The sequence below is a fragment of the Pristiophorus japonicus genome, chromosome 16 (genome assembly GCF_044704955.1).
Source record: "Pristiophorus japonicus isolate sPriJap1 chromosome 16, sPriJap1.hap1, whole genome shotgun sequence".
Taxonomy (NCBI): domain Eukaryota; kingdom Metazoa; phylum Chordata; class Chondrichthyes; family Pristiophoridae; genus Pristiophorus; species Pristiophorus japonicus.
This window is the reverse complement of record NC_091992.1, coordinates 19,375,048-19,447,136: the sequence shown is the minus strand read 5'-3', so window position 1 is coordinate 19,447,136 and position 72,089 is coordinate 19,375,048. Positions and strand designations below refer to the sequence as shown.

Below are 72,089 nucleotides of genomic sequence, written 5' to 3'. Positions count from 1 at the left end.
GTGTCCCTACAGCAGGAGAGTGTGTGCTCTATATCAGGCAAATAGAATCTACTTATGTGAATTTTTCAGTGTTTTGGGCGCAGACTCTTAGACCTCGTAATGGGTTTGTGTGTCAGACACCTGAGCAAAGAAAAAAAGGAACAAAAAGTAATGGGGGAGAAAAATGGACTTCTATATTAATAACCACATTATTGATAAATGATTTCTATTTAAAATTTACAGACAGCATCATCATAAATAAGACTGTCCGGTTTAATGCCAGTTGGGTAGTGACCCTAAGAAGGGAAACAGGAGCTGTCATTTGGATTCCTGGAGAATGGTGTCCGTCACTCAGCTCTCAGTGATTACATTGTTAAATCCCACTCCCTTACTCCGGCAACAAAGTCCTGGGCCCGGGTTTTCACGGGTCTCCCAGTCTCCCGGTGGGACAAGGGATCCAGCTTCAATAAGAGTGCAGTAAGGTAAACACACCATCGACAGAAGCTTGCTCTAGCTTGACCTCCGGTCAACCAAAGGAATAAAGGATGTGGCGCGGTTGTGGCCTGTAGCCCGAGGTATTAATCACGTACCTGACAAAAGCCCCAGAACGTGTTAAGAATCCATTCGAGAAAGGTGAAAATAAGCTGAAACACCATTTCCAACAGCACATATGGACATGAATGGCTGAGCTTGGAAGCAGAGCCTCAATATTCAAAACTGCTGCTTACGAGTCGAGTTTTGTTCTGTGGGCAATCTTTAAATCGAGGTACTCTTTCCTCCCACATCCCAAAATCAATGTAAACACTGACTACTCCTATTACCGCTCTGCCCTCTACCCAAGTCGTTTTTCTATCAAGTACCTGACTGACCAGTGTTCTAACATTAAAATGAAACACAGCAGAGGACGTACATCAGCGCGTACATCCCTTGTACATGCTGTGTACCCACACAGTGTGTATGTCATTGTACACACTAGTACGCAATTATGGCTCTTGCGGGCAATACCATTGGGTGGGAATAGACGGGTTCTAGGGAGAGGGACTAATGGAGCTGTGACTCTTGCCTCTGAGTCTAAAGGTTGTGGGTTCAAGTCCCACTCCAGAGACTTGAGCACAAAATCTAGGCTGACGATCCAGTGCAGTGCTGAGGGAGTGCTGCACTGTCATAGGTGCCGTTTTTCAGATGAAATGTTAGACTGAGGCCCCGTTTTCCCTCTCAGATGGACGTAAAAATCCCATGGTACCATTATGAAGAAGAGCAGGTGAGTTATCCCTGATGTCCTGGCCGATATTTATCCTTCAACCAACATCACTAAAAAGATGTTTAAACATTGTAGAAGGCTGAAATTCCACTCTATTTTGTCATGACAGAAAAGCAAAGAAAATAACCCAAAAACATTACAAGTATTGTCTCCCTCTATAGATTTGGACTACATAAATAATCTCAAAGATAAAGAGTGATACGAGAGTGTTTGCGAAATAGGAGGCAAAGTGAGTCACAAATAGAAAGACTAATAGCATCGAAAGAAAGAGTTGCATTTATATAGTGCCTTTCACAACCACCGGACGTTCCAAAGCGCTTTACAGCCTATGAAGTACTTTTTGAATTGTTGTCACTGTTGTAATGTAGGAAACGTGGCAGCCAATTTGTGCACAGCAATGTGATAATGACCAGATAATCTGTTTTAGTGATGCTGATTGAGGAATAAATATTGGCCAGGACACCGGGAAGCTTCCCTGGTGTGTCAGCTGTGGCTCAGTGGGTAGCACCTTTGCCTCTGAGTCGGAAGGTTAACAGGTTCAAATCTGACCTGAGCACATAAATCTAGGCTGATACTCCAGTGCAGTGCTGAGGGAGTGCTGCACTGTTGGAGGTGCCGTCTTTTGGATGAGACATTAAACTGAGGCCCTGTCTGCTCTCTCAGGTACCTGTAAAAGATCCCATGGCATTATTTCGAAGAAGAGCAGGGGAGTTATCCCCGGTGTCCTGGCCAATATTTATATCCTCAATCAACATCACTAAAATGAGGGATATCAGTTTATCTGATCATTATCACATTGTTGTTTGTAGGAACTTGCTGTGTGCAAATTGGCTGCCACATTTCCTACATTACAACATAAGAAATAGGAGCAGGAGTCGGCCATTTGGTCCCTCGAGCCTGCTCTGCCATTCAATAAGATCACGGCTGATCTGATCCTGGCCTCAACTCCACTTCCCCACCCGCTCCCCATAACCCTTTACTCAGTTATCATTCAAAAATCTGTCTATCTCCATCCTGAATATATTCAATGATCCAGCCTCCACAGCTCTCTGGGTTAGAGAATTCCAAAGATTCACGACCCTCTGAGAAGAAATTCCTTCTTATTTCTGTTTTAAATGGGCGGCCCCTTATTCTGAAACTGTGTCCCCTAGTTCTAGATTCCCCCAAGAGGGGAAACATCCTCTCTGCATCTACCTTGTCCAGCCCCCTCAGAATCTATATGCTTCAATAAGATCACCTCTCATTCTTCTAAACTCCAATGAGTATAGGCCCAACCTGCTCAACCTTTCTTCATATGACAACCCTTTCATCTCAGGAATCAATCTCGTGAACCTTCTCTGAACTGACTCCAATGCAAGTATATCCTTCCTTATATAAGGAGACCAAAACTGTACTCAGTATTCCAGGTGTGGTCTTACAAACGCCCTGTACAATTGCAGCAGGACTTCCCTATTGCACTCCAAAAGTACTTCATTGGCTGTAAAGTGCTATGAGATGGCCAGTGGTCATGAAAGGCGCTAAATAAATGCAAGTCTTTCTTTCGTTCTTCTTCGAAATAGTGCCATGGGATCTTTTACATCCACCTAAGAGAGCAGACGGGCCTTCGGTTTAACATTTCACCCAACAGACAGCACAGCACTCCCTCAGCACTGCACTGGAGTGTCAGCCTAAATTTTTGTGCACAAGTACCTAGAGCAGGGCTTGAACCCACAAACCTTCTGACTCAGAGACGAGTGTGCTACCCACTGAGCCATGACTTGAGGAAAATGCCTGGATTACTGTGAATCTAAAACATTCATCTATCCTGGGCATATCTGTACTATGTACCAGTGCATCAGAGAGAATATCGTCTTGATAGTTATTAAAATCAGTGACCCTGGTACGCTGTGCTGGTAAGTCACACAAGCCGATGATTTTTTTCAATTGCAGTTTTCCCAGTGCTCACAGGTCACAGACCTTAATAATAGCTTAAAAGTACCGGACTTCAGAAAGTACATGTTACAGCCAACGTTGTCCTCCATTTCACATCAAGACACAGATTACACTGCCGTCCTTTCAGGTCTAAGGTATGAGCTGGAATTTAATATTAATGGGCCTACAGCCAGTATCAAAATACACACATTTCCACCAGCACAACCCGTCCGGAGTGTTCACAGGCCAGCAATTCATCATCCCGGCATTAGATTTTGCATTGCTGAAAGAAGAGATTTTGTCACACACAGCCAGCCAAAACTTGCAGCATTGGAGACAACTGGTTGAGAAGGAGATCGCTGTTCCCCGACCCCGGGAACAGTTCACGTGTCTGGACTGCATTATTCGGGAGGGAGATTTGGACCTGTAGAATATAGTGCAGGAAGTAGCAGGAGACTCACATACAGCAGTTTTATTATTCCCTAGCCCCATAATGTTCATTCTGGCATGTCCACTTCCTCGTTTCAATGAGCTTAATTAGCTCAGAGAATTGAACCTCAGAAGGCACGGCTCAATATTATCTCCTGTTTCCACGGCCCAGTGCTAGTTGAACTCTTGTCAGTCTTTGATTGCAACAAAACTCAAGGTGATGCAATTTTCTTCTGGACCAGAAACAAAACATCCCATTTCACTGCCTGATGAGGCATTAACACCGATTCCAGCATTATCCCAGGATCAATTTCTGCTTTGTGCTGAGCACAGTAGAATCCATCAGCGAGCTGGAAATGCACTGGTGCGGATGCCACGTGGGGACAGGGGTCAGCTCCAGTGACCTTCATAGTCAAATAAGTCTGGCTACATTTACGGTCTAGACTCACACATAGAGAATTGCATTTTGGTGAGGTTTTGCCGGGCCTTGAACACCCTTCAAACTGTACCCTGGCATGAGTTACGAGGGTCTTTTTGTAATCGAGTGCTCGCAGCTCTGGGCTTTTGTGGAGCAGAATTGCCATCGGAACTCGGCGACAAAGATCCGCATGCCCAACTCGCGAGTCAAACATAATGCATGGAAAATGATACACTCCACAAACGGGGTGTCCTGACCCCTGGTCTACAGGGCTATAGTAATACCCGCCCTCCTGTATGGATCAGAGGCACGGACGATGTACAGAAGATACCTCAAGTCGCTGGAGATATATCACCAACGATGTCTCCACAAGATTCTGCAAATCCCCTGGGAGGACAGGCGCACCAACATCAGTGACCTCGTCCAGGCTAACATCCCCAGTATTGAAGCACTGACCACAGTCGATCAGCTTCGCTGGGCAGGCCACATAGTCTGCATGCCAGACATGAGGCTCCCTAAGCAAATGCTTATGCGGAGCTCCTTCATGGCAAACGAGCCAAAGGTGGGCAGCGGAAACGTTACAAGGACACCCTCAAAGCCTCCCTGGTAAAGTGCGACATCACCACTGACACCTGGGAGACCCTGGCCGATGACCGCCCGAGGTGGAGAAAGTCCATCCGGGAGGGCGTTGAGCTCTTCGAGTCTCAACGCAAAGAGCGTGAAGAGGTCAAGCGCAGGCAGAGGAAGGAGCATGCGGCAAACCAGCCCCACCGACCCCTTCCCTCGACGAATGTCTGTTCCATCTGTGACAGGGTCTGTGGCTCTCGTATTGGACTGTTCAGCCATCAAAGAACTCACTTTGGGAATGGAAGCAAGTCTTCCTCGATTCTGAGGGACTGCCTATGATGATGATGATGATGATGTCCTGGCCTTCACATCTGGATTCCTGATGTGTGATCTTCACACGCACAAAGCTGTCGACTGGGAGTAAACATTTACAACCATTGCTTTTTAAAGAGAGGAAGGGAACATAAGAAATTTGGGCAGAAGGGAGGAAGCAAAGACATAAAAACCAGAGTGTCAAATGACACCCATATGCATTCTGTTGCTTTCGAATGCGCTTGGTGACATTATCATGAGGGCAGGAGAGCTAAAATTGTGGCCAATATTAAGCAGAGTGTCTATTGGCGCCACTGTGTCAGCCAAGGAATTGGAGGCAGGGCAGGCCTTATGGGAGGTCTCACAGCGAGCAGTCTATTTCACAGCAAAGTCTATTTGCTCAGCAAACAGAGTCTATTTAATCAGCTCACTATAGCAAACAGTTTTTTGGGCCCAACTTTCCCCAGGAGTTGCTCCGTTTTTTTTGGAGCAAATTGATTTTTCTGGAGTATCTTTTTGGTTGCAATTCTGGCCATTTAATGTACGCCAGTGTAAGTGAGTTAGTTAGGTTTTTTTTCCAAAAGGGGGTGTTACCAGCCACTTATGCCTGTTTTGGCCATTTAATCAAGTTTGGCCAGCTAAAAGTTACTCCAAACTAACTTAGGCCAGCGTAAGTGGGCACTCTTGTACGTTCAGAAAAACCTTGCGATGACTTAAGAAATCAGCGCAGGCAGCCAGAGATTGGGGTGGGGGGGGGGGGAGAAGGGGACCTTGCAAAGCACTAAACACCTTCACAACAACATTAAAGAAGCATAAATACATTTGAAGCACCAAGCACTAAACAAAGCAGTACATTTGCACCAAGCACAAAAAGTAATAAGCAATTAATTAACAAATAAAAAATAGAAGGAACCCTGCACCTAAAGCACCAAGACCAAAGTAATAAGCAATCAATCAACCAGTAAATAACAAATAAAAAATAAAAGTCCTACCTTAGGGAACGCAGTGGGCCGCCGATGAGGGAGCCCATTTGGCCAGGGCTAGGGACGGCGTGCTTTGGTCCCTCCCACACAGCCTGCAGCGCGTACTCTCAGATTCGGCCTGCCAGGAGCTACTGCACATGCGTGCAGACTCTAGCGCGCATGTGCATAGGTCCTGGCACTGTTTTCAGTGCGGGACCTGGCTCCGCCCCCAATCCACTGGGCCACGCTGCGCCACCACCGAGGAGAGGGGCCAGGATCGTGAGGAGGATTTTCGGCGCGCTTGGAGGCGGACAAAAGTGGCGCACCTCGCGGGTGAGGGCACCAGGAAAAGGGGTTGGGGAAATTTGTGCCCATAGAGTCTATTTCAAAAGTGTCTCGATAAACTACAGCAGCTATAGGGGCCGAAATTGCCCCTCCCGATAAGGCCTCTGGCCGCCTGAAAGTGGCGGCCACAGGGCGGCGTGGAACGGCCGCCATTTTGTAAATTGACTTACCTCGGGTTTGGAGTGGCGTCTGGGGCCGCCCCACCCGTTTTCCCGCTGCGGTTGGGGCGGCGGACCCGGTGCAAGGGCATTTCTGCCCCGCACCCGACCGGGACACTGCACCGAGGGGAAAAAATATCTGAGTCCTGAATTTCTCCGGTGACTACACTCCAAAAGTACGTCATTGGCTGTAAAGCGCTTTGCGATGTCCGGTGGTTGTGAAAGGCGCTATATAAATGCAAGCCTTTCTTTTTTTACAGCGGTGTGTAAATTACGGGGATATTACCCAATCTTCTCCATTTTGGCCGTGAATAGTGATGTCACTAATATGCAGTCAATAATGCAGGCTCGAGGGGCTGAATGGCCTGCTCTTGCACCTATTTTCTATGTTTCTAATATGTATTCCTCAGACTTCAGCACAGTATTTGCTGATGCCTGCCGATGATTTCACAATATATCCACGCGTATTCTTGTAAGGTGCTAAGGCTCCAGGGGTAATGATTATTCATTACATAGACCATTTATAAAGTTCCATTTAGACTTTGGGGGGGCTGCCTGTTGAATATATAGCGCATGCTGCACGTCAAAAGGCATTTCTCATTTAGATAAATAGCAGCATCTGCTCAGGGCTCAATTGCGACAATGTCATTTTCCACTTTAAGATAGTAAAGAGAAAACACAGGCTGTAATAAAAGAAGAACAGAAAGAAAGACTTACGTGTACATAGTGCCTTTCACAACCCCAGGATGTCCCAAAGTGCTTTACAGCCAATGAAGCACCTTTTTTGAAACATCGTCAGTATTGTAATGTAGGAAACGCAGCAGCCAATTGGCACACAGCAAGCTCCCACAAACAGCAATGTGACATCTGTTTTTACATGTTAGTTATGAATGAGGGATAAATATTGGCCAGGACTTTGCAAAATAGCGCCGTGGGATCTTTTATGTCCACCCGACAGGACAGATGGTTCCTCGGATTAACGTCACATCCAAAAGACGGGGTATCCAACAGTGCAGCACCCCCGCAGTACTGCAGTGTCAGCCTGGATTTTGGGTTCAAGTCTCGGGAGTGGGACTTGAACCCACGGCCTTCTGGCTCAGAGCTGTTAGCGGTACCCACTGAGCTATGGCTGACACTGGCAGCAGTGACTGGATTATAACTACTTTCCCCAACCCCCATCTTTAGCCCTGGAATACCTCAACCTATTAGTACTCTGAAGTGACCTTGCCAGTCAGCTGAGATTGAAGTACATTCCCAGATTTGATCCTTGGCTTGGGCTGGAAGGGTTAGTTTATCTCTGCTAGGATGGCTACAATTGACCCTCAAATGTCCCTGGGCTAGAGAGGAAGAAATAGAAAAACTCGCAAAGACTTCTGCTTTTGATTATTGTCCAGTGACCCTGCTGGAAATGCAATATGTGGACCTGAGTAAGGGTCCATTCAGGCTCTGCTATGATGCAATGATTGGAGAATAGTTACAGGCAAAATAAATGATCTATTGGTCACTTATCTGCCAGCACAAACTCTCTTATTATGTTTGGCATCAAGTGCTGGGTAATCAGCAGCGTCAAAGATCAGAGAAATTCCTCACTATCCACACAGTGGGATCGATCTTGAAGATAATGGAAATTTTTTTTTAAAATCGGGAGATGCAAAACAACAACATGTATTTATATAGCGCCTTTATGTCGTAAAGCATCCCAAGGCGCTTCACAGGAGCATTATCAAATAAAACTTGATACTGAGCCACATGAGGAGATATTAGGAAAGGGCTTGGTCAAAGAGGTAGGTTTTAAGGAGCGCCTTAAAGGAAGAGAGAGATAGAGGTGCAGGGAGGTTTAGGGAGGGAATTCCAGAGCTTAAGACCTGGGCAGCTGAAGGAACAATCACCAATGGTGGAGCGATTAAAATCGGGGATGCTCCCAAGAGGCCAGAATTGGCAGAGAGCAGATATCTCGGAGGATTGTAGGGCTGGAGGATATTACAGTTATAGGGAGGGGCAAGGCAGTGGAGGGATTTGAAAACAGGCTGCTGACTTGCTATCACCAGTTATAAACTATCGCACAAAGTCAAGATCCACCCAATCATCATCATCATCATAGGCAGTCCCTCGAAATCGAGGAAGACTTGCTTCCACTCTAAAAGTGAGTTCTCAGGTGACTGAACAACCCAATATGGGAATTACAGTCTCTGTCACAGGTGGGACAGACAGTGGTTGAAGGAAAGGGTGGGTGGGGAGTCTGGTTTGCCACATGCTCCTTCCACTGCCTGTGCTTGTTTTCTGCATGCTCTCGGCGACGAGACTCGAGGTGCTCAGCGCTCTCCCGGATGTTCTTCCTCCATTTAGGGTGGTCTTTGGCCGGGGACTCCCAGGTGCCGGTGGGGATGTTGCACTTTATCAAGGAGGCTTTGAGGGTGTCCACCTGCCGTGTAGGAGTTCCAAGTCGAGCGCTTGCTTTGGGAGTCTTACGTCCGGCATGGGGACGATGTGGCCCGCCCAATGGAACTGGTTGAGTGTGGTCAGTGCTTCGATGCTGGGGATGTTGGCCTGATCGAGAACACTGACGTTGGTGCGTCTATCCTCCCATGGGATTTGCAGGATCTTGCGGAGGCATCGTTGGTGGTAATTCTCCAGCGATTTGAGGTGTCTACTGTATAGGGTCCACGTCTCTGAGCCATACAGGAGGGCGGATATCACTAGAGCCCTGTAGACCATAAGCTTAGTGCCAGATTTGTATGAATGTAATGTCAAACCATGGTTGCAATATATGCTTGGATGGTATGGTATCGAACGATACAAGATCAAGTCACTAGCCACCACCCCCACCTCCTCCTACTCCAATATTCTCTCCTTTCTCCTGAAGTCAAATTCTCTTGTGGTACTTTCACATTATAACTTAAAAGTTGAAACATTTTGCATGTAGAATGAACAAACTTTTGAATTTTCTATACAGTACGTCTGCTTTCATTTAATAACTAAGCTGTTGAATGCCCCATACAATTTTAATTAATACCAATTGGCGGAGGAGTCCAGGAGACCTGTGCATTTTTCATCAAACAGATCTAGCAGATTGCCTTCTCCAGTCAGAGCCAGGTAAGCAGTGGCTCAGTGGGTCGCACACACGCCTCTGAGTCAGAAGGCCGTGGGTTCAACTACCACTCCAGGGACTTGATCACAAAAATCTCGGCTGGCATTCTAGTGCAGTGCTGAGGGAGTGCTGCACTGCTGGTAGTGCTGTTTTTCAGATGAGACATTAAACCGAGGCCCTGTCTGCTCTCTCAGGTGTGAGCATAAAGGATCCCATGGCACTATATTGAAGAAGAGCAGGGAAGTTATCCCCGGTCTCCTGGCCAATATTTATCCTTCAATCAACATTTTCAAAAAAACAGATTATCTGCTCATTATCACATTGCTGTTTGTGGCAGCAAACATGCCTTGATTTCAAAATGCTCATCCGTGTTTACAAATCTCTCCATGGCCTCGCTCCTCCCTATCTCTGTAATCTCTTTCAGCCTCACAACCCCATGAGATGTCTGCACTCTTCAAATTCTGCCCTCTTGAGTATCCCTGATTATAACTGCTCAACCATCGGTGGCTGTGCCTTCTGCTGCTTTGGAACCCCTTCCCTAAATCTCCCCCCCTCTCTACCTCTCTTTCCTCCTTTAGGATGCTCCTTAAAACCTACTTCTTTAACCAAGCTTTTGGTTATCTGCCGTAATTTCTTATATGGCTCGGTGTCAAATTTATCTATTCGTCTTATAACATTGCTGTGAAGCACCTTGGGACGTTTTACTACGTTAAAGGCGCTATATATTTTTTTATAAGTTGTTGTTGTGGGAGCTTGCTGTGCGCAAATTGGCTTCCGCATTTCCCACATTACAACAGTGACTACATTTTAAAAGTATTTAATTGGCTGTAGAGCACTTTGGGACGCCCGATGGTCATGAAAGGCGCTATATAAATGTAAATCTTTCTTTTTTTTAGGAGAAATAATTCCCTTTCTCTCTGCTCGTGTGATGCCTGTGGAATAGACCCGAGTCTTGCTGAGCACAATAGTCACGTATTATTCACACAAGGTAACTTTAGAAAAAAATCAAATCAAACCTTTTGGCTTCAGAATAGAAGTTGATTAATGTTCAGTGATTCCAAATTACTCATTTGTGCTGAGTAAATGAGAATGAGCAGAACTCGCTCTTACTACACACCATATGGCAGGTCCTCACCATCACATACTCAGGGCAACTGGGGATAGGTAATAATTGCCAGCCTGGCCAGTGATGCCCAAATCCAGTGAATTTGTTGTTTTTCTTTTAAAAAAAAGAGGCCTCCATAGAACACAAGAGCAGTAAGTGTATAATATTATTTTAATGATAAACCACATGCGCATTTTGGACTCTCAGGGAATCAAGAAAAGTTAAAGATGGTATTAGATCAAAGGAAGAGGCTTATAATGCTGTCAAAAAGAGCAGGAAGCCTGAGGATTGGGAGGATTTTAGAATTCAGCAAAGGAGGACCAAGAAGTTGATAAAGGAAGGGAACATAGAATATGCAAGTAAACTGGCGAGAGACATAGAAACAGATTGTAAAAGCTTCTGTAGGTATGTAAAAAGGAAAAGATTAGCCAAAGTAAATGTGGGTCCCTTACAGGCTGAGACAGGAGAAATTATAATGGGGAATAAGAAAATGGCAGAGAAATTAAACAAATACTTTGTGTCTGTCTTCACGGAAGAAGACGCAAATAAACCTACCGGAACTAGTGCAGAGCTAAAGGTCTAGCGAGAATGAGGAACTGAAAGAAATTGGTATTAGTAAAAAAAAAGTACTGGAGAAATTAACGGGACTAAAAGCCGATACATCCCCTGGACCTGATGGCCCACATCCTAGAGATAGTGCATTGGTTGTCATCTTCCAAAATGTCATAGATTCTAGAACGGTTCCCACAGATTGGAAGGTAGCAAATTTAACCCCACCAGTTAAGAAAGGCGGGAGAGAGAAAACGGAGAACTACAGACCAGTTAGCCCGACATCAGCAGTAGTGAAAATGCTAGAATCTATTATTAAGGATGTGGTAACAGGGCACTTAGAAAATAATAATAGGATTGGGTAGAGTCAACACAGGTTTATGAGAAGGAAATCATGTTTGACAAATGTTAGAGTTTTTGAGGTTGTAACTAGCAGAATAGATAAGGGGGAACCAGTGGATGTGGTGTATTTGGATTTTCAGAAGGCATTCGATAAGGTGCCATACGAGAGGTTATTAAACAAAATTAGGGCTCATGGAATTGGGGGTAATATACTAGCATGGACTGAGGATTGGTTAAGGGACAGAAAACAGAGAGTAGGAATATACGAGTCACTTTCGGGTTGGCAGACTGTAACTCGTGGGGTACCGCAAGGATCAGTGCTGAGGGTTCAGCTATTCACAATCTATAAATCTATATCAATGATTTGGATGAGGGGACCAAATGTAATATATCCAAGTTTGCTGATGATACAAAGCTAGGTGGGAATGTAAGTTGTGGGGAAGATGCAAAGAGACTTCATGGGGATATAGACAGGCTAAGTGAGTGGGCAAGAACATGGCAAATGGAATATAATGTGGAGAAATGTGAAGTTATCCACTTTGGTAGGAAACATAGAAAAGGTGAGTATTTTTTGAATGGTGAGAGATTGGGAAATGTTGGTGTTCAGAGGGACCTGGGTGTCCTTGTACACGAATCACTAAAAGTTAACATGCAGGTACAGCAAGCAATTAAGAAAGAAAATGGTATGTTAGCCTTTATTACAAGAGGATTTGAGTACAAGAGTAAAGATGTCTTACTGCAATGATATACGGCCCTAGTGAGACCACACCTGGAGTATTGGGTACAGTTTTTGTAGTGTCCCTGCACCTTACTGCAGACTCACACGAGGCATATATGTATCAGACACGGTCACTCTGTGACCTTCACCTTTATTCCCAGGACCAAGAAGTGCTGACCCTGGGTGGGATCTCCCCTTTTATATCTGGAAACCCAGGTGAGGAGTGTCTCCCGCAAGTTCACCCCCTGTGGTCAGGGTGTGCATTTCTAGGATACAGTGTACATGAATTACAGTTACATGACTATGTCATTGCAAGATGGTTAAATACATGACGGTTTTGGTCTCCTTACCTAAGGAAGGATATACTTGCCACAGAGGGAGTGCTACAAAGGTTCATCAGACTAATTCCTGGGATGGGGGATTGTCCTATGAGGAGAGATTGAGCAGACTAGGCTTATATTCCCTAGAGTTTAGGTGATCTCATTGAAACATACAAAATTTTTACAGGGCTTGACAGGGTAGATGCAGGGAGGATGTTTCCCCCTGGCTGGAGAGTCTAGAACCAGGGATCACAGTCTCAGAATAAGGGGTCGACCATTTAGGACTGAGATGAGGAGAACCTTCTTCACTCAGAGGGTGGTGAATCTTTGGAATTCTGTAGCCAAAGGGCTGGCGATGGTCAGTCGCTGAGTATATTCAAGGCAGAGATCGATAGATTTTTGAATAGTAAGGGAATCGAGTGATATAGGGATAGTGCAGGAAAGTGGAGTTGAGGTAGAAGATCAGCCATGATCTTATTGAATGGCAGAGCAGGTTCAAGGGGGCCAAATGGCCTACTCCTGCTCCTAATTCTTATGTTCTTAAAAAAAGTAATCTTTTGCAGCTCCAATGCCTTACGGCAGGTTGTGCTGCGTTTATGCATGTGATGTGATCAGCTCAAGGGTCAGTATGTACTTTGGCTGAAAAAGGTACATATACATGTGTGAGGTACGTTAACTTGTATTGTGTGTTTGTGTGTGTGTGTGTACACAAAGCATCTTCTGCTAAAACTAGTGCACGTGGCTAAAATGGTGTTGCCTGCGCCATGCTAGTCAGCGATTTCTATTGGACAATGCTGATCTAGAGGAGTGATTCAGGGCGGGGGAGGGGAGGCAGGGAGAACTGGAAGCTTATCCCTCCCTCTATTCTTGTGTTTAACTGCAAGGGTGGAAAATACTCAAGTATAATTGCAAATGTTCTACAACATTTGATCCACGTTTTCTGACACCAATTTAATTGAACGTCAGAATTTATTGACCATTTCGATCAGCGATTCAATCGACAAGGCAACCGAAAACAAATTGATTTCCCAATCTATCTTCAGGCACTTACCAGATTGCAGCTGACTATTTCATACTTTTTTTTTTTGTTTTTGTTCGTGTTCGAAGGGCAGCAGGTGGACACCACATGCCAACCTGGCAGAGGCCCCTCGCCCCTGATTGACTTGCAGGGTGGCAGGTTTCATGGGGCGGAAGAAAGGAGGTCAGTTGTTGCTCGGGGCTGCATTATGCAAATGGCCACAACTGTCAGAACTCTGTGGGATATGAGCAGGACACCTGTCTCTTCATCTTCCGTCAGCCGCCAATTATCCCAGACCTTAGAAACCTTGACATTAAAGGCTGCGAGAGAATACCCAAAGGCCAGAGCTTTATTAGACCGTGCACTTCAACAATTGATGAGATTAACATTTAGAACTGTAATAGGTTAAAATACAGTTTGTACCAACTATTAACTTTTCCGCCGCACATTTGTACGGAGGTTTGGAACACGATCCCTCATAATCAGCAGGCCCTTTCATTATCCATCTGGACTTGCCACCTCATTCAGGGAAATGATTATATTTTGGCATTTGTCAAGCCAAGAATGAAGTGAAGCAAATCAAACAGACTTCAATGTTCTTGGCGAACACAAGGGCAGACCTCAGACACATAGAAATGACCAAGGCGGAAATGATCCACGCAGGCTGGGAAAGTGCGAGGTTTGGGGGCCCAGTTTGCATGGAGTTAGCCCCCCTTGGTTGGGATGCGCTATCGTGGAGCTACAATTGGCCTCAGTACCACTAGGCTTGGGCAAGGGAATAAGGTCGCTACAGCTCCAACTTGCTGCTCACTGGATCATGACTCTGACTTGAAACGTGCAACGTGGGCAGGCCGGGAGCAGGATCAGACACAGTGGTAATACTGCCCATAGTTAATCATCCCCCGATACACACCGCCTGGGCCCCACATAAGGAATAGCCAGTTGGATGAGGTATTTGAGGACAGCTGGTATCTATGGAACTGTACTCCAGCACTTTTGGAAAATGTGGACAGAAAATAAATATTTGACTAAACGTCTGAAAATAATTAATCTAAAAAGAAAAAGAAAGACTTGCATTTAAATAGCCTCTTTCACAACCTCAGGACATCCCAAAGCTCTTTACAGCCAATGAAGTACTTTCTGAAATGTAGTCACTGTTGTAATGGAGGGAATGATCTAGACCTACTTCCAAACATGAAATTCAAATGACATTTCAATTCAACCTGAATTTAGTGTATATAACTAAAACAAATACTTTCACAGGTTCAACACCAGGAAACAGATTCACTGTAGACTGGTCACCTCACAGTAAATGTTAGACCTCCAATAATCAAGCGCGATGATTGATAATCTTCACTGTGATAGTGAGTGGTCATTGTGGCATCCGTATGAAAATAAGAGCAAATATTTACTATTTTGAAGGACCTTCAACTTTACTGGTGAGCAAACATCTTTCGCTGTTACTATGGAGTCCCACTTGCATTTTCCTCCATAAATGTGTGAAGAGTAGGCCATTCTGCCCGTCGTATCTGTGCCAGCTCCTTGCTAGAACAATCAAAGACTAATTCCACTGCCCTGCTCTCTCTCTCTCTATATCCATCCATCCACATATCTTAAAGTTGGTGTCTCATGTTTAGGTACATGTCCATAGAATGCCAGCTGCTCTTCAGCACTTTGCACAACTTGCCTTTCTTAATGCGTGAGCAACGTTCAATCGGCTATTCAACTGTAGGGTTACACCCAACAGAATCTTTCGGTCCTCTCCAGATGCCTACACCTGGATTTATCTCGGAGAATATGAAATCCTGAGACTTTGCTCGATGAAGGTCCATTTTCAGTCCATTCACGAACCAATTGTGAAAGGAAAGTAAAGATAGCGAAGTGAGATTAGAGCAGATAGGTCGGGTCCCGAACCTATGGATACTGAGACCAATTTTACTACCCGGACTGTTTCCTTGCCTTGGATCAGCTAACTCAGCTCCGACCAAGCATCAAACCTAAACCTTGCTGGTCTCTAAATCTGATTAGATTAGGTTTATATACATGTCTTAAATAGGACTAATAAAATTTTGTGGTAAGCTATCAAATTTAATGGGAGCAGGCTGCCTGACTACGAAACAAAATTGTTGCCTTTGTACATGATTTATGTTTAATCAGAGAAAACCATCAAATTTTCACAGCAAGCAGAGTATTCTCTGCTTATTGATTGGGGTTCGGAAACAGCTTTTGGAAGGTATTTAAATCGTTGTTGACTCCAACCATTTTAGATCATTTTTCGCATTATTTATCCACCAGTTCTCAAAACTGGAAATCCCCCCCCAAAAAAGGGGAAGGCTAGCCAGAGGCCCAGGCTTCCCTTGTGGGATCCTGGGTGGGGAGGAGGGGTTAAGTCCTGGACAGCAAAAGCTCAGCCCAGAGGAGGTCGGCGCCGTGGGCAAGCCCGAAGTGTCGGCGGGCCGAGTGTCGGCGCGGCCCCAAAAGTCGGGGTGAAGGTCGGTCGCGTTCTACGCATGCGCCCCCGGCTGCCAGAATCATGCCGGACGAGGGGCGGTGCCGGATAAGGGAGTCCCGGATAAGGGAGATCCAACCTGTACTTGATTTAAAGTTCTATCTAAAATAGTTGTAGAGCTGTTGCATTATGAGTGGCTTAGCCAGTCACGTGATGTTCACAAGACTCAATAAAACCCCAGTTAGTTGGGTCTAGGTCATCCACGATGAGGTATGGAGTTGTGAAGTATGCCGAGTGGATGAATTGGTAATGTGTAGTGTGATTGTTGAACCTCTGTTAATAAACCAATTACTTCTTAATAGAAATATGTTGCTATGAATTTTTAAGCAAGAACCCATGAAGCAAATATATTTTACCTTGTAGGGTCCAGGGCTTGAGCAGGACACTTCTGGTCCTTGCAGCTCCACAGGGCCTCTTCTTCCTGCAGGCTAGGTTTCATTGAGTCAGGTGACCATGGCAAGCGATGGTTAGAATGGCAAGAGGACCCCAATTTGCACACATGTATAAGGCCCCCGCCCGATTCAGGCGGGCACCTCGGCTACCCAAGAAAACAACGGCACTGAAATCTTCGCCAGGACAGAAACGGAGCATCAAATTTGACATGCTTCAATTTAATTCTGACACTGCTTTCCACCGGGTTGTGGGGAGGGGTGGTGGGGTGGGGGATGGGGGGGGGCATTAGAAATGTACTGCTGAAATGGTACAGGAGCAATTGAAGAGAGACAGTTGTCATAAAAGGAATGAATTCTCCTGAATTTTATTTGGAACCCAATCGCACACAAGTACATCCAGTTAAAAAAAAATGAGAGGGGTCAAGTTGAGAAAAATGTCATTTGTCTCAGATATACAAAGCTCCTCAGAACCCGGTGCCACATCAGTGGCTGCACACCCCACAAATCAGATCCAGCTTCACTCTCGGATACAAATGCTGTCCAATTGCTCAAAGTTATTAGGTAATGAATCATGTGAACAAATCAGCTTTAGAGGAGAACAATTAAATGCAGCATTGCCACATTGCAGGAATTTTTAAAAAAACATAAAGGGGGAAGAAATTCCCCAGTGCTCCGATTGGGGGCGGTAACCGGCTCGGGGGGGACGGGGGGGGTTAACGGGACTTCCTACACCCAGTGAGGAAGTCCCGCCCCGGCAGCGAAATTGCAGTTACCATCCCTCACAGGAAGTGAAGCACAATCTCGCGTGCTCCACTTCCTGATGGGGCGGGTTCCGGGGCAATACTTTGCTTAAAGGGGAGGGCCGCTGTGCATTGTGCCGGGCCTCTGACAGCGCCCACTGGGCCACCAGGGTGGCGTGGTGCCAAGGCCGCAGTGCCGGGCTGCAGGACGGCGGCCCGCAACACGCCAGAGAAGTAACGAAGGGGCCGACCGATGAGTGGGTCAAACGGGTAAGATGGCGGCGCGGGGAGTGCTCCCGACCTCCCCTTTAATACCCGCCCTGCGAGCGGAGGTCTGCCCGGTTCGCGACCCCCGAGGCCGGCGTTGACACCCGCTCGCGGCAGCCTCACGGGGCGCGGGGCAATATCCGCCGCAGGGCGCTAAGGGGTCGCCGCGCATGGCGATCACGTCATTGGCAGTTGCGCGGCGGCCCGGGGTGTTGCCGGTGGGGCACTGCGCTACTGTGGCAACGTCTCCGCCGACTCCCGGTAGCCCCCCAGGGCAAAAATTGTTTGGCGCCCTGCTAGCACCCACTTGAGGCGCTAACGTGCGTCGCAAAAATGGGCAATTTTGACCCCAAAAGGATTTAGGGGGAAAAAAGCTACTTTTAATACCGGCATTTTTAAAAAAAATTATTCCGTTTTTTTCTGTTCTGAGGGCAAGGGCATAGACTAAGAGCGGTTAACATGCTGAACAAAGAAGTCTTTCCCAGAGGCTAAGCAAGAAACGATTCATTAGCTTGTCTGGGTAATTCTGAAAACACCTTTCAGTCATTAAAACAAAGGAGCGCGTTCTACATCCCAAAGGCCTTCGAAGCGTATGTGATCGTTACTGACATTGACAGCTGCAGGTCCCTCGTGGGCATGCCAAATCCACAGCCGCAACACGGTGATGACATGGGGCAATTGTGCTGGCCCCAAATTCGGTCTTGAGCGGCAAATGCTTTCTCCGGTTCAGTGGCACCAGCCACTCCAGTAAGCAGTCTGAGCACCTTACTTTTACGGGCATTGACTCACTCTGCCCTGTGACCTCTGTCTCTGCACAAAGTGGGGGAGGGGAGGTTAAGAAGAGAGTCACACACACACACACCGTCATCAAAAAGGTCGTCTGGTTCTGGGGCGACAGGATGCAGCTCAGGGAATCGGGCAGAAGAAAAAAACAGCTGCAAAAGACAGGAGTGTGCAGGGAGAGGAGTTTTTGCCCTGGACTGTCGGACGGAACAAACAATAAACTCAGGAAGACAAGCCACCAAAGTGGGACAGTGTCACGTGTTCATTGTAATAGCACTATGCGATAATAGGTTTTACCGATTGAATCTGATCATATCCACTGCCTCTGCACCTTACTGTGGAGTAAAGCCACTTAATGATTTGAACTAAGCCTCATCTCATCCCTTGCTAGCTCAGTCTGCTTTTGGAGATATTGAAGAAATACCCATGCAAAAGACCTGGAGATCTGTTCCAGGTCACAAAGGGGGTTTCATTGTTATTGTGCAACAAGATACAAGGAAGGGAGAGTCAATGTCCATAAAAGCCCGATGCTCAAGCTGCTTATCTTGTTATTTCACTCCCTCCTGTCCTACTCTCGCTGGGGTCCAGTTCTACAGGCTTCTGGGGCTCAGTTGGAGCTGAGGTCGAAGATGAGCCATGATCTTATTAAATGGCGGAGCAGGCTCGAGGGGCAGTATGGCCGACTCCTGCTCCTATTTCTTATGTTCCACAGGCACCAGCAACTCTCTGGCAGGATGTCCACGTGCCCATTCTTCATGCAGCTGCCGAGACTGTAAGCGTCATCAACAACAACTTGTATTAATATAGCACCTTTAACCTAGTGAAACGTCCCAAGGCGCTTCACAGGAGTATTATAAGACAAAAGATTTGACACCGAGCCACATAAGGAGAAATTACGGCAGGTGACCAAAAGCTTGGACAAAGAGATAGGTTTTAAGAAGCGTCTTGAAGGAGGAAACAGAGGCGGAGAGGTTTTAGGCAGGGAGTTCCAGGGTTTGGGGCCTGAGTAATAAAGTCGTGCTGTACAGATCACCGGGGAGCTTTATAGATTCACAAAGCATAATGCTACCCATTCAGGGTTTTAAAAAAAATAGCACGTATGATTAAAATCTATTTCAAAATTCAGTTCTCCCCTTGCACTGATGGCTATATCTTCACCCCATTTGTAGCACATTCACTCTGTAGCAGGCAACTGGATCAAAATGTCGTTTTCGCCTGAGCAGTTAACCAATTCCGAGCAGGTGAAGTTTAAAACCTTCAGTGTGCACAGAATTTAAGAAGCCAGTGACTGGAAGGCATGCAGTGGATCAGCTTTGTGAGCCATGGCCGAGGATTGAGCACACTGGAGTAGCTGGATTGAAGTAACTGCTCCCTCAGCGTACGGAGGCTGGGAGGGGCCAGGGGTTCTTGCTCCTGATTGCCTTCAAGTCAACCCCACCGGAAAGTGCACTTGTGAGAAGATAGGATCAGGCTCAGCTGCGATGCCCATCACAGTCAAATAGCCTGGTGCCACTGCTTTCGGAAATGGTTCTCAGCAGTCATATCATTTCTAACTAAGCTTGACGCAACTATAAAAGCCTTATACCCATAATCAACCTTATCATAGAAAAAAACAGAAGATACGTGACTAGATTCCTTTAGAATTGCAGTTTATAAACTGATGTGCCCCTCATGACGAAAATAAATGCTCAACAAACAAATGGAGAGGTCCCCAAGAGTGCTTTTAACACAAGACTGTTGCTCCATTCAATTTCAAAATCTTGTTCATCAGGGTGGTGGCAGGATTGGGATACATTACACCTGAACTGAGTTGGCCGGCATCTTGCAATCCCTAAAGCACGGCAGGGATTCTTAAAAATGTGCTCAATTGCTCAGGAGATAGGTGCACGGCAGGGTGCAATACCGAGCTACCTAGACGAGAAATGTCGTGGGTTTAATCCCTGGACTGGATCGAATTAGCTGATCACTCAGCGTGCTTAGCTTGGAGTGGCAGGACTTCTTGCCCCTGATTGCCATCAAGTAAACCTCACTGGAAAGATAGGGTCAGGCTCAGCTGTGATGCCCATCACTAACAAATAGTCTAAAACTCACTCTAGACACGGCTGAAGAATGACTACATGGGAGAAATACCAGGGGTTGGCCCAGTCCCCATGGAAGCTGTATCATAAGAACATAAGAAATAGGAGCAGGAGTAGGCCATACGGCCCCTCGAGCCTGCTCCGCCATTCAATGAGATCATGGCTGATCTGACCATGGACTCAGCTCCACTTCCCTGCCCACTCCCCACACCCTTTATTCTTTTATCACTCAAAAATCTGTCTATCTCTACCTTAAATATATTCAATGACCCAGCCTCCACAGCTCTCTGGGGCAGAGAATACCACAGATTTACAACCCTCTGAGAGAAGAAATTTCTCCTCATCTCAGTTTTAAATGGGTGACCCCTTATTCTGAGACTATGGCCCCTAGTTTTAGTTTCCTCTACAAGTGGAAATATCCTCTCTACATCCAGCTTGTCGAGCCCCCTCATTATCTTATGAATTTCTATAAGATCACCTCTCTTCCACGTGCACGTCAGTATCTTGAGGACAAAAAACAGGACAAAATTATGGAGCAGGAGGGAGTCCAGACAGAATTCCCTTATTACAGGGATAGCCAAGTTTAGTCTTCTACAACAGTGACTACACTTCAAAACATACGTCATTGGCTGGAGAATGCTTTGAGACAACCAGTGGTCGTGAAAGGTGCTATATAAATGCAAGTCTTTCTTTTCTTTTTCTTTTTTGTGTTTTATACAAGCACATCGTGGGGTGTTGGGATTGTGCATAAAGTTTAAATTCACATTCCTATCACCTCAAGTTAGTGATGCTAACAGATCTGTGTGTTTTAATTTAGGTTCTATTCACCACACTAAAAACAAAAGGCCCTTTCCAAGCCTCCAGACCTGCAAAATGCAAACAGGACTAACCAGTAAATAAGACCAAGTTACCTGAGCTTCAAGAGCCAGATTGCCATAATTCTGTAGTGACACATCAACTTCGCTGTATTTAGCAATATACATCCACTCGCCATTAGTACTGGCTGCACACACTTGAAAGTGAACGTAAGACTAATTTACTCTTGTGGCCTATAATACAGTCTGAGCCTCTTGAGTAAATTATTCTCACTCAGCCATCTATAAATCTGTACACTACATCAGCAAAATTACCAATTTATGTACAAAGTAAGTTTTATGAATGTCTACAATTATAAACATATGTATCTCATTATATCCCCAGCATCAGTCTTAGCTGCCAAGACATTAAAAGTTCCCAGTCTACGCAGGGTTGCAGTCATCTCCTTTGACCTGAATGGAGAAAGGGCGAAAAGCACGCCTCATAAAACGCTACGGCTCCCATGATGCAGTGCAGTGAACCACACGGACTCACAGGCAAGCGCAAACTTGGCTCGCTCCTTACTGAATGTTCCGATGTGTTTCAGTCACATCACCATGCGTGAAGCACAAATGAGACCGTCATTACCTCCGGCAGCAGCAGCAGCACATAAATACAGGTTAGCCGTGGCACCAGGGAGGTTTAAGGTTAATCCCAAATCATGTACATTTAAAGGGCACCTGTGGACAGCGCGTCAGGTTTTAAGATGATGTACAGCATGAAACCATCAGAACGGCTGACAATGGAATTCAGACAAGATTTTAAAGCAGCCAGCACTGTGTTCCAGGGCATACTGAGCGGTCAGTGCAAGGCTTCGGTTGCAGAGGGACAAACACACAAGTAGAACTCAGAATTGGTCATTTACCAAACTGCTGCTGCGTGATCTTAAATACCTTCTTGTGTATTGTCAGAAGCCAGAGACAATGCACTTGTGCTGATAACTTACAAATTGCTCTCTCTTTCATACTGATCAGCATTCACAGTCACGATCTAGAATCATAAAATGGTTACAGCACAGGAGGAGGCCATTTGGCCCATCGAGCCCGTGCCGGCTCTCTGCAAGAGCACTTCAACTAGTCGCACTCCCCCCGCTCTTTCCCCGTAGCCCTGCAAGTTTTTTTTCCTTCAGGTACTTATCCAATTTCCTTTTGAAAGCCGCGATTGAGTCTGCCTCCACCACCATTTCAGGCAGTGCATTCCAGAACCTAACCACTCGCTGCGTAAAAAAGATTTTCCTCATGTCGCCTTTGGACCTTCTGCCAAGCACCTTAAATCTGTGTCCTCTGGTTCTCGACCCTTCTGCCAATGGGAACAATTTCTCACTACCTACTCTGTCTCAACGCCTCATGATTTTGAACATCTCTATCAAATCTCCTCTCAACCTTCTCTGCTCTAAGGAGAACGACCCCGGCTTCTCCAGTCTATCCCTGTAACTGAAGTTCCTCATCCCTGAAAGCATTCTCGTGAATCTTTTCTGCACCCTCTCGAAGGCCTTCACATCCTTCCTAAAGTGCGGTGCCCAGAATTGGACACAATACTCCAGTTGAGGTCAAATCAGTGTTCATAGAATCATAGACGTTTACAGCGTGGAAGGAGGCCATTTCGGCCCATTGTGTCCGTGCCAGCCAGCAAAGAGCTATCCAGCCTAATCCCACTTTCCAGCTCTAGGTCCGTAGCCCTGCAGGTTGTGGCACTTCAAGTGCACATCCAAGTACTTTTTAAATGTAGTGAGGGTTTCTGCCTCTACCACCCTTTCAGGCAGTGAGTTCCAGACCCCCACAACCCTCTATGTGAAGAACTTTCCCCTCAAATCCCCTCTAAACCTTCTACCAATTACTTTAAATTTATGTCCCCTGGTTGTTGATCCCTCTGCTAAGGAAAATAGGCCCTTTCTATCCACTATATCTAGGCCCCTCATAATTTTATACACCTCAATGAGGTCTCCCCTCAGCCTTCTCTGTTCCAAGGAAAATAAACCCAGCCTATCCAATCTTTCCTCGTAGCTAAGATTCTCCGCTGCTGGCAACATCCTCATAAATCTCCTCTGTACCCTCTCCAGTGCAATAACTGTTATGTATGCAGACGATAGATATATTCTCTGTGTAGTCACCTTTGGATTCATTTGTCACACTCACATTAGTGCATCAGAACAGAGAAATGGCTTGGGATGCACCCATCACTTTTCTGGCAGTTGGGTGTTTTCCAATAGCAAGGGAAGCTCCATACCGGCCAGTGATGTTGTTTTCCTACAGTGGGCCACTCACTCAATGCACCATAATGGCACCATCAGAAGTGTTTATATCCCCACAACAACAGCAGCAAGTCTTGCCTCGCGAGGCACTGGGGGAAAATGAGGTTCTGAAGCAGCAGTCCCATCTCATTCACAGGCTGCCATCGATAACTGTCAATCAAGTACAGGGAGTGTCACTTTTGACAACCCTACCTGCAAAATACTGCGGATGCTGGAATCTGGAATAAAAACAGAAAATGCTGGAAATCTCAGCAGGTCAGGCAGCACTTGTGGAGAGGAAGCAAAGTTAATGTTTCGGGTCGATGACCCTTCGTCTCATTGACCCGAAATGTTAACGCTGCTTCCTCTCCACAGATGCTGCCTGCCCTGCTGAGATTTCCAGCATTGTCTGTTTTTATTCCTACTTAGACTGTGTTTGAAAAGCTCATGAGAAAAGGTATTTGCATGCTTAAAATAGCTTATTCTTGCTACAAAGCCCCCTTATGTCAGGAGCAAATGATTACAGTAAAAATGAAAACTTTCCCTGTCAGCATTCTCAAACTAAAATGCAGATTAATTACACTCTAATTGAAGGGATCCATTCATCGGAATACTCACCCGTGTTATTCAGTAGCAGCATTTCCTTTAAAAAGCAACTTTAAGTGGCTTGTCATTTTCTTTTTATAAAGTATGAAATATGGATGACTTCAGTGTAAAAACAAATTCACGGAGGTCTACCTGGATCAGTAGCAGAGTACATCAATGAATGGTAAAGTACAGACTGTTCAGGCAGGCTCTGCACATATAATTGTAGCACACACTGGCTTTCAAATGGATTTAAAATGCTGACATTATTTAAGAAATAAACCACTACATTTCAGAGAGGCAGTTTTACTCAGGATGGTTTTACACACAACACTGGTCGACAAAACGATAGGTTTAAATGTTTGATGGGCTACAGTTGATTTCTTAACTACCCAGTTAAAAAGTTAACAGGGTTATAATTTTCCTCATCATTCGGAGAAACACATACTGGAAAGTGAGCAGTCAGAGAATGAATATTTCACCACCTTTTGTTCACCCTTTCTGGACTGTGGAAAGTCCTGAAATTCAGCCTGGTTTCATTCTTCAAGCTCAGAGAGAGAGAGAGAAGCTTGTAATATACTCAACAGGCCCCCCCCCAAACAGATTCAATTCAGAGTGAGAGATATTGTTAAAACAGCTTGTTGAGCCTGAAGGGGTAATATTGTGAGGTGAGGTCCCCATTATGAAGGCTCGTGTGTCAGAAGTGCAAGTTTGGGAATGGGCCAGTTCTGCCACCCCACGCTTCCTTCCAGCAAGGCTGCACCCTGCAAATTGGCCCTTTACTGTCTTAAGCCATTGCTTTGCCCACGAACATTTGCCAAGGGCACCGCTCCAATCAATGTCCTGTTTGAGGCTCACGCCCGTAAAGGTTGTTGTTGGCTGCCCCCAAGGAGTAATGGGAAACATGTGCCATTATCGGCTCCCCACACTCAGTGGTTCAAAAACAGTCAACGGTTGCCAAATTGAAGTCAGGCCCTTCACTGCAGGAGGAGGGGAAAAGAAGCAAGAGACCAATAACTCTATTCAATAGTTCTATTTTAGTTGGGTGATTTTATTCCCCCATATTAAAGTTGCAATCACCACAAAAACAAGCTCACCTTTCCTTTTGGCTGGCGAGCAAGACCGCTGGGAACAGCACTGAATCCCAGCTTGGGCAACACATCACACTGAGAGTGGGGGCTGCTCAGCGCGTGATGCAGCAAGGTTATGGAGGGGGCACAGGCGAAGGAGAAGCAGTCTTCAAATGATCCGTTATTCTACACGCATCAAAAATGAGGATCCATCCAGTTTTAGTTGTAACATTTTGTTATATCTACATTTAAGTTGCAACCAGGCCAGAGCTCTGGGATTTTAAAAACCGAAACAGCAGCTGTTATTTTCTCATCTGTATGCAAAACTAACAGGCACTTCCATCTGGAGGAATTACATATCAACAACAAAATTAAGCTGCTTTCTAATTTGAGACAATGAGCAGGAGAATTGTGACATGTAGCCCTGGCTTGGAGCTCCATTTATATGGCGCCTTTCATGACCTCAGGACCTTCCAAAGCACTTTGCAGCCAATGAAGTACTTTTGAAATGCAGCCACTGTTGTAATGTAGGAAATACATCAGCCAATATGCGCACAGCAAGCTCTCACAAGCAGCGATGTGATAACGACCAGATAATCTGCTTTTGTTATGTTGATTGAGGGATAAATATTGGTCCAGTACACCGGGGATAACTCCCTTGCACTTCTTCGAAACAGTGCCACGGGCTCTTTTACGTCCACCTGAGAGAGCAGACAGGGCCTCGGTTTAATATCTTAGCCGAAAGACAGTGAAACACTCTCTCCATACTGCACTTGATTTTTGTGCTCAAGTCTTTGGAGTGGGACATGAACCCACAACCTTTTATCTAAGAGGCAAGGCTGCTACCCACTGAGCCATGACCGACACTCTGCTAGTCAAATTACATGTCCTTTATGCGACAATGGATCTTTAGTCTGTAGATTGATATTAGACAGGAGGCCAGCATTTAGGGGCTGTCTTTATCTCTAAAGAATGGACCACCAAGATAATAATAATTGCTTCACAGGTCAGAACAATTGATCTGACAATCTTGCAGATGAGGCTGGGGTGCCGCGGGAATAGTTCTATGTCTGTTTGCCTGCCTATTGAGAAGGAATGTGGGGCCTCAAAAATAATAGAGCTAGAAAGTCATGTACATACCGCCACTCCGTAGCACCATACAGCGGCAAAAAAATGTCAGCCGCTGTTCTTTCACCAGCTGGTGGGGGGGGGGTCCATCGGCGGCCGGCATTTTCCTCCTTCCCTTTGCGCTACCGGCAACTGGTGACACCGTGACACCGGCAACCTTCGTGGTGAACACGAATTTCTAGGCCATTGTGCTTATTAAGGAAAAGCCTCTTTTGTACTGAGGGATGAGAGATGTCTGGACCAGATGTACGTGAGCACCAGCCCTTGGTTCTCCAGTTCACTCAGATCCACCATATTTCCGGATCACTGCAGAGACAGAAGTCCATCAGCATCAAGGCATGTGATTGTGTCAAGTTCATATAAAGGGCCCTGCAAACGGACCAGAAAGATGCTGAAATAATGCGTTGCGCTAAGATTCAAAAATAAATTTAATGTACTGGTATACATCACATTATGTATCACAATTTTATGTGCAGATTTAACTTGCTTCTCTGTATATTTCTCCCCCCAAAAATAGTCTAGCCTTAAATACATGTTCTATCAGTGTGGTACTTTCCCATCTATTAGTGAGATCAGGATATATAGTGGGCAGCTGATAGTTTTTCCAGTATATTCCAGTGGTGGAGGGGAAATGGTTAATCTTGAGACACACAACATTCCATTCTGTATATGCATGGTGCTATGTTTTGGTTCATGAGACACAGACCTACTTATCAAAGCTGCCTTTTGCAGTGAACACAAGTAAGAAATGTTAGAAGGTGTTCTCAATTGTGACAATAAGTTCACCTGAAGAATGAATAGTTAAAAATAAAATATGAAGGGGTCGAAACTGTGTTGTGGACGCAGCCCGTTACCGCCGGTGATAGGCAGCAAACGGGCAGCAAAGGCCGACCGTCGCCGTTAACATAGAAACATAGAAACATAGAAAATAGCTGCATGAGTAGGCCATTCGGCCCTTCGAGCCTGCACCACCATTCAATAAGATCATGGCTGATCATTCACCTCAGTACCCCTTTCCTGCTTTAAGCCACACCCCGGCTGAAATTCAATAGGCTCTTTGGCAGAGGCACCAAGAGGCAACACTGTGCCGGCTAACATCACCCGCGTGGTGACGCCATCCAGCGTACAATGCCTCTTTGACCCCCCTCTGTCACGATATTTGCTTTATACGGCTGCTGTACGGGCAGGCGGCCGTACAGCCTGAAAAACGTGGTGGTTAAAGAGTGGCTTTCGGGCAGACTCGCCCAGAAAGGAATTTATTTCTGCATGTTTTCATTAGTTTTAAGAAGTTGGAAGTGTGTGTGTGGATCGGAGAAGTCTTAGTTATTTTTTTTTTCTTCCCTTTCCTTTCCGTTTTTTTCCTAGCATGGTGGCAGCCTCCCGTCGGGAAATTCAGTCGGCCCTGAGCTCCCGCCCGAAGTTAAGTGCGCAACGCCACCTTTTAGCGCTGTTCTCATCTTTAGGCGTAAAGTCTGAATTTGGCCGTTGGAGCCGGCCCCTAACGCCTGGCGGTAAAACCAGCGATCAGGCGGTGACACCGCCTCAAAAACAGCGGGACCAAATTTCGACCCCAAAGTATTACAAATGTTGGAAATCCGAAACCAAAAAAAGCCCCAGAAGACGCCAAAAACACACGTGAAGCATTCAGTATCTGTGGAGAGAATAATTCGTCAACATTTTTGGATTGTACCCTACAATCAGAACCATGAAATAAGAGACAAGCACCAATAGGATTAGTAAAAATGGGCAGGGGAGAGAAAATATATAAAAAAGACAGAAACACACAGAATATCAGTAGAATGATTACTAGATGAGGCAATAGACGGAAGCATTAAAGAAGTTTTAAAAAAGACTTTAAAAGAAATAAAGGGTATGTGAATGGCTGAGGAAGACTCAAGAAAAATTAGAAAAATGGGAGAGATAGAATATAGAAAACAAGGAGATCCAGTTTGAAATTAAGACAAGAGATGCAGACAAAATACAGCAGGTTCACCAGCTCCAAAAAGGGAAAGAACAGCCAATAGGGAGGACAAAGCCCCTCTCCCCCAACCCAAAACCCACATTCATCCTCGGTGAGGTACGAGAGAACAGACAGCACCCATCGAATTAGACTGCATCACAAGCCTGGACCAGCTGATGGCCCCCTTGGCCATGCCCAAGGCGAGCTGGAACAAAGGGGGAGACGATTGGCCAGTATAATGTATTTGCTTCGGGGGTTCTTTGCTTAAGAATTCATAGCAACACATCGCTATTAAGAACTAGTTGTCTTATTAGCAAGGGTTCAACAATCACACTACACATTACCAGTTTATCCACCAGGCTCACAACCACCTGCCTCATCGTGGATCACCCGAACCCAACAGGCTGGGGTTTTATTGAGTCTTGTGAACATCATGTGACTGGCTAAGCCACTCACAACTCAACAGCTCTACAACTATTTTTTGTTGTAATACTTTAATCAAATGCCCCCTGATTAAAGGGCATGGGGGGGGGCACTTAAATCGACAAATTAAACAAATTAACCTTTGAACAGTAAAATCAAATTAAAATTTGGTTGCCGGGGGTGATGATGCACTCCAGTCCCTCCGGTGCCCACCTTTCGCGGACCGGCTCGTATGCAACCGCGGAAAGAGGCAGACCCTCGACCGCCCGCTGCCTGGACCGGCTGATGGCCCCCTTGGCCATGCCCAGGAGCAGTCCTACGAGGAGGCCTTCGGACCTGCCCGCTCCCCTCCGCACAGGGTGCCCAAAGATCAGGAGTGTGGGACTGAAGTGCAACCAGAATTTGAGGAGCAGCCCCTTCAAATATTGGACGAGGGGCTGCAACCTCGAACATTCAATAAAAACATGGAACACGTACTCTTCCAGACCGCAGAAATTGCAGCCGGCCTGGGAGCCCGTGAACCGACTTAAAAATTTATGGCACGGGACTGCTCCATGCACCACCCTCCAGGCCAAGTCCCCAATAAATAGTGGGAGGATTCCCGTGGTAGAGTGCACTCCATTGGGGACCACCGCCTCCTCCGGATGGCAAGCTGATGCGACATGACGTGTGCAGACTGCAGACAAGAATGGCAATGTGAAGAATGTGCAAGAGCAGCCCATACAGGAATCCCCTCCGCGCAAAACTGAAAGGCATCAACAGCTCTACAACTCTTTTGTTGAGAACAAAAAAAATAAACATTAACTCAAGTGCCACCTAATTAAAGGAAGGGGACACTCCAACCACTTATCAAGTGCCCTTTTTTTAGGGCACCGAGAGACAAATTATACAAGTGCCCCCTGACTCGTGGGACACTAAAAAACCCGGCAATAAAACAAATTGAACTTTAAAACATATAAAATCAAATTAAAATTTGGTTGCCGGGGGTGATGATGTGCTCCAGTCCCTCCGGCGCCCACCTCTGGCGGAAGGCCGCGAGCGTACCGGTGGACACCGCGTGCTCCATCTCCAGGGACACCCTGGCTCAGATGTAAGTGCGGAAGAGAGGCAGGCAGTCGGGCTGAATGACTCCCTCGACCGCCCGCTGCCTGGGCCGGCTGATGGCCCCCTTGGCCGTGCCCAGGAGTAGTCCTACGAGGAGGCCTTCCGACCTGCCCGCTCCCCTCCGCACAGGGTGCCCAAAGATCAGGAGTGTGGGACTGAAGTGCAGCCAGAATTTGAGGAGCTGCCCTTTTAAATAGTGGATTAGGGGCTGCAACCTCGCACATTCCATAAAAACATGGAACACGGACTCTTCCAGATCGCAGAAATTGCAGGCGGCCTGGGAGCCCATGAACCGGCTTAAAAATTTATTGCACGAGACTGCTCCGTGCACCACCCTCCAGGCCAAGTCCCTGATAAATCGCGGGAGGACTCCCGCGTAGAGTGCACTCCATTGGAGACCCCCGTCTCCTCCGGATGGCAAGCTGATGCAACATGGCGTGTGCAGACTGCAGACAAGAATGGCAATGTGAAGAGTGTGCAAGAGCAGCCCATACAGGAATCCCCTCCGCATAGAACTGAAAGGCATCAACAGCTCTACAACTCTTTTTGTCTCAACAGCTCTACAAACCTGTGAGCATACCCACGGGTGCATACATTATAGAGGGAATAGAGCTGACTATTGAGATTTTGAACTAAATGGCCTTAAGGTACAAGTTGCAAAGGAGCATAGGAACAGGAGGAGGCCATTGAGCCCCTCGAGCCTGTTCTGCCATTCAATGAGATCATGGCTGATCTGTGACCTAATTCCATATACCCGCCTTTGCCCCATATCCCTTAATACCTTTGGCTAACAAAAAGCTATCAATCTCTGATTTAAAATTAACAATTGATCTAGCATCCATTGCCATATGCGGAAGAGGGTTCATTGCTGATCTGCGACTTAACTCCATATTCTCCTTTTGAGAAATATACCCGTCTTTGCAAAATATATTTAGCTGAGCAGATCAAATATATAAAGAGTTGCTTTCAATCTCTGAATACATGAGAGCATAAAATCTCATTATTTGAGCCAAGAAAGAAAATCTTCAATCTCTTCTGCCCAGACTTCAACACTGAGCAAGGCATCACCACATTTCCGTAAACTGTACCCTTGACAAAAATGAATCAGTAAGATTAATAAATCAAATGTACAAATTGTGGGGAAATAATCCTAGACATGGACAGTAGATGGTTGTTAGATTATACACTGTTGAGCAGACACATTTGGAAACTGCTGGCGTGATGAAATGACTGTGGCAGTAGTTGTCTGTGATTTGAAGCGGGAGTGTGCTTGGTGCCAGAGCCTCTGGTCATTAAGTACAAGCTTGCTACACATTGATATACAGAGTGCATTGTGCAGAGCACTTTTACACAGTTTGCAATTTCTCAAATTAAAAGGCAAAGTGATACAGCTGAACTTTTCCCTACTACAGCCGAATGAGCGAATGCCCTCCTAACAAAGTTATTGCCTCAGGACCCTTCAGCGACTGCCTCTGGAGTACTTAATTGCTCCCCTTCTCAGCAGAAAGTTATGGACCAATAATTGACTTATTTAAATATACACTTCAGGATATTGCCCCCTCTCCTCAAGGCAGTAACTTAGGCTGGAATACAGCTTCATTGGGAGTGCCACTCACCGCAGTACTTCACGCGAGTGACCATTTCTCATATAAATCTAAACGGTAAGTGGAAGCAGGCTTCACACAAGAACCCCAGGAATCGGTAAAAGACAAGTAAAGCCGTTTAGTCCATTGGGTTTGTTCCTCTGTTATTTCAACTCACCCAGCCTGACATCCAACTGCACCAAGAACTCCTACATCCCAATCCTTGCCCAACAAATCATTCCAAAAAAAGTTAGTCAGCCTCCCGTGTAAAGAACTTTCACACCCCACCCCCCACCCCCCCCCCCCCCCCCCCCCCCCCCCCCAGACCTGCTTAAGATTCATATGCCTTGCTTTCCTTGCCTGACTGGCCTTGAAGCAGCACTGTGTGTTCACTCTTGCCCATGCCATTTTTAAGACATTATAGATCGCAACCTCCTGCTTCCCATAACCTCCTCTCAACAGAGTGTATTTGTAACATTTCCTCATAACCCCCATCCCCTTTCCAATCAAGGGCCTTTTTAAGTTGCCCATCTCTGCACAACTAAAAAGGCACACAATAGAGTGTTTTTCTGCCAGGTGGGAATGTTCCATTGTTTCGGTTACATTTCCCAGCAGTCAGAAGGTCATGTGTTCAAATCACATTCCAGGCTGTAAATTGAGGTGCACTAAGGGAGTGCTGCACTGTTGGAAGTGCCATATTTTGGATGGGAGCCCTGTCTGCCTTCACAGCTGGATGTACAAGATCCTAAGGCTCTACTCAAGGAGGAGGAGGAGATTTCTGCTGTTCTGGCCAACATTTATCCTTCAACTAACACCATTAAACCAGATTATTAGATCATTCATCTCATGCAACATTTGTAGGGCCTAACAGTACACAAGTTGGCTGCGATGTTTCCCTAGACTGGAACAGTGACTATTAAATTTAATTTGGTACTAAACTACCTACATTATAACAGAGCTATTCTTTCTACAGAACCTTAACTGCATTATCCAACCCTATATATGCAACAGTGACTACACTCTAAAAGTACTTCATTGGCTGTAAAGCGCTTTGAGACATGCGATGGTCATGAAAGGCGCTATATATAAATGCAAGTCTTTCTTTCTTCTTTCTATAGCAATTCCTATTTTCGCGTCCCCTGCAAATTTCAACAAGCTTACAAGCTGATTTCTGCATCCAGGTCATTTATGTTGAAAGTTGCAGGGCAATGTCTGTTTACATCATATTGGATAACATTCTAACAAAGTAGGAACGAGAATAAACATTCATTTCACCCAATGGTTAAATCTTGCTCAAGATTCACAAAGATTATTTGCACTTCCCTTTTATCTTGACTCCCAAGGCCATATCACCCTTCTTTGTGAATTAGGCGCTGTCCATCAACTGTTTGGATACTTCACTCAAGTCAGGACTTATTGCCCAAGGTAAGGGGTCCATTATGCAATTTAAACTAAATTATGTTTGGCACATGATTTCCTCAGCTTATAATGATTTGCAAACACTGCCTTTCTGCATCCACCTTCTTTTCCAGTTGTACAATTGTGACTAGTGTTCCAATTGGGAAAATAATAATTAAGGGAGGTTAGAACAGATGAATTTCTCCTAACTTCATTACATAGTGTAATGAAGTGTGACCCAAAACGCTTCTGATTTCCAAGACCTCAGTGGTTGCATTTTGTAACCATAGCAACCATTACAGCCTTGTCAAAACAGCTCAGCCAGTAAGCACTACAATTGACTTGAAAATCTACTGGGACTTACATACCTATCTTCCGGTTACCTTGACAACCACTGCAATACAATATGATAAAGCTTTTGGTGTTGTACCAACTATCGCAGCTGTGATTATAATGGTGGAGCTGCAGTACTCAGGATAGTTAGCTTTCTCAGATAGTTAGTCAATCTTTGCTAGTGTCAGCTGTGGCTCAGTGGATAGCACCCTTGCCTCTGAGTCAGAAAGTTGTGGGTTCATGTCCCACACCAGGGACTTGAGAACAAAAATCTCGGCTGACACTCCAGTGCAGTGCTGAGTGAGCGCTGTGTTGTCGGAGATGCTATCTTTCAGATGAGATGTTAAACCGAGGCCCCGTCTGCCCTCTTGGGTGGAAGTAAAAGATCCCATAGCACTATTTTGAAGAAGAGCAAGAGAGTTATCCCTGGTGTCCTGGCCAATACTTATCTGTCAATTAACATAACAAAAACAGTTTATCTGGTCATTATCACATTGCTGCTTGTTGTGCGTAAAATGACTGCCACGTTTCCTACATTACAACAGTGACTACACTTCAAAAGTACTCAATTGGCTACAAAGTGCTTTGAGACGTCCGGTGGTCTTGTAAGGCGCTATATAAATGTAAGTCTTTCTTTTTCAGACACTTCCAACAACAGACCACAAATTGGTACATACATACACACACAGACATGGGCAGACAAATCTCTTTACTTCCACAAATGTGTAACAGTTGGCTTTGCCACAGTTGGAGGATGTATCTCATCATTATGAACAGCAAGAGCTATACCAGCCCATGAGCTGCTCTGATAAAACGTTAAGATCACACTTTTCTTTTGTCTTCCAGGACCTCTACCCATGAGCTGGAGGCAGGTGATATTTTTTCTCCACCGCCCCATCATATGTTGAACACACAACCTCAGGTAGCAATCTCATTCTGGTGAGTGAACCTAGTCCTGTTTCTACAAGTATTAATCCGCTCTCATTTGACCACCGTGTCTAATAGGGTCTCCATATTTAAGGAAAGATATATTTGCATTGGAGGCTGTTCAGAGAAGGTTCACTAGGTTGATTCCGGAGGTGAGGGGATTGACTTATGAGGATAGGTTGAGTAGGTTGGGCCTATACACATTGGAGTTCAGAAGAATGAGAGGTAATTGTATTGAAACTTATAAGATTATGAGGGGGCTCGACAAGGTGGAAGCAGAGAGCATATTTCCACTCATAGGGGAAACTAAAACTAGGGGAGGTAGTCTTAGAATTAAAGGGCCGCCCATTTAAAACTGAGATGAGGAGAAATTTCTTCTCTCAGAGGATTGTAAATCTATGGAATTCTCTGCCCCATGGGACTGTGGAGGCTGGGTCATTGAATATATTTAAGGTGGAGATAGACAGATTTTTGAGCGATAAGGGAGTAAAGGGTTATGGGGAGCGGGCAGGAAAGTGGAGCTGAGTCCATGATCAGATCAGCCATGATCTTATTGAATGGCGGAGCAGGCTCGAGGAGTCAAATGGTCTGCTCCTGCTCCTATTTCTTATGTTCTTATATTCACTCCACAATCTCACTTCTCTTTACTACCTACTCCATTTTTCCCCACTTGCTTATTTCCTCCTCCCTCCATCCTTAATTTTAAGAAAATTTTACACATGTACACCTACATTTCTACACCTTCATTTAGATGTAATTCATCTAGTTCAGAAAAGCTTATTACTTCTCCAAACCTATTCCAATTTTCAGTATTGATTGCCGTCCTCCTACCAGCTCGCCACCCAATAGTTGAAGCAAGTTATCATAAGCAGTAACCCAGATATCAATATGTGACCTTCTGCAGGACGTATTTTCTTTGATCTATTTTTAAGCAACTGTATAAGGCAAGAGACACCACCTTGTACACAACTCTAATCTTCCCGAATTTGCAAACATACCCCGCAGCTTACAACTTAAGCCATAACGTTTAGGACTTCAGCTGGCTGCTGTTAATCATTAATCCCAACATAGGTTCATTTCCAGTTTCCATCAATACACACACGCACCACCAACTCCATAATAACATTTACATTGGCTCTCATCGCACACCTACACAATTAACCTTAATAATCACCTCCCGCCATAATGACTTGCTTCGTCTATTTTACTTTGGAGATGCTTTCTCAGGGCCTTGCACTCTGTGTACAACCTCAGCATCCTGTTCCTCCTCTAATTTGTGACCTATGTACATCCTGCTCCACTGAGGCGTCAGCAGCTGTTTAAATACTGGGCAGTAATTGTGGACAAAATCAATTAACTTATGAATCTAATCCATCTGTTACAGGGAGCTAAGTGTCTGCTTCTGCTTCAAACCACTACAGGAATCATGGAACCAATCCTTAATTAGAAATAGCTGAACGAACATTTTTATTGATTACAGTGAACCGTGCATTAAATAATCACCTCACGAAGTTACTGTTTTACACTGAAATCTATCAGCAATCTACAAGCATGTGGCTCTATCTTTCAACTTTTAATTGAACCTATTTGTTCATCAGCGTTATACTAAAAGAAAGATTTGCATTTATATAGCGCCCTTCACGTCCACCGGATGTCTCAAAGCGCTTTACGGCCAATGAAGTACTTTTGGAGTGTTGTAATGTGGGAAATGAGGCAGCCAATTTGCACACAGCAAGCTCCCACAAACAGCAATGTGATAATGACCCAGATAATCTGTTTTTTTGTGATGTTGATTGAGGGATAAAAATTGGCCAGGACACCGGGGATAACTCCCGTTCTTCTTTGAAATAGTGCCATGCGATCTTTTACGTCCACCTGAGAGGGCAGACGGAGCCTCGGTTTAACATCTCATCTGAAAGACGGCACCTCCGACAGTGCAGCGCTCCCTCAGCACTATCGTAAAGTAAGACTCCATTGCCTATTGCTTAGAATTTGTGATTACAGATGTACAGCAGAGAGCTGCTCCGGTGACCTGGCCTCAACCAACCAACCAACATCGCCACAAACAGATTCTCTGGTCACTCATGTCATTGTTGTTTGTGGGATCTTGCTGTGTGAAAATGTGGCTGCCGTGTTTGCCTACATAACAACAGGGACTACACTTCAAAAGAAATTCATTGGGCTTGAGGTGCATTGCAACATCCAGAGGAGGTGAAAGGTGTTAAATAATTGCAAGTTCTTTCTCTCTTACTTTCATATTTTGCAGGTAGTGTGGCACTGTCTGCTGTGCACAGGGACACACAATGGGTAAGGCAGTGTAATGTATTTTCCATCAAAATGTTCCAAGTTATAAATATGTGGCTAGAAATGTAATGCATCCCTTTTATGGAGTGTGCTGGTGGTGATTTTGTAGGTGTGTGTACTTCCACAGCACAGTAGTATCAGGTGCAGTGGAATTTGTCAAGGATAGCAGCTTGCAGGACAACTGCCAACAGTGACATGGCCGATTTTATCTCTTCTCCAGTGGGCAAGAACAGAGCAGGAAATAGTTCATTTGGAACGGCTCCAGTCCCCCCTCCGATTCTGCAATTTGAGAACTGTTAGTTTTGGCGGCGGACAAGCCTCCCGTAGAAGCCTCAAACGGTCAAGAAGAGTCCGGGCCTCTTCTAACCCAGGCCCCACCTCACCCCTGTCCCGCCCCCCAGCTTTAAGACCCTCACCACACATTCCCTCCCAGCCTCTGGGCTGCCTGATTTCAGTCTTCCCTGACCGTCCAGCTGCCGCCTTCTGCTGGCGTTGGCCAAGCATCTGATCAGCGGCTTTCAGATGAGGCCCCGGAAGTTGGAATCTGTCGGTCCTTTCGTGTTTCGACTCCTGTATCAGCTTGTCTGCACTTTCCAAGAAACACCACTATTGTTCACCGGGATTGGAGAGCGTCGATTTAAATCAGTCGGGTCTTTCAGAAGGCAGGACTGGAGGCTTTCAGACCCAGTGAGACCAGTTAGAGGATAGGATGGAAGCCTTTTAGGCTCAATCAGAAATTATATTTCTTCTTGGTCCTTCCTGAATCATTCACTGTTATTCAGTGAAATGGCACCCAGGCAAACTGGTTACAGGATTTGTTAGTCAGTGGGGGCATGGAAGAGCAGGTAAGGGCAGCTATTCACATTCTGCTCTGCTCCTCCCTTCAATGACCGAGATCGGGAACTCACAACAACAACTTGCATTTATATAGCAACATAGCAAAATGTCCCAAGGCGCTTCACAGGAACGTTATCAAATGGAATTTGACACCGAGCCACGTAAGAAGTGGGTAGGACAGGTGACAAACAGCTTAGTCAAAGAGGAACCTTTTATCGAGTGTTTTATACCCATCAACCAATGTCCCAGACTCCTCCATCTTCATATCTGGGTGTGTCCTGTCCCACTGGCAGGACAGACCCACCAGAGGAGGTGGAACAGTGATATACAGTCGGGAGGGAGTGACCCTGGGAGTCCTCAACATTGACTCCGGACCCCATGAAGTCTCATGGCATCAGGTCAAACATGGGCAAGGAAACTGCCTGCGGATTACCACCTACCACCCTCCCTCAGCTGATGAATCAGTACTCCTCCATGTTGAACACCATTTGGAAGAAGCATGGAGGGCAGCAAGGGCACAGTATGTACTCTGGGTGGGGGACTTCAATGTCCATCAACAAGACTGGCTCCGTAGCAACACTACTGACTGAGCTGGCCGAGTCCTGAAGAATAGAGCTGCCAGAATGGGCCTGTGGCAGCTGGTGAGAGAACCAACACGAGGGAAAAACCTACTTGACTTTGTCCTCACCAATCTACCAATTGCAGATGCATCTGTCCATGACAACATTGGTAGCCATGATCACCACACAGTCCTTGTGCAGACAAATTCCCGTCTTCACACTGAGGACACCCTCCATCGTGTTGTGTGGCATGACCACCGTGCTAAATGGGATAGATTCAGAACCAATCTAGCAGCTCAAAACCGGGCATCAATGAGGCACTGTGGGCCATCAGCACCAGCAGAATTTTATTCCAGCACAATTTCCCTCATATCCCTCACTCTACCATCACCATCAAGCCAGAGGACCAACCCTGGTTCAATGAAGAGTGTAGAAGAGCTTGCCAGGAGCAGCACCAGGTGTACCTAAAAATGAGGTGCCAACCTAGGGAAGCTGCAACATCCAGGCTTGGGCTGTTAAGATGCAACTATCATTCACACCACACAAGTGCCAGGCAATGGCCATCTCCAACAAGAGAGAGTCTAACCATCTCCCCTTGACATTGCCGAATCCTCCACCATCAACATCCTGGGGTCACCACTGCCCAGAAACTTAACTGGACCAACCACATAAATACTATGGCTACAAAAGCAGGTAAAGGGCTAGCTATTCTTAATGAGTGAGTCACCTCCCCAAGACCTTTCTATCACCTACAAGACACAAGTCAGGAGTGTGATGGAATAGTCTCCACTTGCCTGGATGAGTGCAGCTTCCACAACACTCAAGTAGCTCGACACCATCCAGGACAAAGCAGTCTGATTGATTGTTACCCCATCCACCACCTTAATCATTCACTCCCTCCACCACCGGCGCAGCGTGGCTGCAGTGTGTACCATCTACAAGATGCACTGCAGCAACTCGTCAAGGTTTCTTCAGCAGCACCTCCCAATCCCTCGATCTCTACCACCTAGAAGGACAAGGGCAGCAGGCACATGGGAACACCACCACCTCCAAGTCACACACCATCCTGACTTGGAAGTATATCACGCTCCTTCATCGTCGCTGGGTCCAAACCCTGGAACTCCCTCCCTAACAGCACTGTGGGAGTGCCTTCACCACGCGGACTGCAGCGGTTCAAGAAGGTGGCACACCACCACCTTCTCAAGGGCAATTAGTGATGGGCAATAAATGCTGGCCTTGCCAGTAATGCCCACATCCAATGAACGAATAAATCAAACATTAAAAAAAAATTAGAGGAGAGCGAGGTAGAGAATCTTAGGGAGGGTATTCCAATCTGCCAATGGAAACCGGGGATGTGCACGTGGCCAGAGTTGGAGGAACCCAGAGATCTCAGAGGGTTGTACGGTGGAAGAGGTTACAGAGGTTGGAAAATTGTGGGTATTAGCCAGTGCTGTGTCCATAATGAGCGTGGCCCTAAGATTGTACTGCCTCATTTTTCACTTCGAAGGAACACAATTTCCCTGTTATTTTTTCTCCTGTGATGTAGAAAACCCGTCAGTGCGATCCACAATTGTTTTCTACAATCTCCGAGTGCATTTCTCAATAAACTGTCGCAGGCAGTACCACAGAAAGCATGAAGAGCACTAAATAAAGCTAGAAAAATCGATGCTATCAACTGAATATCAAAACTGAGTATCAGGCCAATAATCAGTTCTAATATAGGAGACTTATCACAGAACAGCCGTACAGTGAAGACTCTAATAACTGTGATCTGGATAAGCCTCGTACTTTGCAGAGGCTATTTATTGTATGCTCAGGCAGGTAATGAATTAGGTCAATTGATCATAAACCTACCGTAAAGGCAGTCTTTTCTTTATCAATAAGAACAATTGAAATAAGGTTCTGTGTGCACACATACGAGTTACTGCATCAGGCTCAACAATACCACTGTGATATCACAAGAAAGAAATCTACTGCAATCTCTCTCGCAAAGGTGCGGAGTGTTTTAGATAACCAGCACACTGGTTAGATTTGGATGAAGAAGCACAAAGGGACAAAGACTCCCTGCATCCAACTGTGCTGCACAGATAGAGCAAACCTTCTCCTAATTATCTAGGTGATGGATTGTGCACACTGGTTTGGGTTTTGCGAGTCCACTGTAAAAGGATTTCTGCATCAATATCCAGCCGTGTGTCACAAGGGTACACTCATATCAGTTGGGAAAGTGACAAGAGTTATAAGTAGAAACTGCTGCTTTAATTTGGGGTATTTGTTTTCTATCCCTCTTCGAGCAAACTGCAATGAAGATAATATTGAAGCACCATACAATGGTTTACTGAATAGGCAAAGAGAAATCCCTTCACTTTTAATGGGGCTAGATTTTCGGCTCTGTTGGCGGCAATGGCGGCGGTGAGCTCTTCTGGGCGGGCGGTCATCTGCCGGCGCCCAGGCAGGATTTTTGGGGCCGGTTTCGGCGGGGTGCTGAGCATTACCGCCTAGAAGCCCTTAACGCCCCTGATCGATTTTTGGCCCCCGCCCGATCCATAGCGCTCCCTGGAGCGCCATGCTGGGATTGCCTGTGAAAACGGGCGGTGCGACCTGTAGCGGCTGCAGTGAGGGAAGTAATGTCTACCTCGGATAAGTGGAATTGTTTTATTTTTAGATTTATGTAGTGGTGGCGTGAGGTATTTATTGGGAGTGTTTTTGCTGTTTTTTTTCCAGGTTTTTTTTTCTCCTCAGGCCACTTTTAGAGCGGTCCGAGGCCGGCTGTTTAGCTCGGGCTTTTCACATGCTCAGCCAGCCTAGCGCCCTAATAGAGATGTACATCGCCTCCCTTACCGCTCCACCCCTCACTCAGGGCCCAGCTGCCCAATTTTGCTGACTGAGGTGCAAACTTTTTCCGAGTGCAAACTTTATCACACCACCGCCATTACCGCCCCAAAATGAGCAATGCTGAAAATCCAGCCCCTAATCTTCAAATGTAATCTGCTCTTTTGTCCCCTAAAATTAGTAGCCCAAGTTAGGGAGGGGGTCATATCATACACAGGACATATTATAGGACCGAGATAAGGAGGAATTTCTTCACCCAGAGAGTGGTGAACCTGTGGAATTCTCTACCACACAAAGTTGTTGAGGCCAATTCACTAAATATATTCAAAAAGGAGTTAGATGAAGTCCTCACTACTAGGGGAATCAAGGGGTATGGTGAGAAAGCAGGAATGGGGTACTGAAGTTGCATGTTCAGCCATGAACTCATTGAATGGCGGTGCACGCTAGAAGGGCCGAATGGCCTACTCCTGCACCTATTTTTTATGTTTCTATGTTTCTATGAATGACTTATGGTACATTAAGACTGAAATTACTTGTAGAATAGGAGTTCACTTGAAGTACAGTACAGGTAGGATAATTTATAGGCAACAGTATGTTATGTATAGAGCATATTGACAGCAGTATGTTAGCACACATTGTGCATTGAGATGATAGAAACATAGAAACATAGAAACATAGAAAATAGGTCCAGGAGTAGGCCATTCGGCCCTTCGAGCCTGCACCGCCATTCAATGAGTTCATGGCTGAACATGCAACCTCAGTACCCAATTCCTGCTTTCTCACCATACCCCTTGATTCCCCTAGTAGTAAGGACTACATCAAACTCCTTTTTGAATATATTTAGTGAATTTGCCTCAACAACTTTCTGTGGTAGAGAATTCCACAGGTTCACCACTCTCTGGGTGAAGAAGTTTCTCCTCATCTCGGTCCTAAATGGCTTACCCCTTATCCTTAGACTGTGACCCCTGGTTCTGGACTTCCCCAACATTGGGAACATTCTTCCTGCATCTAACCTGTCTAAACCCGTCAGAATTTTAAACGTTTATATAAGATCCCCTCTCATTCTTCTGAACTCCAGTGAATACAAGCCCAGTTGATCCAGTCTTTCTTGATATGTCAGTCCCGCCATCCCGGGAATCAGTCTGGTGAACCTTCGCTGCACTCCCTCAATAGCAAGAATGTCCTTCCTCAAGTTAGAAGACCAAAACTGTACACAATACTCCAGGTGTGGCCTCACCAAGGCTCTGTACAAATGTAGCAACACCTCTCTGCCCCTGTACTCAAATCCCCTCGCTATGAAGGCCAACATACCATTTGCTTTCTTAACCGCCTGCTGTACCTGCATGCCAACCTTCAATGACTGATGTACCATGACACTCAGGTCTCGTTGCACCTCCCCTTTTCCAAATCTGTCACCATTCAGATAATAGTCTGTGTCTCTGTTTTTACCACCAAAGTGGATAACCTCACATTTATCCACGTTATACTTCATCTGCCATGCATTTGCCCACTCACCTAACCTATCCAAGTCACTCTGCAGCCTCATAGCATCCTCCTCGCAGCTCACACTGCCACCCAACTTCGTGTCCTCTGCAAATTTGGAAATACTACATTTAATCCCCTCGTCTAAATCATTAATGTACAATGTAAACAGCTGGGGCCCCAGCACAGAACCTTGCGGTACCCCACTAGTCACTGCCTGCCATTCTGAAAAGTACCCATTTACTCCTACTCTTTGCTTCCTGTCTGACAACCAGTTCTCAATCCATGTCAGCACACTACCCCCAATCCCATGTACTTTAACTTTGCACATTAATCTCTTGTATGGAACCTTGTCGAAAGCCTTCTGAAAGTCCAAATATACCACATCAACTGGTTCTCCCTTGTCCACGCTACTGGAAACATCCTCAAAAAATTCCAGAAGATTTGTCAAGCATGATTTCACTTTCACAAATCCATGCTGACTTGGACCTATCATGTCACCTCTTTCCAAATGCGCTGCTATGACATCCTTAATAATTGATTCCATCATTTTACCCACTACCGATGTCAGGCTAACAGGACTATAATTCCCTGTTTTCTCTCTCCTTCCTTTTTTAAAAAGTGGGGTTACATTGGCTACCCTTCACGCGATAGGAACTGATCCAGAATCTGTGGAATGTTGGAAAATGACTGTCAATGCATCCGCTATTTCCAAGGCCATCTCCTTAAATACTCTGGGATGCAGTCCATCAGGCCCTGGGGATTTATTGGCCTTCAAACCCATCAATTTCCCCAACACAATTTCCCGACTAATAAGGATTTCCCTCAGTTCCTCCTTCTTACTGGACCCTCTGACCCCTTTTATATCCAGAAGGTTGTTTGTGTCCTCCTTAGTGAATACCGAACCAAAGTACTTGTTCAATTGGTCTGCCATTTCTTTGTTCCCCATTATGACTTCCCCTGATTCTGACTGCAGGGGACCTACGTTTGTCTTTACTAACCTTTTTCTCTTTACATATCGATAGAAACTTTTGCAGTCCTTCTTAATGTTCCCTGCAAGCTTCCTCTCGTACTCTATTTTCCCTGCCCTAATCAAACCCTTTGTCCTCCTCTGCTGCGTTCTAAATTTCTCCCAGTCCCCGGGTTCGCTGCTATTTCTGGCCAATTTGTATGCCACTTCCTTGGCTTTAATACTATCCCTGATTTCCCTTGATAGCCATGGTTGAGCCACCTTCCCTTTTTTATTTTTACACCAGACAGGGATGTACAATTGTTGTAGTTCATCCATGCGGTCTCTAAATGTCTGCCATTGCCCATCCACTGTCAACCCCTTAAGTATCATTCGCCAATCTATCCTAGCCAGTTCATGCCTCATACCTTCAAAGTTAGCCTTCTTTAAGTTCTGGACCATGGTCTCTGAATTAACTGTTTCATTCTCCATCCTAATGTAGAATTCCACCATATTATGGTCACTCTTCCCCAAGGGACCTCGCACAACGAGATTGCTAATTAATCCTCTCTCATTACACAACACCCAGTCTAAGATGGCCTCACCCCCAATTGGTTCCTTGACATATTGGTCTAGAAAACCATCCTTTATGCACTCCAGGAAATCCTCCTCCACCGTATTGCTTCCAGTTTGGTTAGCCCAATCTATATGCATATTAAAGTCACCCATGATAACTGCTGCACCTTTATTACATGCACCCCTAATTTCCTGTTTAATGCCCTCCCCAACATCACTACTACTGTTTGGAGGTCTGTACACAACTCCCACTAACATTTTTTGCCCTTTGGTGTTCTGCAGCTCTACCCATATGGATTCCACATCATCCAAGCTAATGTCCTTCCTAACTACTGCATTAATCTCCTCTTTAACCAGCAATACTACCCCCCTCCTTTTCCTTTTATTCTATCCTTTCTGAATGTTGAATACCCATGGATGTTGAGTTCCCAGCCCTGATCATCCTGGAGCCATGTCTCCGTAATCCCAATCACATCATATCCGTTAACATCTATTTGCACAGTTAATTCATCCACTTTATTACGGATACTCCTTGCATTAAGACACAAAGCCTTCAGGCTTGTTTTTTTAACACCCTTTGTCCTTTTAGAATTATGATGTAGTGTGGCCCTTTTTGTTTCTTGCCTTTATTTACTCGGCCTTCCACTATTGCTTTTTACCTTTCTACCATCTGTTTCTGACTCCATATTACTTCGCCCTATCTCGCTGCATAGGTTCCCATCCCCCTGCCATATTAGTTTAAACACTCCTGAACTGCATTAGCAAATGTTACTCCTTGGATATCAGTCCCAGTCCTGCCCAAGTGCAGACCGTCCCTTTTGTACAGGTCCCACTTCCCCCAGAACTGGTTCCAATGTCCCAGGAATTTGAATCCCTCCCTCTTGCACCACTGCTCAAGCCACACATTTATTCTAACTATCCTGCTCCCTCTACTCTGATTAGCACGTGTCACTGGTAGCAATCCAGAGATTATTACCTTTGAGGTCCTACTTTTTAATTTAACTCCTAGCTCCCTAAATTCAGCTTGTAGGTCCTCTTCCCGCTTCTTACCTATATCGTTGGTACCTACATGTACCATGACAACTGGCTGTTCACCCTCCCTCTCCAGAATGCTCTGCAGCCGCTCCGAGACATCCTTGACCCTTGCACCAGGGAGGCAACATACCATACTGGAGTCTCAGTTGCGGCCGCAGAAACTCCTATCTATTCCCCTTACAATAGAGTCCCCTATCATTATAGCTCTCCCACTCTTTTTCCCACCCTTTTGTGCAGCAGAGCCAGCCACGGTGCCATGAACTTGGCTGCTGCTGCCCTCCCCTGATGATACTACAACTTTGGAAGGAATGAACCTTGAGATGTGCAATGTCATTAAAACATACATCAGCCCCTGTATTGTACAAACTTACACAATTGGAATTAACCGGTATTTTTATAGAAACATAGAAAATAGGTGCAGGAGTCGGCCATTCGGCCCTTCGAGCCTGCACCGCCATTCAATAAGATCATGACTGATCATTCACCTCAGTACCCCTTTCCTGCTTTCTCTCCATACCCCTTGATCACTTTAGCCATAATGGCCATATCTAACTCCCTCTTGAATATATCTAACGAACTGGCATCAATAACTCTCTGCAGTAGAGAATTCCACAGGTTCAGAATCCTCTGAGTGAAGAAGTTTCTCCTCATCTCGCTCCTAAATGGCTTACCCCTTATCCTTAGACTGTGACCCCTGGTTCTGGACTTCCCCAACATTGGGAACATTCTTCCTGCATCTAACCTGTCCAGTCCCGTCAGAATTTAATATGTTTCTATGAGATCCCCTCTCATTCTTCTAAACTCCAGTGAATACAAGCCCAGTCGATCCAGTCTCTCTTCATATGTCAGTCCTGCCATCCCGGGAATCAATCTGGTGAAACTTCGCTGCACTCCCTCAATAGCAAGAACATCCTTCCTCAGATTAGGAGACCAAAACTGAACACAATATTCCAGGTGAGGCCTCACCAAGGCCCTGTACCATTGCAGTAAGACCTCCCTGCTCCTATACTCAAATCCCCTAGCTATGAAGGCCAACATGCCATTTGCCTTCTTCACCGCCTGCTGTACCTGCATGCCAATTTTCAATGACTGATGTACCATGACACCCAGGTGTCGCTGCACCTCCCCTTTTCCTAATCTGCCGCCATTCAGATAATATTCTGCCTTCATGTTTTTGCCACAAGAGTGGATTAGCTCACATTTATCTACATTATATTGCATCTGCCATGCATTTGCCCACTCACCTAACCTGCCCAAGTCACTCTGCAGCCTCTTGGTATCCTCCTCACAGCTCACACCTCCACCCAGCTTAGTGTCATCTGCAAACTTGGAGATATTACACTCAATTCCTTCATTTAATCATTGATGTATATTGTAAATAGCTGGGGTCCCAGCACTGAGCCCTGCGGCACCCCACTAGTCACTGCCTGCCATTCTGAAAAGGACCTGTTTATCCCGACTCTGCTTCCTGTCTGCCAACCAGTTCTCTATCCACGTCAATACATTACCCCCAATACCATGAGCTTTAATTTTGCACAACAATCTCTTGTGTGGGACCTTGTCAAAAGCCTTTTGAAAGTCCAAATATACCACAGCCACTGGTTCTCCCTTGTCTACTCTACTAGTTACATCCTCAAAAAATTCGAGAAGATTTGTCAAGCATGATTTCCCCTTCATAAATCCATGCTGACTTGGACCGATCCTGTCACTACTTTCCAAATGCGCTGCTATTTCATCTTTAATAATTGATTCCAACATTTTCCCCACTACCGATGTCAGGCTAACCGATCTATAATTCCCTGTTTTCTCACTCCCTCCTTTTTAAAAAATGTGGTGTTATATTACCTACCCTCCAGTCCATATGAACTGATCCAGAGTCGATAGACTGTTGGAAAATGATCACCAATGCATCCAATATTTCTCGGGCCACTTCCTTAAGTACTCTGGGATGCAGACTATCAGGCCCTAAGGACTTATCGGCCTTCAATTTCCCTAACACAATTTCCTGACTAATAAGGATTTATTTCAGTTCCCCCTTCTCGCTAGATCCTCAGTCCCCTAGTATTTCCGAAAGGTTATTTGTGTCTTCCTTCATGAAGACAGAACAAAAGTATTTGTTCAATTGGGCTGCCATTTCTCTGTTCCCCAATATAAATTCATCTGATTCTGACTGCAAGGGACCTATGTTTGTCTTCACTAATCTCTTTCTCTTCACATATCTATCGAAGCTTTTGCAGTCAGTTTTTATGTTCCCAGCAAGCTTCCTCTCATACTCTATTTTTCCCCTCCTAATCAAACATTTTGTCCTCCTTCGCTGCATTCTAAATTTCTCCCAGTCCTCAGGTTTGCTGCTTTTTCTAGCCAATTTATATGCCTCTTCCTTGGATCTAACACTATCCCTAATTTCCCTTGTTAGCCACGGTTGAGCCACCTTCCTCATTTTATTTTTACTCCAGAAAGGGATGTACAATTGTTGAAGTTCATCCATGTGATATTTAAATGTTTGCCATTGCCTATCCGCCGTCAACCCTTTAAGTATCATTCGCCAGTCTATTCTAGGCAATTCACGTCTCATACCATCGAAGTTACCTTTCCTTAAGTTCAGGACCCTAGTCTCTGAATTAACTGTGCCACTCTCCATCTTAATAAGGAATTCTACCATATTATGGTCACTCTTCCCCAAGGGGCCTCACACAACAAGATTGCTAATTAGTCCTTTCTCATTGCACATCACTTAGTCTAGGATGGTCAGCCCTCTAGTTGGTTCCTCAACATATTGGTCTACAAAACCATCCCTAATACACTCCAGGAAATCCTCCTCCACCGTATTGCTACCAGTTTGGTTGGCCCAATCTATATGTAGATTATTGCCCCTTAGTTTTTTTTTCACCCTGCCCTCCTCCCCTGAAAGCATCAAGTCTTCACTGGGGTTTATTTCCAAGGACACCACAGTCACCCTCCTGCCCAAATGATCTTTCTTCGTGTGTGACAGTGAGTTTCAACAGAGGGGAAGGAGTCCATTCCAGTCCTCAACCAACACCCACAGATGTGCTCTTCTGGCGGGGATTACTGGTGTAATGTATTTGCTTCATGGGTTCTTTGCTTAAGAATTCATAGCAACACATTGCTATTAAGAACTAGTTGGTTTATTGGCAAAGGTTTAACAATCGCGCTACACATTACCAGTTCATCCACCAGGCTCACAATCATCTGCCTCATCGTAGATCCCCTGAACCCAACAGGCTGGGGTTTTATTGAGTCTTGTGAACATCACGTGACTGGCTAAGCCACTCACAACTCAACAGCTCTACAAACCTGTGAGGGTTATGTCTGTAATGCACTTATGAATGACTCCACGAGGCAATGTGTTGTACTCAAACTGTGGTGACCTTGGTCCTTTATTCGTAATTCCAGAGTCAGGCACAAGCATGGTGAGCAGCCTTTTAGAAACATAGAAACATAGAAAATAGGTGCAGGAGTAGGCCATTCGGCCATTCGAGCCTACACCGCCATTCAATGAGTTCATGGCTGAACATGCAACTTCAGTACCCCATTGCTGCTTTCTCGCCATATCCCTTGATCCCCCTAGTAGTAAGGACTACATCTAACTCCTTTTTGAATATATTTAGTGAATTGGCCTCAACAACTTTCTGTGGTAGAGAATTCCACAGGTTCACCACTCTCTGGGTGAAGAAGTTTCTCCTCATCTCGGTCCTAAATGGCTTACCCCTTATCCTTAGACTGTGACCCCTGGTTCTGGACTTCCCCAACATTGGGAACATTCTTCCTACATCTAACCTGTCTAAACCTATCAGAATTTTAAACGTTTCTATGAGATCCCCTCTCATGCTTCTGAACTCCAGTGAATACAAGCCCAGTTGATCCAGTCTTTCTTGATATGTCAGTCCCGCCATCCCAGGAATCAGTCTGGTGAACCTTCGCTGCACTCCCTCAATAGCAAGAATGTCCTTCCTCAAGTTAGGAGACCAAAACTGTACACAATACTCCAGGTGTAGCCTCACCAAGACCCTGTACAACTGTAGTAACACCTCCCTGCCCCTGTACTCAAATCCCCTCGCTATGAAGGCCAACATGCCATTTGCTTTCTTAATCGCCTGCTGTACCTGCATGCCAACCTTCAATGACTGATGTACCATGACACCCAGGTCTCTTTGCACCTCCCCATTTCCTAATCTGTCACCATTCAGATAATAGTCTGTCTCTCTGTTTTTACCACCAAAGTGGATAACCTCACATTTATCCACATTATACTTCATCTGCCATGCATTTGCCCACTCACCTAACCTATCCAAGTCACTCTGCAGCCTCATAGCATCCTCCTCGCAGCTCACACTGCCACCCAACTTAGTGTCATCCGCAAATCTGGTGGATTAAATACTGGGCCCTGCACACCTAAGCAGGTGATCTTCAGGTCTCCCACCGCAGTGCCCTCTGGTGGACAGCCTCGGCCTCAGGGGCAGGAAACCCTGGTCTCCACCAGTTGCACCCTCTAGTGGTGCCAGCATAGTATATACACCGTGTAAACCTTATTGATAGTGCATCAGGTAACAAGTCTCCATCTTATGCAACTATACAGTGACTACACAGAGTATATCTATAGTCTGCATATATAACATTGAGCATGCTAACAGGTGCATACATAACAACTGGGTAGTACTCAGGGGTGGAAACCAACATTCCCCTCCCTAATCCGAGATGCTAAAGGCAAATGCAACAACCTTATCATAGCCCGGGCTGAAATCAGCTCCACCGGCTGGTTTGATTCTGCTTTCCCTGTGGTTTCTTTAGCCAGCTGCAGGTGTCATGGCCGACACAGGCAGGCCCCCACGACTGAATCACAGTACCTGAATTAAACGGGCACTGCACCACGCGGTCTGAACTTCATGAATATCGGGTTTCATTTCGCTGCTCGTTGAGGAGGAATGTTGATGCCAACCTAGTAAATTAACAGAGGCTGCCCAACAGCTTGAAAAAAATAGACTTGCATTTGTTCAGACTTTTTATATCTTCTTACCCTCGATTATTTTGACTCTCATATCTTAACACAAATCACGAGTGAGTCCCAACTCCCCACACCTTTGAGTGTACCTATCCTTACCTTTAGAACTTTTTGTAATTCCCCCAGGAAAATGAACAGTTTAGCAATTGCTATTCAGTAAAATTAAGGCCTCTCTCAGGTCTTTGAGAGTGGTTGAGCATTGCATCAGAGCACATTTTAGTTCAAGTAGATTTATTAAACCAACAATGAACAACTGAATAATCTAATCGTGATATCATACAGCTATACCGTTATAGTTTTATCAAACTGCTCTAGTAGACAAAATAATGTCTAATGCTAACTTATTTTTTTTAAGATAATTTTTAATGAATGTCCTTTTCTTTCTTGCTGATTATGGGAGTTAGCTTGCCTACTTTTTCTTTCATGTGAGGTTTCCAATGGGTTCAGCGCCTTCTGATGACTCACTCAATGAACAGATCCAGCCACTTCCAGGCCCTTTCACTGACTGCTTTGGCTTGTTTGGATATTTCATAGCCGCCAGTTACATTCAAAGTAACCGTCTGTCATCCAGTTAGCTGAACAAATCAGACTGTCTGTGTTTGTTCAGCCTTGGCTTGTTTCGTCCCCTCAAGCCTACAGGCTGTCAGGCAGTCTGAACCCACCTTCCAAAATGTGTGTCAAAAATAAGCTTGGTACAGGGATTAGAACTACAATCATTTTTGTGTAACCTGCTTATGTACAATGACTGAATTGAAAGTGGCAAGACATTCACTAAAATGAGGCAAAAATACATCATTTTCGCCACATACCATCCCCATCAAGTTGACAATCCAAGAACAGCCCTGGTAACGTAATTTAAATGGGCTTTATACTAAGCTATCCTTTACTTGTATTGGCGGGACATAAAGAAAAAAGGGGAAGAAAGACTTGCAGTTGTTACCTTTCATGACCTCCGGACCGCCAAAGCACTTCACAACCAATGACGTACTTTAGAAGTGTAGTCACTGTTGCAATGTAGGGAACCAAGGCAACCAAATTGCGCTCAACAAGGTCCCACAAACAACAATGAGCTACTGATCAGATAACCTGTAATCTGTGATGTTGGCTGAGGGATAAATATTGCCGGGGACACCAGGGGAGCCCCACTGCTCTCCTTTGAATGGTGCCAAGGGATCTTTTGCGTGCACCTGAGAGAGCACATGGGGCCTCGGTTTGACTTCTTGTCCAAAACACGGCACCTCCGACAGTGCAGCGTTTCCCTCAGCACTGCACTGGATTATGCGCTCAAGTCTCTGGAGTGGGACTTGAACCCACCACCTGCTGACTCAGAGGTGAGAGAGTGCTACCCACTGAGCCACAGCTGACACCTCGCTGCCTGTTAGCGCCACGAGTTTATCATGTGATGTGTCAAGCACTGGGGCAGCCCAATTTTACCGAAGGTTCCTACAACCCGCGCAGAACCCTTACTTAGATGTTACATTCAGCTTCCCAAAGCGTTCTGGAGCCTGATGCAAAATGGCAGCTGGCGCACATCTGGCGCGGGGCAAGTGTGTGGCATCACATTCCATATTGGATGCTTGCGTGCCTGTTTTACATCGGTGTCCTGGACGGAGAGCCAACTGATTTTTACACCAACAAGAACTAGAGAGGGAAAGACCAAACCCTCGAAGTTTGCAAGTTTGGTACAGGTTCTTTATTTATATATCTCCATAACACACACAGATGAACAAACATTGCAAATAGCAGCCAAGTGTTTTTCTCCCTTGCAAAATGCATGCTTAATGGTACTTTATGGTAAACCGGTCTTTACAAGCGGACACCTTCAAGTAAGCATTGTAATGTGCTTCGCGCATTTGGAGGCACTGTGCTTGCATTGTATTTAGTAAAGTGCACTTTAAAAAGACTGAGCGTGGCATCTTAAGCAGCATGAAACATCGCTTGCGACAGAGCAGAACAACCTCAATCACCCACAGAAGGAACCATTAGCAGTTTGTCAAGTCAAGTAAGCAGCACCTATCTGTAAGTTGTCAATGTGATGGGATTGTGCAAAAAGAAATAGAACTGTTTGGGGAGAATGTATAGAACAGTGATTTTTTTTTTAAACTGTTCTGGGATTGCTGCAGCACTTTTGCTTCACTTTTATATAACAATACAAAAAATAGTATTTATTTCCCCAAGCCCCAATTTTCTCCCTTTTTCGACTGAGTGACTCGTGCTAAGAAATAGTTCATGGCCATTTGTAATTCTGCAGAATATATTAAAAATCCTACATTTGCATTGTCATGTATCTTACATTATTATATATAGCTGTATCCCAACATGCTATAAATGACTGTAATAAGATATGACCTGTAACCACCAGCATACGTTACCACCAGGGGTGCACTTGCAAGAGATAGGTATATAAGGACAGGTCTCAGGCAAGTGCAGCATTCCAGAGCTGTGAAATAAAGGTGCAGGTCCAGAGTGACCTTGACTTCACTACATGCCTCGTGTGAATCTGTACTGAGGGGACAGGACTTTACAGTGGCGGGGGTTACGGGATTACAGAATCCACAGAATGGCAAACAACGGATCAGATGAAAAGTACAATGCGGGAGACAATTGGGAGGACTTTATAGAAGGGCTCCAGCAAAGCTTTGTAACCACAGACTGGTTAGGCGACGATAAGGCAGACAAGAGAAGAGCCCATCTCTTGACCAGCTGTGGCTCGAAAACATACGCTTTAATGAAGGATCTGTTGGCACCCGAGAAACCAGCAAGCAAGTCGTTTGAAGAATTGAGCACACTGGTAAGAGACCACCTGAAGCCAGCGAGCAGCCTACACATGGCCAGACACAGGTTCTACAACTACAGACGCTGTGTGGGCCAGAGCATACCCGACTTCGTTGCGGAACTTCGGAGGTTGGCTAGTTTATGTGAGTTCTCCGATGAACTGAGGAGAGAAATGCTGAGAGACTTTTTCATTGAAGGAATAGGCCACGCAGGCATATTCCGAAAGCTCATAGAGACTAAGAACCTGACCTTAGAGGCAGCAGCACTGGTTGCACAGACATTCTTGGCAGGGGAAGAAGAAACGAGGTTGATTTACAATGCAGGTGTGACAACTAACGAAATATTGGAAGAAGAAGTTCACAGCACTAAACAAGCTGCTACCCCCACACACAGACAAAACTGGGAGAACAGGCTCTCGACAGCAGGCAGAAGCCATTAGGGCCACAGGAATGGCCATTCACACCTCATCAACCCACAATGCGAGCAATCAACTACAAACTGAGAGAAGCTCAAGAGAGATCGGCCAGACGCAGCTCATTCTTTGGAAACTCTTTGAACAATGGAACAGGTCTGTGCAGGAGGTGTGGGGGTGGGCACTCGTCAAGGGGCTGTCGATTTCAGCAGGCTGTTTGCAGAAATTGTGAATATACAGGGCATTTGGCCCGCATGTGCAAAAAAACGGCAGCTCGGCTGGTATACGAATCGGATGGGTCGGAAAGCGGACCAGAAGATGGTGGGGACAGTACCCGGGACACCAGTGTACAGCGGGTCAACATGATCAATGGCCACTGCTCCTACAACAGGACGCCTCCTATAATGATGAGGGTCCTACTCAATGGGATATCTGTCAACATGGAGCTGGATACGGGAGCGAGTCAATCTCTCATGGGCGCTCAACAATTTGAACAACTGTGGCCGCATAAAAGAGACAGACCAAAACTCACAAGGGTCGACACCAAACTAAGGATCTATACCAAATAAATCGTACCAGTCCTCGGCAGCGCCATGCTCTCTGTCACACACAAAGGGACAGTGAACCGACTTCCCCTATGGATTGTCCCCGGAGACCCCCCAGCACTGCTGGGGAGAAGCTGGCTGGCAAAACTAAACTGGAAATGGGATGATGTCCATGCCACGTCATTAGAGCAACGGACCTCCTGCTCAACAGTTATAAAGCGATTTGAACATCTCTTTCAGCCAGGTGTGGGCACTTTCAAAGGGGTCAAAGTCAAAATCTACATCACACAGGTTGCTAGACCGGTCCATCACAAAGCCAGAGCTGTACCCTATGTGATGAGGGAAAAGATTGAACACGAACTAGACAGGCTTCTGCGGGAAGGCATTATATCACCTGTGGAATTTAGCGACTGGGCAAGTCCCATCGTCCCAGTCATGAAGCCTGATGGATCCATACGAATCTGTGGGGACTACAAATCTACCATAAACAGAGTCTCCCTACAGGACCAGTACACGCTGCCCAGAGCGGAGGACTTATTTGGCACATTGGCTGGAGGTAAACTTTTCTCAAAATTAGACCGCACATCTGCGTATATGACGCAAGAATTAACCGAGGAATCCAAGCTACTCACCACCATCAACACACATCGAGGCCTTTTCATGTACAATCGATGCCCATTCGGCATCAGGTCGGCAGCTGCCATATTCCAGCGCAACATGGAGAGTCTGCTCAAGTCCATCCCGGGGACGGTTGTATTTCAAGACGACATACTTATCACGGGCAGGGACACCGACTCCCATCTCCGTAATTTGGAGGAAGTACTAAAGCGGTTGGATCGGGTAGGCCTACAAGTCAAGAAGTCCAAGTGTCTGTTTCTTGCACCCGAATTTGAATTTTTGGGCAGAAGGATTGCCGCTGATGGAATCTGCCCAACAGAGTCCAAAACAGAAGCAATTCGCCTGGCACCCAGGCCCCGGAATGTCTCAGAACTGCGCGCCTTTCTCGGGCTACTCAATTACTTTTGGAACTTTATGCAGAACTTAAGCACGCTGCTGGAGCCTCTCCACATGCTACTCAGGAAGGGGTGCGATTGGTTTTGGGGGGACGCCCAGGAACGCGCCTTCAATAAGGCACGCAACCTTCTGTGTTCCAACAGTGTTTTGACTTTCTTTGACCCAGGTAAAAAGCTAGTTCTCACATGCGATGCGTCAGCGTATGGGGTCGGGTGCGTGTTGCAACATGTCAATAGTGCGGGCAAATTACAACCCATAGCTTATGCCTCCAGGTCACTTTCGCGGGCGGAGCGCGGGTACGGAATGGTAGAGAAGGAGGCGCTCGCGTGCGTGTATGGTGTCAAAAAGATGCACCAATACCTTTTTGGGGCCAAGTTCGCGTTAGAAACCGACCACAAGCCCCTCACGTCCCTCTTATCCGAGAGCAAGGCAATAAACGCCAAGGCCTCGGTGCGAATTCAACGGTGGGCACTCATGCTGGCGTCCTACAACAATACCTTAAGGCACAGACCAGGCACAGACAACTGTGCCGACGCGCTCAGCAGGCTACCACTGGCGACCACAGAAGGGTCTGACAAACAGAACTATGAGATAGTCATGGCAATCAATGCCTTTGAGTCTACAGGTTCGCCCATGACGGCTCGCCAAATCAGAGTCTGGACGGCCAGCGACCCCACGTTATCCTTAGTAAAAAGATGTGTCCTAACCGGTGACTGGGCAGAGGCTCGCGATGCCTGCCCCAAGGAATTAAAACCCTTTCACAGGTGCATGCATGAGCTATCACTACAAGCAGACTGCCTGATGTGGGGCAGAGAGGCATTTGTCCGGGAGCTCCACCGCGAGCACCCGGGGATCGTTCTCATGAAGGCCATAGCCAGATCCCACGTCTGGTGGCCTGGTATTGACGTGGACTTGGAGCTCTGCATCCGAAGGTGCACCATTTGTGCCCAACTCAGCAATGCCCCCAGGGAGGCTCCACTGAGCCCCTGGCCCTGGCCTACCAAACCGTGGTCTCGGGTGCACGTAGACTATGCGGGCCCATTCATGGGCAAAATGTTCCTCGTAGTTGTGGATGCATTTTCAAAGTGGATCGAATGCACCATTTTAAACTTGAGCACAGCCTCCACCACTGTGGAGAGCCTCGCAACCATGTTTGCAATGCACGGAATCCCTGACATATTGGTCAGTGACAATGGTCCGTGCTTCACCAGCGCAGAATTCCAAGACTTTATAATTGACCACGACATAAATCACGTCAAGACGGCACCGTTCAAGCCGGCCTCCAACGGCCAGGCGGAGAGAGCAGTGCAAATCATTAAACAAGGCATGCTTAAAATGCAAGGTCCCACGCTGCAGGATCGCCTGTCGCGACTGCTGTTGGCATACAGATCTCGTCCGCACTCACTGACTGGGATCCCCCCCCACGCAACTGTTGATGAAAAGGACTTTAAAAACAAGGCTCTCATTAATCCTCCCAGACATGCATGAAATCGTTGAGGCAAAGCGCCGTAAGCTGACTGAGTACCATGACAGAAATTCGAGGGAGAGATGGAATGAGATAGGGGACAAAGTGTTTGTACTAAACTATGGCAGGGGTCCCAGATGGCTTGCAGGGACAGTAACGTGCAAGGAAGGAAATAGGCTACTGGTAGTACAAATGGACAATGGCAAAACCTGCCGGAGGCATGTAGACTAAGTCAAAAGCAGATTTACCAACAACACTGCGGAACCAGAGGCAGACTACAATGTGGAACTCGTACCACACCTGGTGGATAGACAGAGGGAACAACCTGAGGAAAGGGCAATCCCAACAGACAGCCCAGGCGAGTCAACAACAATCACACCAATCGAAACAGACAGCCCAGGTGAGATACCAGCAACCACACCCAAAGAAAAACAGACACCAAGGCAAACAACTGAACCACAACTCAGACGCTCCACACGAGAGCGTAGACCATCTGAGAGACTGAACCTATAAAGACAATAAGACCTTGGGGGAGGGTGATGTCATGTATCTTACATTATTATATATAGCTGTATCCCAACATGCTGTACATGACTGTAATAAGATATGACCTGTAACCACCAGCGTACCTTACCACCAGGGGTGCACTTGCAAGAGACAGATATATAAGGACAGGTCTCAGGCAAGTGCAGCATTCCAGAGCTGTGAAATAAAGGTGCAGGTCCAGAGTGACCTTGACTTCACTACATGCCTCGTGTGAATCTGTACTGAGGGGACAGGATTTTACATGCATGATCTTCCTGTCTACAAGACCTTACTAAATTTGCTTCCTGTTATTTACAGTTTTTTCACACTTTCGTGTCAAATTTTTCCGATTCTAATTCTTCTATCTCTGTAAATACGTCACACTGTAATTGCACTGCCTTGCCAGTGGTGGCACTGTGACGTCCCAGTTTTCCATCTCCCAGCTCCTCAGCCTGTGCCACAGTGAAACTTCTCAGCTCCAACCAGCTCGCCTTCTCTGCTTCCCAATGACCTAATTAAAAATCGTATCTCTGCATGCCCGAGTCCAATCTAACACCCTCAGACTGCACTTGGGCAAGCGTCACTGTGTGCAACCATCAACTAGTTTAATTATCTAGATTGTAAGAATCTGTGTTTTCTAAATCATGTTGCGGATGAAATAATGATCAGGAAGAAGCTGATACTAATCCCTTGCTTTACTTAAGTTCTTCCCGTTCTCTTGGCTTTGCTATTCCCCATTGCTTGAAAATGTCTGGAAGAACTGCGACATATGGAATAGCTGCCTTAGGCAAGTGGAATGTTGGCCTTTATTGCAAGGGGATGGAGTATAAAAGCAGGGAAGTCCTGCTACAACTGTACAGGGTATTGGTGAGGCCCCACTTAGAGTACTGCGTACAGTTTTGGTCTCCTTATTTAAGGAGGGATATACATGCATTGGAGGCAGTTCAGAGAAGGTTTACTAGGTTGATTCCTGAGATGAAGGGGTTGTCTTATGAAGAAAGATTGAACAGGTTGGGCCTATACTCATTGGAGTTTAGAAGAATGAAAGGTGATCTTATTGAAAAATATAAGATACTGAGGGGGCTCAACAAGGTAGATGCAGAGAGGATATTTCCATTTGTGGAGGAATCTAGAACTAGGGGGCATAGTTTCAGAATAAGGGGTCATCCATTTAGAACTGAGGTGAGGAGAAATTTCTCAACAAAAATATATTCCAATGAGAAGGAGGGACTGTAAGAGAAGGGATAACAATCTGTGGCTAACTAAGGAAATAAGGCATGGTATCAAATTGAAAACAAGGGCATACAAAGTGGCCAAGACAAGTGGAAAGCCAAAGGATTGGGAAACTTTTAAAAGCCAGCAAAGAACGACTAAAAAAAAAGAGGGAAGATAGATTATGAAAGCAAACTAGCATGAAATATAAAAACAGCCCATTTAAAATGGAAATGAGGAGGAATTTCTCCTCTTAGAGGGTTGTGATTTTTTGGAATTCTCTGCCCCAGAGAGCTGTGGACGTTTGGTCATTGAACGTACTTAAGGTGGAGATAGATATATTTTTGAACGATAAACACTTTTTGTGTTTCATGCACAAGGACCCCCAGGTCTCTCTGTACTGCAGCATTTTGCAATTTTTCTCCATTTAAATTATAATTTGCTTTTCTATTTTTTCTGCCAAAGTGGATAACCTCACATTTTCCCACATTATACTCCATCTGCCAATTTTTTGCCCACTCACTTAGCCTATCTACATCCCTTTGCAGATTTTTTGTGTCCTCCTCACAATTTGCTTTCCCACCCATCTTTGTATCATCAGCAAACTTGGCTACATTACACTTGGTCCCTTCATCCAAGTCGTTAATAAAGATTGTAAATAGTTGAGGACCCAGCACCGATCCCTGTGGCACCCCACTAGTTACTGATTGCCAACTGGAAAATGACCCATTTATCCCGACTCTCTGTTTTCTGTTAGTTAGCCAATCCTCTATCCATGCTAATATATTACCCCCAACCCCATGAAATGTTATCTTGTGCAGTAACTTTTTATGTGGCACCTTATCGAATGCCTTCTGGAAATCCAAATACACCACATCCACTGGTTCCCCCTTATCTACCTTACTTGTTACATCTTCAAAGAACTCCATCAAATTTGTCAAACATGATTTCCCTTTCATATAACCATGTTGATTCTGCTTGATTGAATCGTGCTTTTCCAAATGTCCTGCTACTGCTTCCTTAATAATGGACTCCAGCATTTTCCCAATGACAGATGTCAGGCTAACTGGTCTATAGTTTCCTGCTTTCTGTCTGCCTCCTTTTTTAAATAAGGGTGTTACATTTGCGGTTTTCCAATCCGCTGGGACCTCCCCAGAATCCAGGGAATTTTGGTAGATTACAACCAATGCATCCACTATCTCTGCAGCCACTTCTTTTAAGATCCTAGGATGCAAGCCATCAGGTCCAGGGGACATGTCCGCCTTTAGTCCCATTATTTTACTGAGTACTACTTCTTTAGTGATAGTGATTGTATTAAGTTCCTCCCTCCCTATAGCCCCTTGAAGACCGATACAAAATATTTGTTCAAAGTCTCTGCCATTTCCCTGTTCCCCATTATTAATTCCCCAGCTCATCTCAGGGACCAACATTTACTTTAGCCACTCTTTTCCTTTTTATGTACCTGTAGAAACTCTTACTATCCTCAGACCCTGGAGCACATTATTGAGCACTGCCCTCAGAGGGAATTTGCGGGCAGTCTACAAGCTACACTGGAAGCTTTGGCCTGGATATCCAACTTGGATATTGACATTTGATTTGGTTTGCTACTACCGAAGAAGAAGATTATTATTGTATTGTAAGCGGCTTGCTTGTATAACACACTTATCCTAGATTATAAATATAACTGTAGAAACAACCCTATCTAAGTTACAGGCTTAAATTAAAAAGTAATTCTGCATAATTAAAATCTTATGAATATGTGTTTTATAAATCATGTTGCTGATGAAATAATTATCAGGAAGACGCTGATACTAATCCCTCTCTTTACTTGAGTTCTTCCTGTTCTCTTGGCTTTGCTATTCCTCGTTACTTTCTGCTTATTTTCTTTGTCTCGGCTGCCCGTGTCCTAACTCGCACCAAGTCCCACTCACCTATCACTCCTGTGCTCGCTGACCGACATTGACTCCCGGTTAAGCAATGCCATCAATTTTAAAATTCTCACCCTTGTTTTCAAATCCCTCCATGGCTTCGCCCCTCCTTATCTCTGTAATCTCCTCCAGCCCCACAACCCACCCTCAAGATATCTGCGCTCCTCTAATTCTGCCCTCTTGAGCATCCCTGATTATAATCGCTCCACCATCGGTGGCCATGTCTTCAGCTTCCTAGGCCCCAAGCTCTGGCATTCCCTCCCTAACCCTCTCTGTCTTGCTACCTTTCTTTCTCTCTCCTCTTTTAAGACACTCATTTAACCAAGCTTTTGGTCATTTGCCCTAGTTTCTTATGTAGTTTGGTGTCAAATTTTTGTTTCATAATACTCCTGTGAAGCACCTTGGGACGTTTTACTACGTTAAAGGCGCTATATAAATACAAGTTGTTGTTGCTGCTGTCTTCATTTTGCACTCATATTCCTTTTCATTTTATTTAATTTGATATTTCATCCTTCATTCCTTCCTAACCTCCCACTGTAAAATTAGTTATTCACAAATCCAATCACGGGAGGTATCACTCGGTACAACTGGATGGATAGACTAGTAGATACAAATAGCGTATTATATCCTACTCAGTTTTGACAAGCCTAAAGTACGTAATGATTGTTAGTTATTTTACTCCATAATTACAACATAGACACAGTATTGTTGTAATTCTCATTAGTAAGACAGATAGCATCGATGAACCAATTTTATGTCTGAGGTCGAGATCACAAAATCATCACTGCACCTGATGGCAATAGCAATACCATTGGAGGAGAGATGTCTTGAATGTAGCCAGCAAATTGATTGTGCAATGGAAATTCGGCAGAATGAAAACGATGCAGATCAAACAGCAGCAGACGTGATAACAAAACACGGCATTTCTCCCCTCCCATTGCTGCACATCTGAGTCCCACACCATCAAGACTCTTGAACTCTCATTTCCTGACCCTTGAGCATTTCCAAGTCATTCACTCCCTTTCCAATCGGAGATGCTCCTGGGAGGCTTCCACCGAGTGATAATCTCCACTCACCGCATGAGCACATCTACAGCATATGTCTATTTAACAGCACAGACTTAATTGATTTATAAATGAGATAGAAAATGAACCAAAAATGGAGTAACACACAAGACAAGGGGGCCGATATTGTCCCCTCCTTTAAGGCCCGTTACTAACGGGGCAGTAAGGCCTTAGCGACCGGGTGCAGGTGGAGGGTGCAACCCATCCACAATTGCCCCCGGGCTGGGGGCAGCAGAAACAGGTTTCCGCCGCGCCCCGACTTTCAGCTCCGCCCGTCGCTCCGTCCCCTTGTTGGCCGCGCGCCAACCCCTTACCGCCTGGCGGTGACCCATTTTACGCCCCGCGGCATCGCGGAGCGGGAAGCTGCCATTGGCTAGCTGGTGCGGCCACCCTTAAAGGGGAAGGCGCACCGCCGCGGCCGCCATTTTCTTTTAATTGTCAGCTGAGTCTGCAGTCACCCGACAATGGCGGCCACGGGAATTGGCGGGCCGCTAACAGGCAGCCCGGCACCCCCTCTTGGGTGCAAGCCTGCTGGCCACGCTGAAACCTTCCCTGGTCATCATAATCATAGGCGGTCCCTCGAACGAAGATGACTTGCTTCCACAAGAGTTCACAGATGTTTCAATGAAGGACCCGATGTTCTAGTCCTGAACTCCAATTGAGGGGGTGGAAGATGCCTGTGCATGGATTTTTTTAACGTGTGGTGACCATTGCACATCAGCCACCACACGGGCTCGACAGAGCTAGGCCTTTATCCAGTGGCAAGGGTTGAACCAGGACGACTGGAGACCTGCTCTGCTGCACGAACCTATTAGTGTGGGCTGGCACGTGCTGCCCCTGGGCCCTCAGCACTTCTGGGCCCCGTAACCTCATTCGCCGCACCTCTGCCCACGATGTTCCAGGGCCCCGCGCTCCAGCTCTATTTATAGCCTCGACCTGCGATGGTGTTCTCACACAGGTGGCTGAACAGTCCTATACGAGAACCACAGTCCCTGTCACAGTTGGGACAGATAGTCGTCGAGGGAAAGGGTGGGTGGGACTGGTTTGCCGCACGCTCTTTTTGCTGCCTGCTCTCGGCGATGAGACTTAAGGTGCACAGCGCCCTCCCGGATGCACTTCCTCCACTTAGGCGGTCTTGGCCAGGGACTCCCAAGTGTCGGTGGGGATGTTGCACTTTATCAAGGAGGCTTTGAGGGTGTCCTTGTAACGTTTCCTCTGCCCGCCTTTGGCTTGCTTGCCGTGAAGGAGTTCCGAGTAGAGCGCTTGCTTTGGGAGTCTCGTGTCTGGCATGTTAACGATGTGGCCTGCCCAGCGGAGCTGATCAAGTGTGGTTCAATGCTGGGGATGTTGGCCTGGTCAAGGACGCTAATGTTGGTGTGTGTGTCCTCCCAGGGGATTTGTAGGATCTTGTGGAGATATCGTTGGTGGTATTTCTCCAGCGACTTGAGGTGGCTGCTGTACATGGTTTCATGTCTCTGAGCCATACAGGAGGGCGGGTATTACTACAGCCCTGTAAACCATGAGCTTGGTGGCGGATTTGAGGGCCTGGTTTTCGAACACTCTTTTCCTCAGGCGGCCGAAGGCTGCACTGGCGCACTGGAGGCGGTGTTGAATCTCGTCATCAATGTCTGCTCTTGTTAATAAGAGGCTCCCAAGGTATGGGAAATGGTCTACGGTGTCCAGGGCCGCGCTGTGGATCTTGATGACTGGGGGGGCAGTGCTGTGCGGCGAGGACAGGCTGGTGGAGGACCTTTTTCTTACGGATGTTTAGCGTAAGGCCCGTGCTTTCGTATGCCTCAGTAATTACATTGACTATGGCTTGGAGTTCAGCCTCTGTATGTGCGTAGACGCAGGCGTCGTCCGCGTACTGTAGCTCGACGACAGAGGTTGGGGTGGTCATGGATCTGGCCTGGAGCTGACGAAGGTTGAACAGGTTCCCACTGATTCTGTTGTTTAGTTCCACTCCACTCCCTCAATGAAAGGCCTTATGATTCCGGAGACCCTTTGGGTAATGTGCGTGTGTGACCCATGATGCTAAATCTTGACCCCCAAAGTCTTGTTCCCCGCCCTGCAGATACAGTGAGGTCCATTCCGTTCCGTCGCTCTGCCTCCACGTCTGACTGTGCAGGGGGCCACGGCTTCAGGTGGGCTACAGGCGCTGGGCACCTTGGGTCTGCTGGGCATCATCGTGTGCTGCATGGAACCAGAGCTCCTTCACCGGCGCCAACCTCGTGACGGCCCAGAGCCACCAGGAGGGCATCTGGAGGAGCTGCATGACCCAGAGCACCAGGCAGCAGCAGTGCAAGACCTATGACTCCATGCTCAACCTCCCGCACGAGCTGCAGGCCAGCCCGGGCCTTGACCGTGGTGGCCATTGTGCCGGGCATTCTGGCCTCTCTGCCTGGACGCCGCCTTCACCACCTGCCTGGGCGATGACCCGCTCAAGGGCAGGGTGGCCGCGCTGGCCAGCGGGCTGCTGGCCCTGTCCAGCCTGCTGCTGATGGTGCCGGTCAGCTGGTCGGCCCACATCACCGTCGTCCACTTCAATGACCCGGCCGTGGTCGACACGCGGGAGGTTGGGGGTCAGCGCCTGGGTGGGCTGGACGGCAGCGGGGCTGCTGCTGCTGGGGGGCGTGGGGAGGGGGTTCCTCTGCTGCTCCTGGCCCGGGGCCTCGGGCTCGGGCTCCAGCTACTCGGCCAAGAACGTCAACAACCACTCGGCCCTCTCAGGACCCACGTCTGAGCTCCCCCTGACCCCTCCCCTCCGACCTCCGCCCGGAGAACCATCAAGGCTTCGCGCGCATGCCCCGCATTGCCCTCCTTCCATTTTCTCTTCTCCCCCTACGACCTACAAACTCCAACCTCCGCTCAGGGAACCATCAAAATTTCGCATGCGCCCCACATTCCCCCCCCTCCTCCCCGACCCACCTTCATCCGGCCACTCGAGCAGTCCCATGGACACCAGGAAAGGTCTGTGCTCAGCTGACTGTTGAATTCGTATCATAAGAACGTTAGAAATAGGAGCAAGAACCGGCCACCTGACCCCTTGAGCCTGCTCCACCACCCAACGAGACCATGGCCGTTCCGACCACGGACCCAGCTCCAGCCCTCTGCCCGCCCCCCACACCCCCTCACTCTCCCTTCATTCAGAAATCCGGCCATCTCCAACCCAAATACACTCAATGACCCAGCCTCCACAGCTCTCTGGGGCAGAGAACTCCACAGACCCACAATCCCCAGAGACGAAACTCCCCCCCCAACCCAGCTCCAAATGGACGGCCCCCCCCTCCGAAACCATGCCCCCCCCAGTTCCAGAACCCCCCCACGAGGGGAAATATCCTCTCTGCATCCACCCCGCCGAGCCCCCTCAGAATCTCATATGCTTCAATAAGATCACCCCTCATTCTTCGAAACTCCAAAGAGTAGAGGCCCATCCTGCTCAACCTTTCTTCATAAGTCAACCCCTTCATCTCAGGAATCAACCGAGTGAACTTTCTCTGAACTGGATCCAATGCAAGTGTATCCCAAGCCCCCCACCCACCCATCTCTCCAACCACCATCTGCCCCACCTGTGACAGAGACTGTAGGTCCCACATTGGACTCATCAGTCACCTGAGAACTCATACTAGTGTGGAAGCAAGACATCCTCGACTCCGAGGGATTGCCTAAGAAGAGAAGATCCCTGCTTAAATAAGGAGACCCGTCCCTCCGGTGAGAGACAGCACCCCGTGGGGGGAGTCGGTGCCCCGTGGGGAGACCCGTACCTCGGGGAGAGTCAGCGCCCCGTGGGGGGGACCTGTTCCCCGGGGAGAGTCGGTGCACCGTGGGGAGTCGGTGCCCCGTGGGGGGACCTATACCCCGGGGAGAGTCGGTGCCCCGTGGGGAGTCGGTGCCCCGTGGGGGGACCCATACCCCGGGGATAGTCGGTGCCCCTTGGGGGAGTCGGTGCCCCGTGGGGGGACCCATACCCTGGAGAGAATCGGTGCACCGTGGGGAGTCGGTGCCCCGTGGGGGGACCTATACCCCGGGGAGAGTCGGTGCCCCGTGGGGAGTCGGTGCCCCGTGGGGGGACCTATACCCCGGGGAGAATCGGTGCCCCGTGGGGGGGGACCCATACCCTGGGGAGAGTCGGTGCCCCGTGGGGTGACCCGTACCCCGGGAAGAATCGGTGCCCCTTGGGGAGGACCCATACCCCGGGGAGAATTGGTGCCCCGTGGGGACCTTAGCAACAGCCGATGAATTCACAAATGGATGGGTGTATAATTGAAGAGAATTTGTTTAATTACTTGCTCTTTGCTTCGTTAATCTGTCCTGTTCAACACGAATGTGCGGGAAAGTGCGATAGCAACTGGCTGGAGTTTTGTACTCCTTCTCAAAAATGTATTGTTCCGAGCAGGAGTTTTAAAAAATATTTTGTTAAAATGAAAAGAAAATATTCTGTGGGTTAAGCTATTTGCGACAATCTGACTGTCCCACACTCACGAGAGTCAGTCAGAAAAGCAGAGGCAGAGGGGAAACCAGAAATAGCTTAATGGAGAGATTCCCTGGATGAGTTGCAGCTCCAACAACACTCAAGAAGCTTGGCACCATCCAGGACAAAGCAGCCCGCTTGATCGGCACCCCATCCACCACATTTACTCCCTCCATCACCGGCACACCGTGGCTGCAGTGTGTATACCATCATAGAATGGTTACAGCACAGAAGAAAGCCATTCGGCCCATCGAGCCCGTGCCGGCTCTCTGCAAGAGCACTTCAGCCAGTCCCACTCCCCCGCCCTTTCCCCGTAGCCCTGCAAATTTCTTTCCTTCAGGTATTTATCCAATTCCCTTTTGAAAGCCACGATTAAGTCTGCTACCACCACCCTCTCAGGCCATGCATTCCAGATCCTAACCACTCGCTGCATAAAAAAGTTTTTCCTCGTATCGCCTTTGGTTCTTCTGCCAATCGCCTTAAATCTGTGTCCTCTAGTTCTCGACCCTTCCACCAATGGGAACAGTATCTCTCTCCCTAGATCCCCTCATGATTTTGAACACCTCGATCAAATCACTTCTTAACCTTCTCTGTTCCAAGAAGAACAACCCCAGCTTATCTGGTCTATCCATGTAACTGAAGTCCCTCATCCCTGGAACTGTTCTCGTAAATCTTGTCTGCAACCTCTCTAAGGCCTTCAACATCCTTCCTAAAGTGCGGTGCCCAGAATTGGACACAATACTCCAGTTGAGGTCAAACCAGTGTTTTATAAAGATTCATCATAACCTCCTTGTTTTTGTACTCTATGCCTCTATTTATGATGTTTTTTTAACCTCTTTCTCGACCTGCCCTGCCACCTTCAACGATTTGTGCACACATACCCCCCAGGTCTCTCTGTTCATGCACCCCCTTTAGGATTGTACCCTTTAGTTTATATTGCCTCTCCTTGTTCTTCCTACCAAAATGTATCACTTCGCACTTTTCTGCATTAAATTTCATCAGCCATGTGTTCGCCCATTCCACCAGTCTGTCTATGTCCTCTTGAAGTCTATCACTCTCCCCGTCATTGTTCACTATACTTCCAAGTTTTGTGTCAACTGCACATTTTGAAATTGTGCCCTGTACACCCATTTCCAAGTCACCCATCCACCACCTTAAACATTCACTCCCTCCACCACCGGCGCACCATGGCTGCAGTGTGTACCATCTACAAGATGCACTGCAGCAACTTGCCAAGGCTTCTTTGGCAGCACCTGCCAAACCTGCGACCTCTACCGCCTAGAAGGACAAGGTTAGCAAGTGCATGGGAACACCACCACCTCCACGTTCCTCTCCAAGTTACACACCATACTGACTTGGAGATATATCGGTCATTCCTTCATCGTCACTGGGTCAGAAATCCTGGAACTCCCTCCCTAACAGCACTGTGGGAGTACCTTCACCACAAGGACTGCAGCGGTTCAAGAAGCCACCTCACCACCACCTTCTCGAGGGCAATTAGGGATGGGCAATAAACACTGGCCTAGTGGTTCAGTGGGCACCATGGAGGCCTCACTAGGCCTCGCGCCGTCCCTCCCCTTTAACTGAAGGGGAGGGGCCATTGCTGCGCATCAGCTCGTCGCGGCACGTACACATCGCGCTGTTGTCATCACCGTTGCGCTGACATGGTCAGCGCGGTGGTGATGGACACCACCCCGCTCCCGACCCGAAACCGGCTCAAACTGCGCCCCAAAATTCCGCGAGGCGATGTCACAGTTAAAGAGCCGAATTTTCCGACTCTTCCCTCCGACTCCTGCCAGGCGGTAATAACTTGAATAGTTCGACTAGTTCGCCTGAAATGGGGCAGAGGGCAATTTCCCCCCGAGCATTAAGGTGTGGGCAACACTGTATTTTTGTCCATACCTGGTGGCCTGAGTCAATCACAATGTGGGACTGGAGTCACATAAAGGCCATGCCCTTTCCTTGAAAAAAGTTAATAAGCCTGTGGGGCTTTTTACAACAATCCTGTAGCAGCCATGGTCAATTTTGTTTCTGGTGCCAGGTGGCAAGTTATTATATTTATTGAATTCAATTTTACAAGATGCTATGGTGGGATCTGAACGCATACGCTCTGGGCTGCTTGTCTAGCACTGTGACCACCAGGGAATTCACACAATTAATTTTCAAGTTTGCAAAAAAATGTAGATCTCCAGCATGCTGAGCTCCCCACCCGCCCTGGCTGACCATGGTCTAAATGGGAGATCTTCCAAAAATGTAAAACTCATTGCCTTGTACATTATCCATTGACTCAGCGGGCGAGCTATTTTGCTTTGTGCTGTGCTGTAAGTAAGGATGTGCCCCTGGGTGCAGTGCATTGTTGCTTGTGATGTTCCAAACTGCTAGGATACTAATTTACGGGCGGGATTCCTTGTATGGCGAGCTCTTGATCTCGGTTGTGCCATCAGCTACCCGAGGCGGGTAGTGAATCAGTGGGTACATCAACCTGAGATGATCGAATGCATCTCCATATCTAAAGCAATGCTCCCGGAGCCCCAAGAACAGTCTACAGTCTAGGAATTGATGCAGGGGTACTGTGTAAGAGGAAAAAAAAAACCTACAACGGGGAAAATATTAAGAAATGTCTCCGTACATAATGCGCAGCAAGAATGATCAATGGGGTCGAAATTCGGTTTCTAACGCCACCCGTTACTGCCAGAGAGGGGCGGCTAAGTAAATACCGCCAATGGCAACCGGATTCCTCGGCTAACGGTACCAAGAGGTACCGCCGCGCGCTCTGCCGCCACCCACGTGGTGACGTCATCGACGCGCAACGCCCCCTTGCTGCCGGGGTTGCGAGATTCGATGAGCACGGTGGCCTTACCAGCAGGCATCTGTACAGCCGAGGAAAGCTGGCGGGACATTGGATGTCCCGGGGCTGTAGCGTCCAGGGAGCAAGGTAAATCCTTATGTTTATTTTTTTTTAGCAGTTATGTATGGGGGAAGTGTGGGTGTGGGTGAGGAAAATTGTCGGAAATTTTTTTTTATAAGTTTCTCTTTCGCATGCCGGCAGCTTACCGTCGGGAAATTCGGTCGGCCTCCTGAGATGCCGTTCCATTGGTGCCCGAGAATGAGTGTGCAACGTCACTTTTAGCGCTGCTCTCTCATCTTTGGGCAGCAAAACTGAATTTTGCAGTTTGAGGCGGCACCGACCGCCTGGCGTTAAAATCAGCACTCAGCCTCAAAAACGGCGGGACTGATTTTCGACATCAATGTTTCTTAAATCAGCTTAACCTCGCGATCTCGCGGGGCGCAAAATAGATCGCCGCCAGTGGTTGGCATGCGGCCAACAAACATTAGCTTTTTACGTTGAGATTTTACTGCACCAGGTTCACATGGGCGAATTGTTATGATGTCTTACTGATAGCTATATTGGCCAGCAGCATTTGTGTTTCAAGAGTTACAATCAGCCCAGTACTCTGCAGTTCAGAGAAGGTTCACGAGGTTGATTCCGGAGATGAGGGGGGTTGACATATGAGGAAAGGTTGACTATGTTGGGCCTATACACATTGCAATTCAGAAGAATGAAAGGTGATCTTATCGAAAGTATAAGATTATGAGGGAGCTTGACAAGGTGGATGCAGAGAGGATGTTTCCACTGATAAGGGAGACTAGAACTAGGGGGCATAATCTTAGAGTAAGGGGCCACCCCTTTAAAACTGAGATGAGGAGGAATTTCTTCTCTCAGAGGGTTGTAAATCTGTGGAATTCGCTGCCTCAGAGAGCTGTGGAAGCTGGATCATTGAATAAATTTAAGACAGAGATAGACAGTTTCTTAACCGATAAGGGAATAAGGGGTTATGGGGAGCTGGTGGGGAAGTGGAGCTGAGTCCATGATCGGATCAGCCATGATCATATTAAATGACGGAGCAGGCTCGAGGGGCTGTATGGCCTACTCCTGCTCCTATTTCTTATGTTCTTATGCACTGCCAGCCAACTTAAAGCAAACCTGGGTGAACGTTGCACAATTGACAACACCTCAACATCAAAATAAAGGCAACCTGTCCATCTCGTTCAACAACAAAATAATACAGATAGAACGACTTGCATTTATATATCCCCTTTAATGTAGAAAAATGTCCCCAAGTGCTTCACAGAGACATAATCAGACAGAAAAATGGATGCTGACACACAGCAGGAGCTATTAGCAAGGATAACTAAAAGTTTTGTCCAAGAGTCTTGTATACAATGAAAACATTGACAATCAGGAATGTGCTTATCCACGAATAATGGCAATAATTAACTCAGCTGTGCCCATTTATTGTTTTAGCTCACTTTGGGCCAGGACAGTCCTCAGAGTATTGAAAATTATAGCTCTATGTTCATTATGGTCCAATTTTATTGCATTCCAACTTTACGAGTGGCCCAGATTCCAACAATTTACATGTTTTACACTGGAGGCAAGCCATCTCCAGGGGAGAACACGTTTCGCAGTGAAGTTCAAAGTTCAGCGTCATTAACAGAAAATGTATAACTAAATCAACCCCAGGTCACGCAGGGACAAAAAAATGTTTGACATTTATGATGTAAACATGCATTTTCTTTCCAAGTTTCCACTAGGTTATGAAGTCTTGTGCCCTCTTTATATTGTAGCATTGCTTTGACAAGCTGCTCTGCAATTAAGCCTGACGGCGCTGTTCCACAATCCTGGATTTGGCTTCTGTGAGAGCCTGCATTGCTAGGCCGCACGAGCAGGCTGACTGCTCAGACCTACTTGTGGTTAGAAAAGACGCCAGTGTACCTTCTGCCACACGCTGTTTCAATGATCTCGCAGCCCTGCCACCGAGGTTGTTGCCATCAGCTGTGCTGTTAAGTAAAACAGCTCCGCAGGCCAGGTCTATAAAAAGAGCTGGAGCGGGCCACTGCAGCTTCCAGCGCGAGCTGACCCAAACGTGCGACCTTTCGAGGAGGGCGACTGGGTGACATCATCAGAACCCAGGTCGCCGTTTGGAGCGTGGGCAGGAAGATCGGTGGGGCCCGGGTACAGCAGAGGAGCGGGCAGGTCGTGGCGGAGGTGCGGTGAGAGGCGGACGAGTGATCGGGGCGGAGGAGCGATGAGGGATCGTGGCTGAGATTTGGTGGGTGATCGTGACGGAGGTTCGGCGGATGTTAGCGGCGGAGGAGCGGCAGGAGATCGTGGCGGAGGTGCGGTGAGTGTTTTTGCGGCGGAGGAACGCTGAGAGATCGTGGCGGAGGTGCGGCGAATGAGGGTACGGGACCCAGAAGAGCCGAGGGTCCAGGGACAGCACGGGGCCAGCCCACACTGCGATATGTGCGCGCACTATGTCCGTGCAGCAGAGCAGGTCTCCAGTCGTTCTGGTTAACCCTTGCCACTGGATAAAGGCCTAGCTCTGTTAAGCCCATGTGGTGGCTGATGTACAATGGTCACCACACGTTAAAAAAATCCATGCACAGGCATCTTCCACCCCCTCAATTGGAGTTCAGGACTGGAATATCGGGTCCTTCATTTAACATCTGTGAACTCTTGTGGAAGCAAGTCATCCTCGTTCGAGGGACCACCTATGATGATGATGTTAAGTAAGTGTTAACTAAAGTGTGAGGTGTATTGGGGGTGAAGTTTCCTGACAATTTTAGTGAAATAAGTTGGCAAGAGTTTAAAATAGCAAAAATTCACGCAGAGTAAAATGACTTGTCTATTCATATGGTTGACAATCTCATCATTTCACCGACAGCTTCTGGTTGCCAACCCTCCAGGATTGCCCTGGAGTCTCCAGGAATTCAAATGTTTAATCTCCCAGACACTGCTGCGGGCAACCCAGGAGAAAAACCATAGGGGTGTAACAAAAAATGTTTTTCCATTTAATTTCCACACTGGCATGTATTAGTTGCTAAAATATTGGGGGATTTGAAAAAAGGCGCTTTGACACAGTCAAGAATCACCAAGCGGGTTGTGAAGAATGTGCTCGTCTTTCAGTCGGTGGCGGTAAACCGTGAGAAGGGACGATTTAGGCGCTCGATGGCGGAAGTGTGAGGGCAGGGCAATTGGAGGCACGAGATCGTGTGATGAAACATCCACCCAGAATTGGCGCCCTGCTTCTGGGCTGTAGGCATGTTCCTATCTCATACTTACAACAGCACTGGTATACAGCACAAGCCACCAAAGAACTCACTTCAGGAGTGGAAGCAGGTCTTCCTCGATTCCGAGGGACTGCCTATGATGATGACAGCATAAGGACATCCTCAAAGCTTCCCTGATAAAGTGCGACATCCCCACTGACACCTGGCCAAAGACTGCCCTAAGTGGAGGAAGTGCATCCGGGAGGGCGCTGAGCACATGGAGTCTTGTCGCCGAGAGTATGCAGAAAACAAGTGCTGGCAGCGGAAGGAGCGTGCGGCAAACCTGTCCCACCCACCCTTACCCTCACCGACTGTCTGTCCCACCTGTGAGAGGGACTGTGGTTCTCGTATTGGACTGTTCAGTCACCTAAGGACTCATTTTTAGAGTGGAAGCAAGTCTTCCTCGATTCCGAGGGACTGCCTATGATGTTGGGTGGGGATGCACTTCCCCATCCAACAGAGAGCCAAGCCTGTCCATCAGGCAGGCATCATGTTTAAAATAAAGACGCACGCTATCGAGTCAAAACGGGCCCAAGGAGATACCAAGCAGAGAGTGCAAGTACAGCAAATATCATTACAATATTCACTTAGGCCTACAATTCAATACAGTGCACCTGTCTTTCGGGCGCTAAATGGGTGCCTAAGCCAGAGCCATCTGCCATATTGGTATAGTCAGAAAAATAGGTGCCCAAGGCCCGGGCCTGCAAAAACATTAGGACCTTTGCTCCCCCTCCCCCCACCCCGTGTAAAATTAGGTTGCCCTGAATACAGCCATCACCGGGGCCAGGCTGCGTTCAAGAAAAACAGGTCTGCATGGGACCTTGAAAGGATGTCACCGAAAAGATAAGTTTGTAAAAAAAAAAAATAGGTAGCTGAATGTGGAGCTGGGAGCAGCAGGAGTGTTCCTCCCAAATCCAGAGGCCGCTGCTGGCCTCGCTTGCCACCCCCCCCCGCCCCGCCACCCCTCCAATTGCTGCCTTGCTAAGGACGGCGACACTTTACAACAGAAGGTTAACAAAATTTAACGCTAACACCCATTTCAGATCGCTCGCGGTGACGCCATTTTCAAAAATGGAGACTAGGTGCTTTGAGAATGGGCGAGAATCCGGCAATCTGAACACCCTT

At 46.8% G+C, this 72,089-nt stretch overlaps 1 pseudogene; it reads left to right on the top strand.

Moving 5' to 3' along the window:
• The first annotated feature begins 26,350 nt into the window (after nt 1–26,350).
• On the top strand, nt 26,351–63,122 carry LOC139226922 (claudin-4-like; annotated as a pseudogene).
• The last annotated feature ends 8,967 nt before the right edge of the window (nt 63,123–72,089 follow it).